A 71,533-nucleotide genomic window follows, 5' to 3' on the forward strand; every position below is an offset into this window, starting at 1 on the left:
TCATATTTATGCATGTGTGCAAACTTGAAACCAAACCAATTGAGCACACATGTAGGGGGAGTTATCACTACCAAGTAAGGTTTTATGGTGCTTATCCAAATCTTGACATAGAGCTTAAATTTGGATAAGTAGCATAAAATCCAAATCAAGTTAGGAATTTACACTTGTGTGAAGTGCTAGCTTGAAAAGAGCTTAATTTCCATATCTTTGTAGAGTTATCATCATTTACCAAAAGGGGGGAGATTGAAAGGTCCTTGTTTGGTTTTAGTAATTGAGTGATAACCTAGGTGGACTAATGTGTTTAAATGTGAGATACACAGGTGATTAGTCCATAGGTACACTTGTGTGAGCAACTCATGCCATGATGGTGAAGATGGCTTGGATTTATTGCAAGGCTCACACATGTGATGAAGGAGCTCATTCCATATGACACATGACATTGAGTCATGTGACTAAAGTGGAGAAGATCAAGACAAGACTTGGCTTGATGGACCGGTTGTAAGCGTAAAGGGCAAGTTGGAGGCTTTGGAGCGATGGACCATGTGGCAGTGAAGCTTGAGCAAGATTTGGCGTCGATGGATGAAGGCAATGGTGAAAAGCAAGTGAGGTCAAGATCGATGAACCAACAAGGTCACATGATGATATGAAGTGGATCGTATCATTTGTGATATGGTTGGTGCATGTGTTGCATCAACACCGGAGGAGATGGAATAGAATGCGCAAGGCAAAGGTATATTTGTAGGGCATTTCATTTCACCAATCATAGGTGTGTAGAGAAATTTATGACTAGTTTAGGATAGATGGTCGTACTATCAAGAGGGGCAAACTTGTTTGTATATCGGTCATCTAGTGTCACCTAAGCGATCTAACTTTGCGTTGTTGCTAGGATCGAGTGGCATGGTGAATTGAGTGACTAATCCTTTGCAAAATATTTGTGAAAATGCTAACACACATTCACATGGTGGTGTACACTTGGTGGTGTTGGCACATTTGCAAAGAAGTTGTTGGAGTTGAGTTGGATCAACTTGGAGAAGAGACAAAGGTATTTCAATGCACTCCAAACTATAGGATGATTCTTGGATTGGACTTCTGCATTGATCCATTGTGCTTTGGATCAAATATGCAAGTGGGATGTGTAGCCCTCTGAATAAGCTTTCCAAAATATCCAAGATCATTGCAATCGGACTTCGGAGCTAAGAGTTATAGTCGTTTTAGTGATGAAACATCTATGACCGGACTCTGCGACCAGACACGTCCAGTTAGTGTCAGTGAGTCCGGTAAAGAGTTCAATCAGTGTTTTTAACGCAAGCAGTAGCAACTGGACACTAGGAGAGTCCGGTCAGTGATGATCTGACGCATCCAGTCATCAAAGAGCTCTCTAGAACATCTCTAGAAGTGACCGAACTCTGGGAAAGTCAAGTCTGGTCATGGGTGAAAGGGGAGTCCTATCAAGAGCAGAATAGAGGGCACACAGTGAGCTATTCTGACCGGACTCTGCACCTGTGCGTCCGGTCACTGCAGCAGCGAGTCCGGTCAGTGCAAAAAGTGCCCAATGAAGGGGGTAACAGCTATTTTAGCCCTTGGGGCTATAAAAGTAGTGTGTGGTTGGCCTTGGCACATGCTTGGCACCCTTGGGACTTAGTGTCAATGCTTGGGGAGTGCTAGGAGAGCCTCTAACTCACTTGTGCTTGCAAGAGTGCAAATCGATTGCTAGTGAGTGTTTCTAGTGCAATTGCACTGTGAGATTGCATTGAATGGCACTAGGTGCTCGAGTTGCAAGCCGGTGGTGCTTGTTACTCTTGGAGGTTGCCACCTCCTAGATGGCTTGGTGACGAGTTCTCCATCATGAAGCATGCAAGAAGATTGTGCGGTGCTCCGGAGAAGGATTTGTGAGGGGTACCGTGCTCACCTCACGGGAGCCGTGAAGAGCAACACTAGTAGAGCATGTCATTGAGCTACCCTCACTTGTGGGTAGGTTCTTGCGGCGTCCAACGTGTGGGCTTGGCGGGTGATGCCAATTAGCCGCTGAACCACCAAGTGAACGGTCGACACAATGGAGACTAGCTTGGTGGCAACCAAGTGAACCTCAGGATAAAAATCACCGTGTCAACCTTGTTCATCCCGTTGGTTTGGAATCCCCCAATATAAGCTTGCATTTATTCATTCATATAGTGTGCTTGTATTATTGTAGTTGCTCTTTGTAACTAGTTGTGCTTGTGTAGTTTGCTAGTTACCTTTTTGCTTGTGTAGCATAGAAGTAGCCCCTTGTGTAACTAGTTTACTTTTGTAGTAAATTAGTTGCCTTATTTAGTTTGTGTAGCTAAGTAAATTGAGCTCTCTAATTTGTCTTGTGTAGCCTTGTTATTGAGCATTGCTAGTGAGATTAGGAGCTATGTGCTTTTACTTACTAGTTTGTGTATGAGCTCCCCCGGTGCTTATAGTACTAGTTGCATAAGTTTGTGTGACCTTACTTCTAGAATTGGTTAGGTGAGCTCTAGCTAGCCCAACATCTTTGTTGTCTAATTAGGATCTTTTTAAGGTGCTTGTGAATTTAGATAGAGGGGTATAGTCTTGGCTAGACCAATAGTTCTAATTTCATATTTATTTTGATTAGCCAACACGTTTATTTTTAGAAAGGACTATTCACCCCCTCTAATCTGCCATCTCGACCCTACAACGGGTTCTAGGTTTCTTAGAGTCGATTGGCTAGGCCATCAATCATTATGACCCACCATTTGCATATTATATGTCTGAGATATCCCCCCTGGTATGATCTTGTTTAGAACCACTTGGATATGTCTCTCATGTACTACTTTGTCTAGAACAACGCTTATTAGAGCATCTGCCATTGGATTGAATAGTAGAGGAGATAGGGGTCTCCTTGTCTAAGTCCTCTGTGAGTGATAAAGTGCAGACCCATTTTCCTGTTAACACTGATACACACCATTTCACTATGATTTTTTTTTGCATCAAGCAGTGAATCCTGAAAAGATCAAGATGCCCAAGAGGAGGGTGAATTGGGCTAATTCTAAATTTCTTTGCAATAAATAAGTCCTACGGTTAGCCAATTAACCCCTTGTGCCTAGAAAGTGTTTCTATTGAACTAACGCACAAAAGACTTGTAACCTAAGTTCCAATCCTACTCTAGCATGGCAATTCTATGAATATAAGAACAAGAATTGAATTGCTCAAAGTAAATGCTCAAAGTAAATAGAGAGGAGAGGAAACACGGCGATGTTTTGCTGAGGTATCGGAGAGTCTCCACTCTCCACTAGTCCTTGTTGGAGCACCAGCGCAAGGGTGTAGCTCCCCCTTGATCCGTGCAAGGATTAAGTGCTCTCTACAGGTTGATTTTTCGATACTCCATCGTGGTGAATCACCCACAACCGCTCACAATGTGAGTTGGGTCATCCATAAGCTCTCTAGATGATCACCAAGCTCCCAATCACCACCAAGCCGTCTAGGTTATGGCAATCACTAAGAGTAATAAGCACGAACTCTCACTTGACCACAACAAGCCTAATGAGATGGGTGGATGCACACTTTGCTACTCTTGATCTCACTAATGAGGGATCTCTTTGGGATTCTCAAATCTCAATCACCTCACTAGGACCTTGCTCTTCTTGGCACTCTCAAACGTGTTTCTCAACTGTTGGAATGAGCAAAAATACCCCCACACACGAGTGGAGGTGGTATTTATAACACCGGCTGAAAAACGAACCGTTATGTGCCTCTGCGGGGTGATCAGACGCTTCGGTCATGTTGATCGGACGCTCTGGTCAGTACACCCCGAACTCCAGTGTTTACGGTGTGACCAGACGCTGGACAGCGTCTGATCAGCACTGACCGGATGCGTCCGGTCATGATTTTCCTTCTCTAGAACCTTACTAGAGTCGACCGGACGCTGCCTCTCAGCGTCCGATCAAACCAGACGCAATCACCTTGGTCAAATGAACTGATCAGACTCTACGCCAGCGTCCGGTCAACCCAGAACCAGCGTCCGGTTAGTATTTGATCCTCCATTCACTTCCAACTCTCGATCATATGTGAATGAAGTTTGCTCCATTGGATCTAAGGGCTATTTTGGAGCTACCTAGTGCTAGTTTTAACAAGTGTGCACCACACCTAACTCACTAGACACACCTAGGTCAAGCTACCCATCCATACCCCCCTTAATAGTATGGCCAAAGGAAAAACAAAGTCCTAAACTATTCTAAGTGTCTCTTCAACTCCAATCGACACTTAGAACTAGTCCATCCTTAACCTTATCGTCCATCCTTTGAAAACCGAAACAATTTCCATCGTAGGGGCATGACCACCTTGATTGCCCAATTGATCTCCATTACCATGACCTAACTTAATTGCCTCTACAAAACACACATTAGTCATAGTAATCTTGTATTGTCATTAATCACCGAAACCCAACTAGGGGCCTAGATGCTTTCAATCTCCCTCTTTTTGGTGATTGATGACAATACCACCTCGAGTATGTAAAAGAGTTCAGGTTTTTAACATGCTTGAATCATATAAGCTTTTGCCAATAAGAATAAAAGTGTTAGGCAAGCTTATATGACCCAAGCCAACATGATGTACTCAAAAGATATGAAGTAAACATGACTACAAGTAATAAAGCTCATTTGCATCAGAGTAAAACATGGAAGCAAAGGCAAATGAGCATAACACAAGTGATATGACATATGACATATAAATAATTCAAAGTAGAGAGCACACATGTCATATATCACGGTCACGTAGATAACACTATCACATATATAGTTCAATGCATAAAGGTAAACACACGATGAATGCATAATAGTGTATCACACAATAAAAACTCCAAATGTAATATATAAGCTAATATAATAACTAAGCTCCCCCTAAATATGTCACTCCCCCAAAGGCTAACATACTCGATCCCTCTCCCTCTTTGGCGTCAAACACCAAAACCTAAGGGTTGGTCGGCGGGGCTGCAGCAGACAAGCCGAGCGCTGAGGTACGAGGAGCGAGCTGGAACTGGGTGCCATCATCATCTGACCTTGAGCTCTGAGCTATCTGACCCTCTGAGGCTAGAAGTGATGCTGAAGCAATTTGGGTTGGATCAGGGACTAGAGCTGCCTGTGACTCTAAAGGTATGACTATAGTAGGCTCTGATGATGCCACTGAGGAAGGGAGCGTCTCTGTCGTGTCTGTCATTGGAGCAATGGTGGTAGGTACAGGGACATGTAGGTCTGGTGGTGTAGGGTGCCCTGTCAACTCACTGAAGGATGCACCAAGGCTCCTGGACTCTGAGGTCTCTGGCACTAGCAGCGAGGATGTCTCAGCCGGTGTGAAGCCCGTACGAAACGGTGTGAACTGTGGGGCTGGTAGTGACATAGCAAACCACAAGGACACTTGCTCTATAGGAGAAGCAAACTATGCTGGTGGCTATCCCTAACTCTAAAGCCCACTAGGCTATAACGCTAGAGTCATAGAAGTGGTGGTAGGCTAACCAAGCTAGGGCGAAGGCTGTGATAGTGGAGCCCCAATAGCTATCACTACATGCTGCATAAATCCAAGAAGTTGTTGCTACATAAGGATCTGCTGCTGATGCATGGCCTGTTGCTACTGCTGCTGTAGAGCCTGTGTCTGCTGCTGAATACCCAACTATTGTTGCTGGATCGCCTGTTGCTGCTGCTGGAACTCATCCTGCCGAGTCTAGAACTAAGCAAATGTAGCTATTGTCTCCTATGACTGGCGAGCCTGATCCTACCTCATTCGCTCAAGTATCGCAAGGAGAGCAGGGTCTGTCTGTGGGGCAGGTGGCGCTAAACTGGAGCTACCAGCCTCATGGTCATGTCGCTGAGGAGGCATCCGAGGGATAGGCTAGTAGTCATCATCGAAACTATCACTAGGGTCGCTCACGACCATCCCTTCCTACTGAGCAAGCTGCTCCTCCTCGGTAGCTGCAATACCCCTGATGATCTCATCCTGCTGGGCTACAGACTCTGGCACATTAGGATGATGGCATGGCTGACTAGGTGTTGTAGGTGTACTATGCCGAATCATCTATGTCATGTTATAGGCAGGGAACTCTATGGTGGCACCACTGTACTCAGCAAGCATTTCCGGCGGCCTCACTATGACTGCTTTGTGGATAAGGAATGTGATCCAGTGAGCATAGGGCAGCTGCCTACGACCTCTGAAGCCCTCAGCTATAGTGTCCTCCATCTCTGATAGAAGAAGATCCCAAATATCAAAAATTGTCTGCTGCATCAGAGAGTTGATCAGCCACAACTGTATGCGAGTCAAGCCCTCGCGATACCCCATCCTCGGTAGCAGCGTCCTCCTCATGATAGCCTCTAGCACTCTGGCAGTAGGAGTAAGGTCACTGGGGTTCCTGCGTGACCCTTTGCCAAAGGGCTCGATGAAGCAGTGGCGAACTAAGTCAGTAGGGGGCACCATACCACCATGTGGGCATCTAGGAGGTGCAGTCTATCCATAGCAAACCTCATGAAGTCTGACTGGCTACTCCTAAAGTCTAAGTATCTCCCTAACCCTAGTACTCATCAGTCGGTAGTCTCTGCCTCTGAATGCAAAGTATATGAAGTTATGATGCGGGTCAATAAAGAGAGAAGCATAGAACTGATGAACCCAAGATGGAACATATAATCTAGTCCGTCCAATCAAATCTGTCAGCCTCGATAGATATGCAAGGTAGGGGCGAATGTGCTCTCTAGCTGTTGCAACTATAGAATCAATGTGGCAGACTCTCTGAGATATGAAAACTACCCCACTATTGAGATAGGCATTGTAGAAATCTTCCTGCAGAGGCGTGTAGAAACCCTCAAATGCTCTGTCATCTCTCCTCGGTGGGAACCACACCTCAAAGTCCATGAACCTCAGCTGTTGTACCTAATTGGTCGTGACGGCCCTCAAGTCTAGATGTGTCACTAGAGGCGGACCCTATGGTCTGGGCAGTGGACGAGAACCCCTCCATTGTGTATCTACCCTCGACGTGACTGGAGCACGGGTACGACCGAAGCGGTGAAGCTGTGGCTAGGGTGCCTGCTCTATCTCCTCAGCCTGTTGTACCTCCTGACCCTCCTAAGCCTGCTCTACTAGCGGTGCCTACTGCTGTGACTCCCCCTGAGGCTGAACCTCATCAATAGTATGATGTCGTCCTACAACCATGATGGTCCTAGGTGGACCACCATGAAGGCACTCAACACGCTCAATTCCCTCCATCACTCATGGTGGAAGCAGATCTGCAATAACAACTCCACTACAAGCACCTCCTCTCTCGGCATGGTCTGCAGCCTCAGCAACTACAGCTACTCTCGCTGTCTCTGCATCTGGATATTTGCGCTTCCAGGTTGCTAGCTTCTTTGTTGCCTTGCCTTTAGGATCTATAGGCTAGCGAGGTGGGGGCCTCTGATCCTCATCATCAGGACCACCTCTGACATTCTTCACTCAAGCCATCTGATAATCTAAAGAAAAACTACCGCTGACAAAGATCAACTGTCAATCTATCGCTTCCGAGGCGTGGCCTCGACCCGTACTCGTGAGCTTGGCTCCAAGTTAACTAACAACTGCCACTGACACCTCAACGGCACCGACTCGCTGCACAATGGAATAGATAGGATATACAAATAAATACAATATATCTAATAGATGCGAAACCCTAGGAAGCAAGCAATTTAGATAAGAAATTGAAATGACTGGCTTGCTACCTGACGAACTAGCGATCCGAGGAAAAGAGAAGCGACACGCGAAGAACCATCGAATCAGCAACAAAGCTAGGGTTTGCTGATCGGTGAGGATCGGTGACACTAGATTGCGATTGAAATCATTGGTAAGGATGCAATGATGAATCGATGACTAGGGTTGGCAGTGGAGGCACTGGCGTAGAGTAATGGCGAGGCAATGGCAGCACTAGAACTTGGTGGAGTAGGAGTGCGGTGGCTTAGCTTGGGTGGCGCAGGCGTGGGGCTTGTGGTGGCGCTAGGGCACGAGACCATGTGGTGGCGCGTGAGGCTGGCACGAGAAGAGAGGCATGGAGTGGAGTAGGGCATGGCGGCTGCTGTGGCGTGCGGTTGCTGCTGTGGTGGCTCCAGTGGCAGGTGCAGGCAGGGCATGGCGGTGGCATTGGAGTGGGTCACAGCGGTGCAGGGGCATGTCATGAGCGGCTGGAGCATATGGCGCGGGCGCGGGGCTTGCGGTAGTGTTGGCGCGATAATGGAGGTGGGATAGGGTTAGGTCAATGGTGCGCAGCTGATATATGGTGGCCCCTGGCATGATAGAAAAGGAAACGGGAAAAGAAACTGAGTCACGCACGTTTCCTATTGACCGAATGCTCTGGTGGTAGCGACCGGACGCTACCACCCAGCGTCCGATCGATTCCAGACAAGTCCAATTCCTCTGGAATCATGACCGGACGTGTCCGGTGGACACCGATCGGACGTAGCCAGAGTTCTGTCACCTAGCCTTAACGTCTTCATGATCGATCGGACGCTGAACCTCCTTCTGACCAGACACTGGGAAAACACTGTTTCAGCGTTCGGTCACTCCTTCGGCAGCAGGTTCACCTCCTGTGAACTGACCGGACGCTGGACATCAGAGTCCGGTGTAGCATCCGGTCACTCCTTTTCCAGCAAATCTTCAAACATGTTCGTGCTGCCTATTCCCAATCAAGTCCCAACTCAAATAAGATCCAAATAAACACCAATTGGGACTGATGTGAGTGACCTCTCTCAAACCCTCATGTTTTTCAAAATATTTTGCCTTAGGCTATAAGTCTTTTTAATAAAATAGGCAATAATAAGGCAATTTAAGATAAACGACAAAACAACATACATGCATATGCAATACTTGAAAGTAAATCTAGTTGGTTGTCAAGTTTGATCCAAGGTTAAGCTTCTTCACACGCTTTACGGCGGTTATCTTAACCATGTTAGACAAGCCCTATATGCATTACCAAACATTAAACATGTTGTATGTTACAATGCAATGCAAGAGACAACATAAGCTCATCTTTTAGTGAAGTTACTAAAATCAAGCACATTGAGCTCATTCCGCAATCTATAAAATGTTGCCTCATCTAGCGGTTTAGTGAAGATATCCGCCAATTGATCCTCGGTCCTTACACCTTCTAATGATATATCATTCTTAGTATCATGATCTCTAAGAAAGTGATGGCAGATATCTATGTGCTTGGTGCAAGAGTGTTGAACCGGATTATTTGCAAGTTTTACCGCACTTTCATTGTCGCACAAAAGAGGTACTTTCTCTAGAACTACACCATAGTCTAGCAAAGTTTGTTTCATGTAAAGTATTTGTGCACAACAAGCACCCACGGCAATGTATTCCGCTTCGGCGGTCGACAAAGCCACACTATTTTGTTTCTTGGAGGACCAAGACACAAGTGATCTACCAAGCAAATGGCACCCTCTGGATGTGCTTTTTCTATCAACTTTGCAACCGGCATAATCCGAATCGGAATAGCCAACTAATTCAAATATAGCTCCTTTGGGATACCAAAGGCCAATGCTTGGTGTATGCTTAAGATACCTAAGGATTCTTTTTACGGCAATTAAATGTGTTTCCTTAGGATTAGCTTGAAATCTAGCACACATACACACACTAAACATGATGTCGGGCCTAGATGTGGTTAAATATAACAAGCTACCAATCATAGAACGGTGGAGAGTTTGATCAACCTTGTTACCTCCCTCATCTAGGTTGAGATGTCTATTAGTTGGCATTGGTGTCTTGATTGGCTTACATTCATCCATCTTGAATCTCTTAAGAAGATCTTTTGTATATTTCTCTTGGGAGATGAAGATCCCTTCTCTCATTTGCTTTACTTGAAAATCAAGAAAGAATGTAAGCTCACCAATCATGGACATCTCAAACTCCTTCGATATCAATTCACCAAATTCTTTGCAAGAATCTTCATTTGATGATCCAAAGATGATATCATCAACATATACTTGACAAATGAAGATATGCCCATCAAGCTTCTTGGTGAATAGTGTGGTGTTGACCTTCCCAATGGTGAAGCCCTTCTCAATGAGGAAATCCCAAAGGCGCTCATACCAAGCTCTTGGGGCTTGCTTAAGCCCATATAATGCCTTGGACAACCTATAAACATGATTAAGATATCTAGGGTCTTCAAACCCAGAAGGTTGATCAACATAGACTCACTGTTCGCCTAAACGGTCGTTTAGCCCATTTACACACCGTGTAAATGCTACACAGTGGTGCGTCGTTTCCGTTTAATCACCCGTTTACCCCATTTAATTGGCCGTTTAGCCCGTTTAATGGGATGTTTTGCCCGAATAATGGCTAAACGGTAGGTGACCGACTGTTTACAATTTAGCATTTAGGAAAACATTGCATAGACTAGTTCATTAATAAAGCCATTTAAAATGCACTTTTCACATCCATTTGATATAATTTCATTTCATGATGTGATGCATATGCAAGAAGGATACGGATGGCTTCTAATCTTGCAACCGGTGCAAAGGTCTCTCCAAAATCCAAACCTTCAACTTGAGAGAACCCCTTTGCAACTAGTCTTGCCTTGTTCCTCACAACAACACCTTGATCATCTTGCTTGTTGCGGAACACCCACTTTGTTTCAATGACTCTTGCACCTTTAGGTCGCTCTTCAAGAGTCCACACTTTATTGTGGGTGAAGTTGTTCAACTCTTCATGCATGGCATTTATCCAATCCGGATCTTGAAGAGCTTCTTCTACCTTAGTAGGCTCAAAACAAGAGACAAAAGAGTGATGAGCAATAAATGAAGCAAGTTTTTGTGAGCGAGTCATTACACCCTTTGATGGACTCCCTATGATGAGATCTTGTGGATGATCTTGTAGTAGAGGTGTATTTCTTCTATTGACCACTTGAGGAGGAGGTTGTGGAGCATCAACATCTTGTGCTTGTACCACCATTTGCTCATGGGAGACATGAGTGTCTTCATTTTCTACTTTCCCATCTTTTTCACCATCTTGTGGCACATTTGATGAAGAGGGTGGATCAATCACTTGTACATCATCTTCGTCATCTTTAGGCTTGATGTCTCCAACCAGAATGTTCTTCATAGCCTCCCTGAATGGTTCATCACCTACATCATCAAGATTCTCATGTGCTCCTTGGAAGCCATTAGATTCATCAAATTCCACATCATATGTTTCTTCAACCAAGCCCATGGCATGATTAAATACTCTATATGCTTTGGACTTTGATGAGTAACCAACAAGAAAACCAATATCACAACGTCTTTGGAACTTCCCTAGGTGTTGCCGCTTCTTATAGATGTAGCATTTGCAACCAAACACCCTAAAGAAGGAGACGTCCGACTTCTTTCCATTTAGCAACTCATAAGGTGTCTTGCTAAGGAACTTTTGAAGGAATAGGCGGTTGGATGCATAGCATACGGTGTTGATTGCTTCCGCCCATAGAGCTTCGGGGGTGTTGTACTCATCAAGCATTGTTCTTGCAAGAGTGATCAATGTCTGGTTCTTCCTCTCAACTACACCATTTTGTTGAGGAGTATATGTTGCGAAGACTTCATGTTTGATTCCAACTTTATCACAATAGGCTTCTATGTTTGTGTTGTCAAATTCTTTGCTGTTGTCACTTCTAATCTTCTTGAGCTTCACTTCAAATTCATTTTGGGCTCTCTTGGCAAACTTCTTGAAGCAAGATGCAACTTTGGATTTGTCATGAAGAAAGAATACCCATGTATACCTTGAATAGTCATCAACAATCACAAGACAATAAAGATTTCCTCCCAAACTCTTGTATGTTGTTGGTCCAAATAAATCCATGTGAAGGAGCTCTAGCACTCTTGTGGTTAACATGAAAGCTTTGGTTGGATGAGTATTTGCAACTTGTTTGCCGGCTTGACATGCACTACAAAGCTTGTCCTTCTCAAACTTCACATCCTTCAACCCTCTCACCAAATCATTCTTCATTAGCTTCTTGAGTGAGCTCATCCCAACATGAGCAAGTCTTCTATGCCATAACCACCCAAGTGTTGTTTTAGTGAATAGGCAAGTCTTCAAATTTGCATCTTTAGAGGTGAAGTTCACTAGATATAGGTTGTTATATCTAAATCCTTTGAATATCACTTGTTCATCATCCTTCTTAGATACAACAACTTCCTTCTCAGTAAACAAACATTAGAAGCCAAGATCACACAATTGTCCAACGGATAGCAAGTTGAAGCTCAATGAAGCAACATATAGCACGTTTGAGATAGAATGATCATTTGATATTGCCACTTTGCCCAATCCTTTAACCTTGCCCTTTGAATTATCCCCAAATATGATTCTTTCTTGTCCATCTACTTCTTCATCTAGTGAGGTGAACATATGAGGATCACCGGTCATATGTTGTGTGTAACCACTATCAATAACCTAATGACTTCCACCGGTCTTATAGTTCACCTACACACAAGAGATCAAGCTTTAGAAACCCAAACTTGTTGAGGGCCCTTCACCTTCTCAACAAGTGACTTTGTAACCCAAATTTTCTTAGGCCTATTCTTGTTGGAAGGTCCTAAGAACATAACTTTCATCTTTCCACTAGAATCCTTTCTAAGCATGTAGTGAGCATTGAAGGCAAAGGGTCTAGTATGCTTAGGCAAGGGTTGTGGTGGTGGAGTTTGGCACTCATGAGCAAAGTGGCCTTCTTGTCCACACTTAAAGCATCTCTTTGGCTTTGGCTTTGATTGTTGTTGTTGAGCTTGAGCCTTCTTCTTCTCTACATTTGCCACATATCCAATGCCACTTCTATCCATCTTCATGATGGTGTTCATTAAGAGCTCACTTTGAAGGTGCTTGTCTCTTGTGAACTTGCTCAATCCAATCTTAAGATGCTCTTTTTCCAACTTGAGCTTTTTGTTCTCTTCCTTGAGTGCATCACTACTTTTATCTTCCTTGAGTGCAACCTTGTTCCTCTCTTCCTTGAGCTTCTTTCCTTGAGCTTCTTGTTTTCTTCTTTTTGCTTCTCATTCTCAAGGACCAAATCATCATCATGATCAAGGGTTTCTAGCACAATGGTGTTGTGGGTTTTGAACACTTAAAACTCTTTCTTAAGCTTTTCATTCTCTTGCTTGAGCTTGACATACTCATCATAATCATTGCACTCAACCACTTGCTTGCCTTTGCCACTAGATCCTTGCTCAATGCTCTCATCAATTAAATCATCACATGATGTAGCTATATCAATCTTAACAACATGGTTAGTAGCATCATGTGGCTCATTGGGTAAAAATTCTTGAGCAATGACAGGACTATCATGATTAATCTTAAGGGTAGTATATTCTTCTTTTAGCTTGTTGTGGCTAGTGATGAGCTCTTTGTGCACCCACTCAAGTTTATCATGTTTATCTTTAAGCTCTTTCTTAGAAGATTTGAGCTCCTTGAGTTTGGATGATATAGCTTCATTTGCTTCTCTAAGCTCAACACTAGATTTTTCGGCTATGTCACATTTAGCTAAGAGAGAATCATTCTTAATCTCAAGCTTTTCATTTTTAGCTCTAGTCTTTATAATGATCTTAGTGTATTTCTTTAGCAATTTAGCAAGATCATCATAAGTAGGTGATTCATATTCATCATCATCGCTATCACTATCACTATCATCATTATGAGCATGATCATCACCACTGCTATCATCATCATGTGATACCTTTCGTTCACCTTTGGCCATAAGGCATAGGTGTGTAGAGGATGATGGCGGTGATGGCGGTGAATATGATGAAGAATCAATAACAATAGCGGCCACCTTCTCGTCGTCACTATCATCATCGGATGATCCACTAGATGAATCAATGTCCGTGAGCCAATCACCGATGATGTAAGCCTTTCCACTCTTCTTCTTCTTGTGGAAGTCCTTCTTCTTGCTATCTCTCTTCTTATATGGCTTGTTCTTTTTCTTCTCATCTTTATCTTCATTGCTTGAGTCATCTTTCTTGCCTTGTTCTTGTTCTTGAACTTGTCTTTCTTGGGCTTTGTGCATTGGTGAGCTAGATGACCAAGTTTGCCACAATTGTAGCAATCCATCTTGGAGATTGGCTTTCTTCTTGAGCTTGTGAAGAACTTCTTCTTCTTGCCATCGAACTTGATGCCACTCTTGTTGAGCTTCTTTAGCATCTTGGCGGTTTTCTTCACCATGAGAGCAAGGCTTTCATCATCAACTTCATCATCACTTGAGCTCTCATACTCAAGCCTTGCTTTGCCCTTCTCTTGGATAGCTTTGAATGCTAAGTCTTTTTCTTTCTTCTTTATAGAGGATGAGCCATCTTGAGGTGTGATGTGCATGTACATCTCATGAGCATTGATCTTTCCCAAGATTTGTGTCGGTGTAGCGAAGGAAAGATCACCTTGATGTAGCACGGTCACAATATGCCCATATTTGTCAATGGGGAGGACACTCAAGATATTTCTTACAACATCGGATGGTTGCATTTGAGTGAGTCCAAGCCCATTAACTTCCTCTACAAGAACATTCAAACGTGAATACATCTTATTAGCATATTCTTTAGGAAGCATTTCAAAAGAGTTGAGCTTTTTCATGACAAGATGATAGCGTTCCTCACGCTCACTCTTTGTTCCCTCATGGAGCGCACAAACATCCGACCATAGTGCATGGGCGTCTTTGTGGTTCCTCACCTGATTGAACACATCTTTGCAAAGACCTCTAAAGATGGTGTTGCGAGCCTTTGCATTCCATTTTTCGTAATTCACCTCATCGCCTTGTGGGTGTGTGGGATCCTTAGGTTTTGGAAAGCCTTGCGAGGTGGCTCTAAGTATTCCAACATCTAGAGCTTCTAAGTATGCCTCCATACGAATTTTCCAATAAGGAAAATCGTCCCCCTCAAAGATAGGAGGAGGTCCATCCTCGTGAGATATCTTTCACTAGGCGGTTAAGCCTAAATATGTGAGCACGAGGCTCTGATACCAATTGAAAGGATCAAGATGCCCAAGAGGGGGGTGAATTGGGCTAATTCTAAATTTCTTTGCAATAAATAAGTCCTACAGTTAGCCCAATTAACCCCTTGTGCCTAAAAAGTGTTTCTATTGAACTAACACATAAAAGACTTGCAACCTAAGTTCCAATCCTACTCTAGCATGGCAATTCTATGAATGTAAGAACAAGAATTGAATTGCTCAAAGTAAATGCTCAAAGTAAATAGAGAGGAGAGGAAACACGGCGATGTTTTGCCGAGGTATCGGAGAGTCGCCACTCTCCACTAGTCCTCGTTGGAGCACCCGCGCAAGGGTGTAGCTCCCCCATGATCCGCGCAAGGATCAAGTGCTCTCTATGGGTTGATTCTTCGACACTCCGTCGCGGTGAATCACCCACAACCGCTCACAATGTGAGTTGGGTCATCCACAAGTTCTCCGGATGATCACTAAGCTCCCAATCACCACCAAGCCATCTAGGTGATGGCGATCACCAAGAGTAACAAGCACGAACTCTCACTTGACCACGACAAGCCTAATGAGATGGGTGGATGCACATTTTGCTACTCTTGATCTCACTAATGAGGGCTCTATTTGGGATTCTCAAATCTCAATCACCTCACTAGGACCTTGCTCTTCTTGGCACTCTCAAACATGTTTCTCAGCTGTTGGAATGAGCAAAAGTACCCCCACACACGAGTGGAGGTTGAATTTATAACACTGGCTGAAAAACAAACCATTATGTGCCTCTGCGGGGTGACCGGACGCTCCGGTCAGTACACCCTAAACTCCAGTGTTTATAGTGTGACCGGACGCTGGGCAGCATCCAATCAGCACTGATCGGACACGTCCGGTCATGATTTTCCCTCTCTGGAACCTTACTGGAGTCGACCGGACGCTGCCTCTCAGTGTTCGGTCACTTGACCTCTCAGCGTCTAGTCAAACCAGACACAATCACCTTGGTCAAATGAACTGACCGGACCCTGAGCCAGCATCCGGTCACACCGGAGCCAGCGTCCGGTCAGTATTTGACCCTCCATTCACTTCCAACTCTCGATCATATGTGAATGAAGTTTGTTCCATTGGATCTAAGGGCTATCTTGGAGCTACCTAGTGCTAGTTCTAACAAGTGTGCACCACACCTAACTCACTAGACTCACCTAGGTCAAGCTACCTGTCCATACCCCCCTTAATAGTACGGCCAAAGGAAAAACAAAGTCCTAAACTACTCTAAGTGTCTTTTCAACTCCAATCGACACTTAGAACTAGTCCATCCTTAACCTTGTCGTCCATCCTTTAAAAACCGAAACGATTTCTATCGTAGGGGCATGACCACCTTGATTGCTCAATCGATCTCCATTACCATGACCTAACTTAATTGCCTCTGCAAAACACACGTTAGTCATAGTAATCGTGTATTGTCATTAATCACCGAAACCCAACTAGGGGCCTAGATGCTTTCAAATCCAAAGATCTCAAAACCCTTTCCCTCTCATGACTTGTTCTAAGAAAGACAAGCTAACGCTATCACATGCTTTCTCGACTCAATCCAGAGAATTAAGCCTTGCTCTTTTGATTTTCTTAGTTTGTGTAGAACTTCATGTAAGGCTAGAACAACTTCAAGAATGTTTCTTCCTTCGATAAACCATGTCTAACTTCTTCCTCAGCGACAGCTGACCAGAGTCAATCTATTGGTAAGGGTTTTTATAAAACACTTGTAGTCCACATGGAGAAGGCATATCAATCTATACTGCTTAATATTATTAGCTTTATTTGTCTTAGGAACCAAAGTGTTCACCCCGAAGTTCAGGCTTTTAATATCTAACCTTCCATTTTTAAAGAAAGATGCTCCAATAATCTCTAACCCTCTTCCACTAAGGAAGGCCTTCTGATGTAAAATTTGTCTAACTTAGAGACTCGCATTCTGAAGCCAGAACAGAAGGTAATGTATTTGATAGCCTCGTCTCACAAGCCGTGTTTGGCCAAACAAATCTATATCTATATCTCTTATAAAGCAATTCTCTACTTAAGTTATATCCCAACATGCACGACATCCACATGATCTCCCACTTACTATCAACATCATCTCTCACTAATAGTCATGTCACTAACTATTCACACAATCATTCACTAATAGCCTTGTCATTCGACTAACTTCCAACATCTTAACATAAACTATCCACATCATCTTCACTAAGCACAATGACTATATATAAGAAATATAGAAGACATCCATATATTACTATTTGTTTTGTTTTGTCATCTTATAATTTGATCTAATTCTATTAGTTCTTTATTATTGAATTATTTTATTGCCTTGCCCAATTTTAATAGGAACGAATGCAAGACATCTAGGTTTAACTACATACAATGATTTTATCTCTACGAAAGTCTTGCAGAAACAAGCGAAATATCTTTCTAGTTCTTATGGAAGTCCATTACATGACTCATAGTTTCCGGTTTCCCTCTTACTTCATCTTCTGACTACGAGGACGTTATAATGCTCTTCCTTCTCCTTCCATGAGCAAAGCGGTGGAAAATTATGTATCTCATCCTGTCCAAATGCCACTTTAATTTGACCCGACCTTCTATTTCATGTAATTTTTTCCAGCTGAAAAGTAAACACAGCTCATGCTCACAGGTCACAAGTCACAACGCCTCTTGGACGCAACACCATGGTCAAGATATGGGCGCACGACACGCGCGCATACAAAAACAGTCAGTCTATTTGCTGATTGGTTTCAGTCAGAGCTTATCAGTCAGCTAATAGTATTTTTCTCTCACAATAAATCAGCACCGACCAAGCTTATTAATCCAGAAATCAACCAACAAACAGGTAAGTACGTGCAGCAGGAGGTAGAAAAAAAAATGTCTCGGACCCTCGGTTTGACGCATCTCTCTCTCCTGCTTTCGTAGTGCCTGCTGCCTTGCTGTGGCGACTGCAGAAACGCAGCCAAGAACGACAAAAGATCATGTGCAATGCCAGACCTTCCCAGAGTATCTCTCTTTTTTACCTCGTCTCACAGCCCCACCCCCAGCTCCGGTGCATGCGTGCTGCACGCCATTGCCATTCATCATCATAAAGTAAATCTAAACCAATTATCAGCATGCTGCACGTATGCCATGAGAACACAAGTACGTGCAGACATCAGAAGCAGGATCAAATGGTTCATGTTCATCGTCTCTGTTCATCTGCAGTGCGGCGTCGCTGGCCTCACTGCCCATGTTCTTGTGTTCATGCTGACAAGGGAATCACTGGCGACCTGATTTAATGCGCATATATAGTGATTATTGAGTCACATTTGTTTCGCTGAAATTTGGCTTATGTTGATGCTTATGTTAATTTGTTATGAGAGAAAAATATTATTTATTCTCTGAAAAATACTGCAAAAGTAGTGGTGAATAGGGCCAACAAGGGCTCCTTTGAATGGCGGGGTGAAAAAAACATGTGTATTTAGACCTCAAAGGAAATTGTTTTCATGCACATGCCACCCTCTCCCCGTCAGGTACCTGTAGCCCCATCGGGGAGGAATTTCTGGACACCGTTTGAATGACACAGGGATATAAATCTCGACCAACAAAAATACATTCAAACAATGATTCATTGTTAAATGTGGAATCCCATTAATCACGGATCCAACCAGCTTTTCCTCACCCTGCAACAAATCAACTAAGAAAGGCAAAATTAGTTGTTAAAACCAAAATGCAACAGAAATTCTTTTCTTAGGAAAATAGAATAATAGATATTATATAACTGTAAGGTAATAACTGTGTATATATTCCTAATGGAAGAAAATAGAAAGAATGGTAACTAAAAGGACAACATAGTATACTAAGCATGCTTCACATACATGAAGAGTGAAGTTGATCCTCGAAGAAAAATAATTTGATTTCACTGAATAAGGGTGTCCTGATAATTTGCCATCTAAAAGCACACTTCAGATACATTCCTTTGCAGTCAGTGTGGACCAATTTTTCTAGAGACAATTTTGTATCCTCCGCCTCAAAAGAAAACTATATATATTGCCTAAGGATATCTTGGGCTCTGTTCGCTTAAGCTTATAAGCCAGAATCAACCTACTTTTTCAGTCATGAAACAGTGTTTTTCTCTGCTAACAAATCAGCCCTACAAATCAGCCGCAGCAGCAATAAGTCCTGCCGAACATAGCCTTGGTTTGCAAGCAAGAAAGAGAGATAATTGGATGAATTATTTGAGAAATTTGATAAGTTAGCTGCTCCAGTCATCGAATCTTCAGGAACAAGACTGACTGGTTCTACAAAACAGGTGATTTATAGAATGACTGTCTGCTAATACATACTGGCTAGTTCTAAAAGCTAATACTGATCAGGGCAAAACAGAACAGTCTCCATTTGCGAATGCTGATACAAGACTCACAAAAAGATGGGCATATTTGGTTGTTTCTAACATTTTATTGCTGAAAAATCGAACCGTTTCCCACCGTACTGTGCTTGTCCAACTGCTTAAGCCTGAAGCCCCAAATGAAGTGCGGAAAATGTTTCATTGTTCCCGAAGAAATTGAATATCAGAATTGAGTGTTCAGCGGTTTAAAGGTCCAGCCTGACGGATTTTGATAGAACTCATTGTTCCAGTGTTGAAGCTGATATGTTCATGAGTTCATCGATCTAAATATCATGATTTCATACATAAACTGATATAAACACTTCAATCGGCCTTAAGCAAAACTGTTTTCTTTCAAGAAGACATGCACGCGCACAACTAACAACTACCGACCACCAGTGCAGGCTACAGCAAGCACCAGGGCTGCCCCAGACCGGCAGGGCAGGGCCGCCGGCCGCGCCCTGGCGGCGGGCGGATCTGCCGGCCGCCGCGCCCGCTTCCCACTTCACCGTCACGGCGTGTCTGCGTCAGTCCCTCACGGAGGAGAGGAGCTCTGGATCCCGCCGGGCGCCATGGAGATTGGAGAGGAGAAGCCGGAGGCTGGTCGCGCGGGTGCCGCTGCTTCGAGTTGGAGAAGGGTGTGCTGAAAGCCTAGCCACCATGGCAAGGCACGAGGTGGCTGGACAAGCGAGCAGACGGGGAACGGTGGCGACGACGCCTAGGCGGCGAGATCCAGCGTGCGAGCGAGCGAGAGACCGTGACCGCCGACCGGGAAAATAGATCGCGAGTCGGGAGACGATTTTTCTGTGCCCCCGGGGAACGACGAGGATGGGGTTCCAAAAGCACGCGTTTATTTGGGTCTGATCTGTATCCAAAGGAGCCCTATAAAGTACTTGTCTTTCCCGTGGTGCTGAACCGGTAGCGCCGACCGCCGCCATGGCCGGCAAGTTCCCGTCGGACCACCTCAGCGCTGCCCTCCTCCGGGAGACGGACCCGGCCGCCGCGCTCCGCCTCTTCCTTAACCCGCCGAACGCCACGCCTTCCGCCCCATTCCGCTACTCCCTCCGCTGCTACGACCGCATCATCTCCAAGCATGCCGCCGCGCGCCTCTTCCCCGCCATGGAGTCCATCCTCTCCGGCCTCCCACCCGCTGTCCCCTCCTCCTCCGGTACTGGGCCTCGAGAGCACCTCCTCTGCCAAGTCATCTCCGCCTACGGCCGCGCCCGCCTCCCTGCCGCCGCGCGCCGCACCTTCGCTCACCCGGCCTTCCCCGAGCCCCGCACCGCCCATGCCGTCAACACCCTCCTAACCGCCCTGCTCGCCTGCCGCTCCACCCTGCGCGACCTCCTTGCAGTCTGCCGCGACGCCGGTATCTCACCCAACGAGTGCACCTGTAACATCCTCATGCGAGCGGCGGCAGCGTCGGGCTCCCTCGAGCACGTACGCCACTTGTTCGACGAAATGCTGCTTCTGGGAGTCTCGCCAACTGTCGCCACGTTCGGCATCATGGTCGCTGCACTATGCGACGCTGACAAACTGGAACAAGCATTCGAGGTGAAGGAGGCCATGGTTAGGCGATACAGCGTGTCGCCAAATGCTTCTGTCTATGCCAGTCTCATCAAGGGGCTCTGCCAGAGACGGAAGGTAGATGCCGCAATGAGGCTCAAGGATGAGATGGCCAGGAACGCAGAACTTGTGCGAGGTTCAGCTGTTTATGGTACGCTTGTACGGGCATTGTTCCAGGTAGGGCGCAAAGATGAGGTAGTTGGATTGCTGAAGGAGATGAAAGAGATGGAGATCGCGCCTCATAGGGTGGTGTTCAATGCCATGATTGCCGGTTTGTGTGAGGATGAGAGAGATCCTGGTGCTGCATTGGCTGTGCTTGATGACATGCAGAAGCATGGGTGCAAGCCAGATGGGGTGAGCTATAGTACTTTGGTTGCGGGCCTGTGCAAGCTGGGGAAGTGGCGGGACGCGGCTGAATTAGTCAAGGACATGCCAAGGCAGGGCTTCCCTCCGGATGTGGTGACCTACAGAATGCTCTTCGACGGGTTGTGTGCTGCTGGTGAGTTTCATGAGGCGAACAAGGTTTTGGGTGACATGCTTGTCAAGGGTTTTGCACCAAGAATGGATGGCGCAAGGAAGTTTGTTGAGGGGGTTGAGAAGGAAGGAGACGCAGTGTTGCTGGAGTCGGTGTTGTGCGGACTGGCGAAGGTGAATGCTCTGGAGTCAGGTGGATGGGAGAAAGCTGTAAGTGGTGTGTTCAATGATCGTGCAAAGTTGAGGTTAGAGAAACAGCTAGAGTCTATAAGGTTCACTTGATTACATATCTTTGTGGATTGGGTCCATATTGATTAGTATTAGGTCCTGTTCGTTTTTCTTATAATCCGTTTTTTCATCTTGTTTTTTAGCCGGAACAGCGTTTTTTCTCTCATAACAAATCAGCCGGAACAGTGTTTCGGCTTGTTTTTTCAGCGAAGCGAACGGGGCTTTAGTGTCGGTGTTTCGAATCATCAGCTAGTAAATTTATAGTTTCGCGTCTGATCCGGATGGCTGTGCTCAGAGAACACAAGGATTTATACTGGTTCGGGCGGAACGTTCCTACGTTCAGTCTGTGCTTCTCGTGTTATCGACACTTGGTTTGTAGTAGGGGTTACAAACAGGCGAGAGAGGGAGAAGTTCCCAAGTCTCTGATGAAAAGAGTGAATCTGGTTGAGCTCTCTGTCTACTGTCGAGCGCCTAAGCCTTTAGCCGCTAAGACGTTTTAGATGCGTGGGAATATCCCTTTTTCCCCCACCGTGGGGCGCTTTGTTTCCCCTATTATAGATGAAGGGGAAAATGCAGGTTACATCGTAGAGAGAGACGAGGAGAGGAAGGCTTCTGTGATTGCAACATCTTCCATCTCCTTTACGCGGGTCCCGCCGGCCCTATAGATGACGACGGGGACGGCTCCACGTCGCGGCTCTGTTCGTCACTGGCGCCGTATACGGGTGTCGTCAGCCGGTCGTGGTGCTCCATCCTGTCCCAGCGGACGGTATGGCTCGCTGACGCTCGGTGCTGTTGGCAACGTACGGGGAGTAGGTAGCACGGCACCGGCAGGCCCCGTGCTATTGGCGACGTGCATCCTCAGACGTGGTCCATCGTGGCCGCGGGTCATGTCAAAACGCGCCTGCTCCCCTTCTGACGTCAGAAGTTTGACCCTGGACTTGTACTTTTAGACCCATAGTGGTTGGGGCAGTACAGACCTCCGTCGGCTGAGGCGGAGCCCGTGCCCTCGGCGTCAGGCGAGGTGAAGCCTGCGCCCTTGGGGTTGGACGAGGCGGAGTCCGTGCCCTTGAGGTCGGACATGACGGGGCTCTCGCCCGAGGGGTCGGGCGAGACAGAGCCCGCGCCCTTGGGGTCGGGTGACCCGAATCCCGTGTCCTTGAGGTTGGGCGAGACAGAGCCCGTGCCCTTAGGGCCGGGCGAGACCAAGATATGCTCTTGACCATCCGATGGAGTTAGCGTTCGCGGCCATTAGCTTCCTTCTTTCGGGTATCTCTGATACTGATACCCGACAGTAGCCCCCGAGCCTACGAAGGAGTAGGATACTCCTTCAAAGGCTTTTTCGGACGGAAGGATTCTGAGGATCTTGATCTCCCTTTGCGGGCCGCGGGATGTCTTGGTATGGTCGAGATTCCTTTCCGTCGTGTTCGAACTCCTCGGGAGCATGTAGATGAGCGATTCGGGGGATCAGAAAAGATCTCTCTTGATTATGATTCCTCCCTAGGTTTCGACCGATCCACCATTGTTATGCGGCCGCGTATTCGGTCTCCTTGTGAGTCCAACTCTCGAGCCCCCGCGCGCAGCAAGGGTCCGGTCGAGGGGCTAAGCCGTGCCATATTTTCCTCGATGGACGAACCATGGTGCTTGGTGAGCTGTTAACGGGCAAGTTCGAGTGGGGCCTCGGCTTCCCGTTCGCGGGGATCCAGCATGGGTCCGCTGGTGACTGACTCCAGGTTCCTGACGGCTAGTCCATATAGTTCTCGAGTCCGTTCGACCGGTCCCGAGGGCTCGTTGCCTTTCTTCAAGGAAAAACCATGGATCGTGCTTTGTCAAGACTCAAACGTGGGCTGGGAGGCTCGCGGCGCTCGTGTGCCCGGGTACTAGCCGCTAGCGGTCCCATTCTGTTCCACCCCACACTCTAAAGGTGTCCTAGAGCGGTTGTGAACTCATCGGTGGACCAAGGTTCGAACTCCGGGGCCTTAATGGGCCGTGGGAGTGTTTTTAGCTCCATATCCCTACTTACCTGTGGCGGTTTTTAGCCCATCGAGGAGGCAAACCACTGTTCGACACGCCCTTTGAGGAGCGGCTAGGGATGGCATGTGCACGATTCTTGGAGAGGCGAAGTGACGGGACATGGCGGGCATGTCGATCTAGGCAGATGGTTCGCCTCTTGTCTCACCCCGCCTTATAAATAGCGGGCTCCCTCTTCATGTTTTGGTGCGCCAAACTGCAATCTTGCCTTCTCCGCCTCTCTGTCGCCGGCGTTCGGATCTGCTACCTCTGCTAGTCCACCTCCAGCGCCCCAGATCCGTAGCTTTTGCTTCTCCGCCGTCGCTAAAAAGTCCTTGCTCCTCCGTCTTCGTTTTCCATAGAGTCGTGGTACCGCTTCGACGTCACCCAGGCACGTATGGAGGGTCTCGTCAAGTGCGGTCTTCTTTGCGGGAGGACTGACTCGATGGTGTGGCTAGTTCTTGGCCACGAGGAGGTGCTGATGCCGCCCGATGGTTACATCGTCTCCTTCACGCCCTTCCACGAGCGTGGGTTCATTATCCCCCTCATCCGTTCTTCCGAGGGCTGCTACACCACTACCAGGTCGAGCTGCAGCACCTCAATCCCAACAGGATCCAGCACATCGCGGTCTTCATCACGATGTGCGAGGGGTACCTAGGGATCGAGCCACACTTCGAGTTGTGGAGGTACTTCTTAGCCATCTCCCTAAATAGGAAGAAGGACAGAGGCGGGGAGATCCTAGTGCCAATGGGATGCGTGGGCATCCACCTCCGGGGACAGCGGACGGCCGAGTACATGCCCTGCCAATTGTCTAGATCTAATAAGGGGTGGCACATGTAGTGGTTCTACTTGAAGAATGACCCCGCCGCCCCTTGCTAGACTTCACTGGGCGTTTGATCGAAGAGGCGCCATCGACATGCCATGGGAGCCACCTGACAAGGAGAAGAAAAGGATGTGCGACATCCTCGAGGCCGTCGTGTCACCGAGGAGCCATGGCCTTCACTGGGCTAGCGTCATTGGAGCAAATCACGTGAGGAGGGTGGCGTCGCTGATGGCGCGCACCCTCCCGTTGTTCGGGATGTTGCCCATCGTGGAACTCGACGGGATTGTGCTCGCTTAGGGGCCGCTTCGCAACAGCGAGATTGTGCAGCGCGTCAAGGAGGCAATGGACGAGTCTGATGCTGTGTTCCTGATCCTGGGACATCCTGTGATGTAGCCGGAGCCAACTTCAATGAGCTGTCGGTGGATTTGGGCTTTCAGGCCTCTATCGTGTCACTGTCGAAGCATGCGGCCATGAGGGCGGTGAACCGTGCCATAGATGAGTGGAGGAAGAAGGACAAGGACGACAAGGAAGAAGAAACAGTGGGCGAAGGAGTGGGCGAAGCTACAGCGAAGGAAGTGGCGCCAAGGCTCATCGGAGGAGGAAGATGAGGAGGAGGGAGAAGAGGAGGGGGCGATGGCTCTGGGTCGCCCATCCCGTGGGACAATCTTGCCAGCAGGTACGAGGACCCACCTTCGCTATAGGTGGGGCCCTTCCCGTGGCATCTCTTGGAGCAAGAGGGGGAGGACTCACCCCAAGAGACGGCGGGAACGAGTTGCCCTGCTCCACCCAGGCCTTCTACAATGGCCCCGGAGCCAAGGGGAGACGGTGGCTCTGCCTCGTCTGAGCCTCCCGAGCAAAGGGAGGGCTCCAAATGGTAGTGCGATGAGGAGTCACAGCCGGGGTCAGGCGGGTTGGCCCCGAAACATCAATGCCCGATGGCATCAAGGTAAGCTGAGAGTTTTTTCGTTCTTTTGTTTTTTGAAGAATTTTTTGCCATGAACTAACTGCCGTGCCTCCCAGGACCCATCTGGCGCCGTGCTGGAGGCTGGCGGGAGCATGGCTGGGGAGACCACGGGGTCAACCTAGGAGGCGCAGTCATCGATCGCTTCTACAGGAGGGCAGGCAGTGAAAAGCGCGTCCGGGCGCCCATGGCAAGCACGACATGGCCAGGCATGGCTGCAACGCCATAGGTGGAGACAGCACGGCCGAACCATCGTCCGTGTTGGCAGGCACGTCGGTGATGGGGCAATTAGGGCTGTCATCCATGTAGACGACGACACCTGTGGCGAGACAGATGGAGGAGGTCGTGCCTGGTGCACCCTCGGTAGGCGCGACAGCGATGCAGGCTTCCTCGTCCACGTCGCTCGCCCCCTCTACTGCTGAGGGGCCCGCTCTAGAGGAGTTGCGGCCGCGAGAGGGGTCGGCACTGCCTGGGGTCGGCGTGGAGGCATCTTGGCCTCTAGTCCGGGTCGACGGCAACCCTCACACCTGGGGAGGACCCTAGATCAGGGGGCTGACCGTTAGGACCTAGGGGTGACGCTATTCACCCTCGACGACATCGTAGAGAAGAGGGAGTGGGGAAGTGTGGGGATCATGGTCTGCGCCCTGACCACCGCGCTGAGTTCGCTGCAAGATGTCATCGCTCCGGTTGGCCAGGTATAGTGTATCCGCATTTCCGACCTTCGTCTTCCCTTTTCTTGCCTTTTAACTCATACCCTTTTCGCAAGTTCTCATGGACTGTAGCCAGGAGAAGTTTGCGCTCCTTCATCATGAGAAGGGCATTTGGGATCGCCTCGCAGCGGAGGAGTAGCTGCAAACCGCGAGCGAGCGGCTACGTGAGGAACTGGCCACCCAGCTCGCTGTCGCTCATCAAGAAGTGGCTGAACTTGCCCTCGTTCGCCAGGAGTTGGCTAACCTTCGGATTAAGTATGCGGAGGCTCGTGATGATGCCCGCGATGCTAGGGAGAAGCTCCTGGACCTGGTCGAGAGTATGCACACGGATGTCACGGAGATCGAGCGCCTATGGATGGAACGTGATGACGCCCAATGGTGGATCAACCTCCTAGAGGTCATGCTACGGGGGGAGAAGGATCTGAAGGCCATGGTAGAGGCGGTGACCGCTAGACTCATCGTGGAGGCCAGCCAGCGCCAGGAGTAGGCTCATAACTTGGAGGCTGAGGTGGCCCGGCGGCGTGACGAGGCGCGTAAGCTCTAGGCAGACATGGACGGTAAGCCCCTAGTCTTCCTTTGTTGTGCTTCTCTCTAGGATCCATGGCAGGCTTTTCGACATGGCTAGTGCATGTTTTGGGCAGGTCTTGATCATAGGCTCGGGGCGGAGGTGACAAAGAGCCACAGTCTAGAGAAGGAGCTCAGTGAGGTGAAGGCCACCCTCCTAAAGGAGAGCGATGAGCATGAGGCCCTACGCATCACCATCTAGCTGGTCTACGACGACCTTGAGCTAGCCCCAGCATAGGAGACAAGCTTGCGAGATGGCGAGGGATGCACTCTACTTCAGCGTTCATCGATCGTTCGCGATCACTTGTTCTCACTATGAGAACATCGATCTAGAGACGATGAGTTAGGGCTTCGCGCCCGGTTACTCCAACGCCAAGCTAGAGGCATCGAGAAGGAGATGGCCCCTCTGGCGCAGGACTTATCTGCCAAGATAGAGGATGAGATCATCCTCTTGAAAAAAAATATTTAGTTAGGCCAAATAGTGACCTTGTAATAAATGGACAGATTTTAATTTCTACTATGGTTGAACAATCTTTTGGTTCTTCATCCTTTTTATAAAAAGGTTAATGTGTTCCAACCCTTTCTGTGGTTAAGGCTGTAAAGCTTGGGATGCGGACGAAACAACTCTGATCACGCTGGTGAGCAAAAATGTCGTAGCCACTGGGACGTAGGTTTCTTGCAGTTCGACCAGTTTTACTCAGGGTTTGTTTTCGCAACCCTTACTTTGAGATCTTAACATAAGGGAGGGTCAGGCACAGAGAATGTCTTTGAGTAGATATACTCTTATTAGCCCCTGAGTGATGCTCGACCCCTTGTCGTTGCCGGGGTCGGGTGTCACTAAAGATATAGGGAACGATAGCAAAACTGATAAGAGAAAATGTTTTTGTATTTCTGAAATATCATTCTTAAGTATATGCATAGGCTAGGGGTAAAAACGACGTAGCTGCTCGATGTTCCATGCATTGGCGAAGACATTGCCATCGATGGTCTTGAGCTTGTAGGTGCCTGGTCAGAGCACCTCCGTGATGGCATACGGTCCCTCCCACGATGGAGAGAGCTTGTGATGGTTTTTGTTGCTCTAGGCGAGGTGAAGTACCAGGTTCCCAAAGTTGAAGGCCCAACCCTGCACTCGACGGCTGTGGTACCGGCACAGTGCCTATTGGTACTTGGTCGAGCGGAGGAGGGCAACGTCGTGTGCCTCAACGAGCTAATCCATGGTGTCCTCGAGGGACACCTCAACTCCCTGCTCGTTGTACGCCCTGACCCTCGGTGCCCCATAGTCGAGGTCGGTCAGGAGGATAGCCTCGGAACCATAGACTATGAAGAAGGGTGTGTAGCCGGTGGCCCGGCTGGGGGTCATCCTCAAGCTTCAGCGCACCACAGGAAGCTCCGTGACCCAATGCCCGCCAAACTTGTTCAACTAGTTGAAAATCCTAGGCTTGAGACCGTAACACCCCTAGTGTTACGAGCTCCTTTAGCACCGCGATTTAGGTCTAAGACAAATTTTTGAAACGAGTTTCTCAGAATTTTTGATTTAAAAGATACTTGATGCGAAGTGAATCCTGCGTGGCTTAGTTTGTGGGCTCAAATAAACGCCCAAGTTAAATTACTCAGTGCGTAGAAATATTTAGGAATGTCGAACGACGATGCCAGCGAACGGTTTGTACTGTTAAATTAAGCATGAAAAGCAACTTTTATAAATAAAATAAAATCCAATAATAAATAAAATGATATATATATATACTCACGTGTTTATTTTGATAAGCATGCTCAGTGAAACGCTTTGGCCTAGTGACATGTTTATGTTTACGTATAGACTAGTTTTAGTCCCTAGATAAATTGATAATGTAACCGCGACAGCTGCCATCCTGACCGTTTGGATTCCCCAAATTATTGCGTCATTGTAACACCCTCGGTGTTATGCCTTAATCAAAACACTAAACCATATCATGAGCATCATGTTTATGTATTATTGCATGTAGTAAATGGGAAATTAAATTTTATTGCACTAATTCTCAAATTGAGCTCTAATTTACTCCTTGACCAAATACTCTCCAGCACAGCTCAATTCACTATTGTCATCCTGATGCAACTCTAGCTCTTATTATTCTTCTCCTCCTTAATTTCCCATGCACGCACTCGGCACTCGCAAGCCCATGAAGCACGCTTTAGTATATTCTTTGACGAGACACAATGCTTTTTACTTTTGTCGTGTCAAGCAAGTCAAGTTGGCAGCACATGACCGAGCGGCAGCAACATCGCACACGCTACGCATTAATCTCACGCACAAACTCGGCTCGCTGAGCACTCCATTTGCTCGCTGCTCAGTTGCTTTGCAAATGAAGGGCAGACACATTTTCCACACGTCAGCACTGTAGCAACGTAGAAAATACTGTTTCGTTAAGTTCCGTTAGATATGCTTAAAGTTTTCAAGGGCGATGTTAGGTGAATTGCAAGAGAACTTGACATTCAGATGCCAACACATCAGCCATGGACATAGGACACGGTATCGACTAGTGGATGTCCCAGCATAACACTTGAATCTCTTTAAAACAAATCTGCCGTTGGATTTGAATTCCTTATCTCTTGTTGTGAAGGGAACCTTTGTTGTTTGGATTTTCCCTTGCAATACTCCCCTTATTTTGTGGTCTATGACCCCACTGCCTTCATGGCGTGTAAGTTGGTAATAGTTGCCTGGTTAAAAGCTTATGGTGCCGTGATGAAACCAAGGGCCCTCTGTGGAATAGCTACCATATGGTGACGCTGCTCGGCACGTGCTGGTATCGAGGTTGTTGACCATGTACTTTTACCAAGTTACACCGCCATATCGCTTTTGCTACAAATAATTTCCTTAAAAAGGTTCAGGTGTTCAAACGGGAAATCCACAACAGGTTGATGACATAGTGTTCTCTCAAGGTAAGCAAGAGGAGGTGGTTTTGGAGGAAGAACGTATGACATGGTCTTAGTCTACATGAAAGATGGATGTGGTCGAGTAAAGGAAAGAAAAAAAGAGTAGTAAGGGAAGTTAGCCTTGGATAGTCGGGAGTAATTGTAAAAGCCTGAGTGGATGTCATGTCTCAAGCCTGGTTTAGTTTACCGCGCTACACATGCTGGGTCATTTCGCTGCGTGCCCTATGAATGCTGTCTGTATCAGGCCCTTAGCTCCCCGTTCTCACGTGGCCACGATATCGTGTCGCACTCGTCGTCCTTGTGCACTGTGCATTTTCCTTTTCCCCAGCATCTGGTCGGCTCTCGACTCCCATGCCTCATCCCCCTGTACTAGACCCCCATCCTCTCCCTTCTTTCTCCTTTTGAGGACACAACCGCCCACACGCTTGCCTCGTCGAGCGAACCTCCCCCTATCCTCTCCTTTATTTCCCCTCTGTCGCTCGCGCAGGAAGCGCACCATGTCCGATCTTATCTCCACAGCATGAACCATCTGTGTATCCCACGCCCACTGCATCTGTTTCTGGTGTGTTGCGCCCCACCTCCGTTCGCCGCTATAAGATCCCCTTGGTCCTTGCTCTTCTTCTTCTTCATTCCATTCCCTCGCATTCAGAGCAGAGCTATGAGATCCAGTCATCACTTGTGGAATTAGGTTCGTCAGTCTGAGGTTATGGTGTAATCTAAGAAGAAGAAAGGATCCGGTTCGTCGAAGAAGTTCAAGTTCCCTTAGGGTAGTCAACCTTAGGGTTCACGATGTTTTACTTCTCCGTCGACTATTTCTGGATCTGTTGGTGCTACGCCATGTTTTGGATAATCATTATCTTGTTGTTTCTCCATTGCCCTCGTCTATCTCAACTTCTGGATTAAGTCTTGGTTGTACTAGGTTGCTCTTAACCATGTATCCCTAGATCCCCGTGTGATTTAGTATTCGAAGTCGTGTAATCTTCTGTGTAATCCCTGATCTACGAAATGTAATCGTGTTTCCCCTTCTGGTTCTTGCTTCGAATCTCGAGACGAGATTCTTTTTAAGGGGGGTTGGTTGTAACACCCCTAGTGTTACGAGCTCCTTTAGCACCGCGATTTAGGCCTAAGACAAATTTTCAAAATGAGTTTCTTGGAATTTCTGATTTAAAAGATACTTGATGTGAAGTGAATCCTGTGTGGCTTAGTTCATGGGCTTAAATAAACACCCAAGTTAAATTACTCAGTGCATAGAAATATTTAGGAATGTCGAACGACGATGCCAGCGAACAGTTTGTACTATTAGATGAAGCATGAAAATCAACTTTTATAAATAAAATAAAATCCATTAATAAATAAAATGATATATATATATGCTCACGTGTTTATTTTGATAAGCATGCTTAGTGAAACGCTTTGACCTAGTGACATGTTTATGTTTACGTATAGACTAGTTTTAGTCCCTAGATGAATTGGTAATGTAACCGCGACAGCTGCCGTCCTGACCGTTTGGATTCCCCAAATTATTGCGTCGTTGTAACACCCTTGGTGTTGCGCCTTAATCAAAACACTAAACCATATCATGAGCATCATGTTTATGTATTATTGCATGTGGTAAATGGGAAATTAAATTTTATTGCACTAATTCTCAAATTGAGCTCTAATTTACTCCTTGACCAAATACTCTCTAGCACAGCTCAATTCACTATTGTCATCCTGATGCAACTCTAGCTCTTATTATTCTTCTCCTCCTTAATTTCCCATGCACGCACTCGGAACTCGCAAGCCTGTGAAGCATGCTTCAGTATATTCTTTGGTGAGACGCAGTGCTTTTTACATTGTCGTGTCAAGCAAGTCAAGTTGGCAGCACATGACCGATTGGCAGCAACATCGCACACGCTACGCATTAATCTCACACACAAGCTCGGCCCGCTGAGCACTCCATTTGCTCGCTGCTCAGTTGCTTTGCAAATGAAGGGCAGACACATTTTCCACATAGCAGTACCGTAGCAACGTAGAAAATACTGTTCACCATAGAAAATACTGTTTACCGTGGAAAACATTGTTCACTACAGAAACACTGTTCATCCACAGCAGCACATCGTTCCCGGGCAACGTTTTTTTACCTTTAAGCAAGCTAGTTAGCCACTAACCTTACGACACGTCGCTATCGCGCCTTCGTGTCTCCTGCCTTTAAAAGGATACGCCGAGCCACCGAGCCATTTCGTTCCGCTGCTCACTTGCTTATCTCAAATCAAGTTTCTTTGTTCTTGCCCGTAAAAGCTGCGTCTATCGATTTCTCCCGAACGGCAATAATCAGCTGAGGTAGCTAGTCTGTAATTGATCTTCTCATTCTCTAATGTTTCCTTGACCTGTGGTCTCCTCCCCCATTAATTCCTTGACCTACATGAATGAACCAGCACCCCACCACCAAGCACATTTAGCCTAAAGCACACTCCAGTCCAGATGTGCTCGTTAAGTCCAAAGACCACTCAAAGTCCATCATTTGAATTAATTCACTCATGATCAAAGACCACTCAAAGTCCATCATTTGAATTAATTCACTCATGACCAAAGACCCACTCCAAGTCCATCATGTGAAATCCAATTCACATGACCAGCTAGCCAAATGCTAGCTCCACCTCCAGCCCCACGTCTCCTGCCTATAAAGGACACGCCAAGCCCGCCGAGTCGTCCCACTCCGCCGCTCACCATCTTACTCTCTAAATCGAGTTCCTCTGTTCTTGCCTGGGAAGGCTGCGCTCTGCCAATCTCCCTCTTCGAGCTGTAATCGACCTCTTTGAGCTGTAATCTCCTTCATTCTCCTTCTTCATTATTTCTAGACTCACAGTCACGTGCTGGTCAACAAGTCCAATAGCATGATTAGCCTCCTCCGATAATATCATTTTCTTCATCTCTAGAGCTCATTTGAATTTATTTATTTATGGTAAAATAAATTTTGTTAGATTCCTAAATTCATGATCTATCTGTTAGTGTAATTAGTTCATATGGTTCTACAATGTTTTAGGGTTACTTATTAATTCTGGGTTGCTTGTTAGTATTACGGTTATTTAGAGAATGAAAATTTTTGTGACACATTGGTAGAAGTGCTAGCCCTAAAACTCTTTTACAGTAGGTTCATTATATTATTATGTGCTCACTGTAATTTTTGTGGCCTTAGAATAGGTTGATAAATATGGTAGCTAGTGCACCTTGTTTTATCATATATATAGTAAATTGATATTAACAATAAGGATGCCTTTAGTTGCTAAGGTAATACATGAAATGTTTCATACCTGTTTAGTGGGGAATAATAGGTAACTTTGCGTATTAGTCATTAGAGTTAGCTTAGTAACCTGGTAGATATATTCTTATTTTAAGAGTTGTTGTTGCCGTATTACTAAGCGTTGCATCATCATTTCATGCATGTAGATAACGAGTGGGTAGAGTTCATGACTACGGGCGAGCAGGAGTACGACAAAGTCGTTGAAGAGTACGAGGAGGAGATCCTCGTGCAGGAGGATGTTTCAAAGCCGCCCATCACTGACTTTGCTGAAACCGTGCCCGCTAAAGGTAAGCCCTAGTGCATAACCCCTATTTTGCTGCAGTTTAAATTATATTTGTGCATTAAGTTTTAAGGGGTTGAATGAAACCCACTTGCATATATATCTTTATCCTATGAGTCTTACTAGTATGATAGGATCGTGTAGAATGCTATGCTACAGGACTCTGGTTGAAGTCGAGTGATTGCCTGTCACTCGTGAGAGATAGGAAATATATTACTGTATTATTATCACTTGGAAAATATAAATGGTGGAAAGGAAAAATGGTGACTGGGCAGGGATATGGTTTGGGTATTGGTGAGTGTAAGAGGTTGTGTCGCCGTGGATGCAGGGCATGGCTTGGTTACACTGTTTTCCCTGTCTGTGCCGATTAAGGATCAGTCATTGTATAAGGCTCTAGACAAGTCACAGACTTATTATCCCGAGCACATACTTGGGTATGGGCGCTTGGAAGATTTGTTGCTCTCTTGTCATGGATCCGGCTCTTTTTGGACCGACTATCAGGGTTTGTTTTTGGTGGAGGAGGTCCTTGCACCGCCCTGAGTCCGGGACTCAGGGGCGGGGGCTTGGAGTCCCAGTTTGGATGGGGACCTGGACACCCGAGATAGGAGGGTGATGGGTTGGTCCTGCTTGTGCCTTGGGTACAAGCGGGGCGTGTGTTTTCAGGGTACCCAGCTGGGGGCATTGATTCGCAAATCGCCAGGAAATCTGGTACAGCTCGTTTGTGGCCTAGCACTATAGTAAGAACTGAAGATGAAAGATGGAAGATGGAAAAAGGAACTCTGATTGCTTACCACCTACTTGAAAGTAGCACAGGTGCTTACATAGAATGGTTAGTTAATGAACCAATGTGGCAGTTTATTAAAAATCAAATATAAGGACATACGCTTAGTACTGCTTCCTGCAAATGCAATCAACCCACAAGCCAGACAGCCTTGCATATCCTTGGAGTCTTCTCTTTTCTCCTGTCGGGTAAGTCTTGCTGAGTACAATTGAGTACTCAGGATTTTATTCCCCCTGTTGTAGATGACAGGTGGAGGCTTGAGCTAACTCTTGTGTGTGGATTCCTCCTGGTGGGCTCAGAGAGTATTTCCTTTATGCTGCGATCGTAGTGTTTATTTATAACTCTCACCAAATGTTTTTTATAAATGAAAGCTTTATAATCTGTTGTCATAGCTTATATACCAATGCTTCATCATGCCATGAATACCTATTTATTTCCGCTATAACTCTGTTCACATGTTTATATTCCACTGTTCAATTAAAATGTCCGTAACTCTGATAATATGATTACATTCCACTATTATAATAATAAATATTGTACTTTGATGTTGTATTAAAAGTGATGTAAGAAATGATTAAGAATGATGTAAGCTTTATTCTCTCATTTCTGATCCTGATGGCAAAAATATGGATTTTCGGGTTCTCCCATGGGGTGTGCCAGACGGAACCAAGTAATTTAGTGTCCTCCTTTGAGTGCTTAGTGTCTAATTGAAGACAAGCACTCTTGGGAAGCATTAGATTAGGCAGTTCTACCACAGAGACCTTGTAGGACCATGCTATTCGTGTGCTCGACCAGCCCATTCATGCGGGGGTGCACCACGGTGGCCCAATCAACGCGGATATGGTATTCATCGCAGAATCAGAGGAACTTCTTCCTGGTGAACTGTGTGTCGTTGTCCATGATAATGGAGTTCAGGACTCCAAAGAGATGGATGATGTCGAGGAAGAATAACACGGCCTGCTCGGATTTGATCACAGAGATAGGATGAGCCTCTATCCACTTTATAAACTTGTCTACGGCGACAAGCAAGTGCGTGTAGCCCCCGAGCGCTCTTTTGAGAGGTCCAACCATATCGAGCCCCCAGACCGCGAACGACCACATGATGGGGATTGTTTGGAGTGCTTGGGCCGGTAGGTGGGTCTGCCAGGCGTAATATTGACACCCTTCATAGGTGCGCACAATCTGCTCAGCATCAGCCACCGCAGTCGGCAAGTAGAAGCCCTATTGGAACGTGTTTCCGACCAGGGTTCTAGGTGCGGCATGATGTCCACAGACCCCATTGTGAATGTCCTTCAGCAGTTGCCTCTCTTGTTCAATGAGAATGCAATGCTATAGGATCTTGGTGTGGCTTTGCTTGTAGAGCTCCTCCTCAACAATAACAAAAGACTTGGCTCGGCCTACGATCCACCTAGCCTCCATCTTCTCCATCAGGAGCACTTCGCGGAGAGGCCAATTGAGGTATGGGGTCCTCCAGTTAGCTAGAGGGTCGGGCTCTGCCACTAGACCTTTGTCAAGCTCTATGACTTTGAGGTCAGAGGGGGTGGGTGGTCGGTCAACCCTTGAGCCTAGGGCAAGCAGTGTGTCCTTGGTCTATCCCTATTCCTCATAGTGGACTGAAGGCTTGTGTTGATCGCTGGTGAAGACGCCCATCAGCACTGGCTCTCGGCTAGACACCATCTTCGCTAGTGTGTTGGCCTCCTCATTGAGCCACCTCAGGATGTGACTGAGTTCGAGGCCATCTAACTTGTCCTCTAGCTGGCGGACTTCTCAATAGTAAGCGCCATCTTGGTGTCGTGGTAGTTTGACTCCTTCATGATTTGACCGATGACTAGCTATGAGTCACCTCAAACGTCAAGCCGTCGGATGCCCAACTCAATGGTAATGCATAGGCTGTTGATGAGCGCCTTGTATTTAGCCACATTGTTGGAGGTGGGAAATGGAGGCGGACCATGTACTTCATGCATATGCCGAGGGGTGAAACAAAGACTAGCCCTGTGCTAGCACCTCTCTTCATCAATGACCCATCGAAGTATATCGTCTAGTACTCTTGGTCAATGGCTACTAGCGGCATTTGTACCTCGGTCCATTCCGCAATGACATCGGCTAGTGCCTGGGACTTGATGGTCATCCAAGGGGCATATGAAATGCCCTGACCCATCAGCTCGAGTGCCCACTTGGGGATTCTCCCTGTGGCATCCCGATTTTAGACGACCTCGCTGAGAGGGAAGGATGTCACAACCATCACTGGGTGTGACTCAAAGTAGTGACACAGCTTCCTCTTGGTGATCAGGACGGCATACAAGAGCTTCTGGATTTGTGGGTAGCGAGTCTTGGAGTTAGACAAGACCTCGCTAATGAAGTATATGGAGCGCTGCACTTTGAGGGCGTGTCCCTCTTCCTCCTGCTCTACCACCAGGGCGGCGCTGACCACTTATGTGGTGGTCGTGATGTAGAGTAGGAGTGGCTCTCCATCAGTAGGGGGGACTAGGATTGGGGCTTTCATTAGGATTTCCTTGACTTTGTCGTGTGCCTCCTGAGCCTCGGGAGTCCACACAAACCGATCGGTCTTCTTCAGAAGTCGGTACAGTGGGAGGCCTCGTTCGCCGAGGCGTGAGATGAAACGGTTAAGCACGGCGAGGCACCCCATAACTTGCTGCACTCCATTTAGATTATGGATTGGACCCATCCTCGTGATGCCCAAGATCTTCTCCGGGTTGGCTTCGATGTTGTGCTCGAAGACGATGAACCCAAGCAGCATGCCCCTCGGGACCCTAAAAACACATTTTTTAGGGTTGAGTTTGTTGTCATTTGCTCGTAGTTTTGTGAAGGTCTTCTCTAGGTCATCTATGAGCTGGTCGGTCTGTTTGGACTTGACCACGATATTGTCTATGTAGGCCTCAATGGTTCACCCTATGAGGTCTCTAAAACATTTGAGCATACATCGCTGGTATGTAGCTCCCATGTTTTTAGACCATAAGGCATCATAACATAGCAGAACGACCTGAACGGGGTGATGAAAGAAGTCACGAGTTGGTCAGACTCTTTCATGGCGATCTGATGGTACCTGGAGCACGCATCAAGGAAGCAGAGGGTTTCGTACACTGAGGTTGAGTCGACTACTTGATCTATACATGGTAAAGGAAATGGATCCTTTAGACACATCTTATTGAGACTCGTGTAGTCAACACATATTCTCCATTTCTCATTCTTTTCCATACAAGGACGGGATTGGCTAACCACTTGGGATGATACACTTCCTTGATGAATCTGGTCGCCAAAAGCTTTGTGATGTCTTCGCCGATGGCCCTATGCCTCTCCTCATCAAAGCGGCGTAGGCACTGCTTCATCGGCTTGGAGCCTAGCCTGATCTTCAAGGCGTGCTCGGTGACTTCCCTCAGTATGCCTGGCATGTATGAGGGTTTCCATGCGAAGATATCTCTGTTGGTGCGGAGGAAGTTGACGAGTGAACTTTCCTATTTGGAGGAAAGTGTGGTGCCGATGCACACCACTTTGCCCTCGGAGCTACTAGGGTCTACGAGGACCTCTTGATGCCCTCCATGGGCTCAAAGGATCCGGCCGACCGCTTGGAGTTGGGTGCCTCCTCGGCAGTCCCTTCCTTGATGACCATGAGCTCCTCGGAGGCGATGATTGCCGAGGCATGCTCGCAGCACTCAACCTCTCACTCATAAGCGCAGTAAGGTGGTGCCGATGGTGATGACCCCATGCAGGCCTAGCATCTTGAGCTTTAAGTAGGTGTAGTTAGGGACGGCCATGAACTTTGCGTAGCATGGTCGTCCTAGGATGGCGTGGTAGGTCCCATGGAATCCAACGACCTCGAAGGTGAGGGTCTCCATCCTGTAGTTGGTCGGATCCTCGAAGGTGATAGGTAGGTTGATCTACCCGAGTGGTACAGCTTGTTTCCCTAGCACGATGCCGTGGAAAGGCGCCCTGGTCATTCAGACGCGTGATCGGTCGATGCCCATGGAATCAAGTATCTTGGCGTACATGATGTTGAGACCGCTGCCTCCATTCATCAGCACCTTGGTGAGGCATTTTATGCCAATGATCGGGTCGACCACGAGTGGATACCTCCTCGGCTACGGGATGCTCTCTAGGTGGTCGGATCAGTCAAAGGTGATGGCGGACTCCGACCACCGGAGGAAAGATGACATGGCTAGTTCAGCCGCATAGACCTCATGGCATGTGATCTTTTGGTGGTGCTTGGGGTCATAGGCCGCCATCCCACCAAAGATCATGAGGCAGCCATCTAGGGTTGGAAAGCCGCCACCCTTCCCTTTAGTGTTGTTTACCGCCGACTCAGGCTTCTTTCTCTGGTTCCCCTCGTTGAAGCCATCAGACAGGAACCGCTTCAAGAGGGCGCAATCTTTGTATAGATGCTTGATGGGGAAGGCGTGGTTCGGGCATGGCCCCTCGAGCAGCTTCTTGAAGTGGTCACAACACGACGTCCTTCCGATCCGCTTACTCCCCATGGCGCGTCGCCGTCCCATTCACGACCTTCAAGCCACTCATGTTGCTCCTGTTCGACCCCGACTTGAACCGCGTCGGCTTCTACTACATCCTAGAGAAGAAGGTCTCATCCAAAACGCTGCCTAACGTGCGCGGCAAAGTGGCATGCAGCTCCTCGTGTGGGTGGCTGGCGCTCATGGATGAGGCAGCGTCCGTGACGCTGCTGAATCCATTCACAAGTGCCCATGCCCCCCACGTTGAGTTCCTGCCAGTAGGCGAACACGTCGCAACAGCGTCCTCATCGGAACACGTGTCTAGGGTCCACGGCTGGTGGGTCCTCCATCCCACCAATGGCTATAGGGACACGGATGCTGCAGGTAGAGCCATCAATCTAGAAGACATGAGGGACGTGTTCTTCCATGAGATCATGCTCTGGGCATTGCTTGACGCCGTCGGCCACGAGTGCATGGCCATGGCCATTCTTGGGTGCTCCACGGAGGTCGCATTCTACCAGCTTGGAGTCAACAGCGCATGGATGTTGCTCGACACCAAACTAGAGTTCTCTATGGGGTCCATCGTCCATTGCCAAGACAAGTTCTTGGCGATCGACTGCACTGGAGAAATCTCTGTCTATAGCAGCAATGCCACCGGCGCTACTCCAACCACAATGCTGCTGCCATCGCTGTCACCACCTATGGGGCTCTACCACCGTAGCTACCTAGAATCAAACGGTGAGCTGCACATTGTGGGTGCCATGGTGAGCATGTTCCATGAGACACAAAGCTTCACCTACAGCAGCGCGATCTACAAGTGCAACCTCCACGACCGTACGCCGAAGCAGTCCAGGGTGAGGGACATCGGTGATCAGACACTGTTCATGTTTAAACATTTCAATGAAAGCTTCAGTGGAACAAGTGTAGACAAGTACATGGAGAACAAAATCTACATGTCTGAGCTATTGTATGGGGATCCATACGACTTGGTCCATCGATTGGAGATCATTGATATTGCTACCGGCGCATCCGAAGTGAAGCCCATCTAGGAAAAGATGCAGGGTTCCGAGGCTCTAGGTTGGATTCGACCCAATCTCTGGAAGGATCATTGCAAGACATCAATCATCTCATAGCTTCGGACAATATCGCAAAGCTACTAAAAACTGTAACCGTGCCCTCACCTCAAATATTGTCTAGATACATGGATTACAGTGAAAGAAATGGATATCAGAGATTTCTTCCTGCCAATATAAAACAATATCTTAGCCGCATCATGGAAAGGTCTATAAAGTAGAGTTTGTGAGCTTACGACGCCGCGCACTCCATGACTATGTTAAATTCATAAACTTTGCTTTTTGGATTAAATGTCACTTTAATGTTGGTATTTAATTTTTACAGTATTGTTATCTTATCATACGATCCGTGCGTTTTTAGTATAAATCGTTAGTTATCCCATAGCAACGCACGGGCACGCTACCTAGTATCTGAAAAAGGGTAATTTCGAGTGCCTAGCCACCAAGATCGCTGCCTATAGCAGGCAAGCCAGCTAGATTGTGAAGTGATACATGCTTTGGGATGTGATCATTCTGGTGACATGATTTGGTCGCGAAGGCCTGCATAATTCAGCCTGTTCGTTTGGTCGTATTCGGCTTATAAGTCATAGCTTATCAGCCAACGAACAGTATTTTTCTCTCACACCAAATCAGCCAACAGTACTTTCAACCATGGCTTATAAGCCAAATAAGCCCAAATGAATAGGGCTATTATCATTGATCGAGGAAACACCGCTGCTTACACAAAATGTTAGCACACTGAAGGGGACCGTGACGCCTAAGAGGGAGGTGAATTAGGCAACTTAAAATTCTAACTCTAAACTATGCCCTCTTTTTCTAACCTTAGCAGAACCTATACAAAAGATAAACTATCTAAAAGTGCAACTATGGCTTTGCTAGTGAGTTGCTATCTCTACCGCAAAAGGAGTAATACAATCAATATAAATGCGGAAGCTAAAGAGCAAGGTAGAGATATGCAAACTCCCGTCGACGACTCTGGTATTTTTACCGAGGTATTGAGAAGTGCTCAAGCTTTCCCCTAGTCCTCGTTGGAGCCCCTCGCAAGGAATCCCTCACAAGGGCCAAGCTCCCTATCGGGTAACTCTATGGATAGCCTTGGGCCTTCCCCATGCGTAAGTGGGTCTCCGACGTGCCTTCCGATAAGCCTCTCCCAGATGCTCTCCGCCGTCTTAACTATCAAGCTTCCGGTCGAAGTGCCACAGGCCTTGTTCCCTCTGGTACATGGTGGCGGCCACACCACAAACGCGGTTGGTGTGATCTCATAAGACTACAAGCCCCTCCGATGTACAACAATGGTGCGCGCAAGCATCGAGTGGTAAGAGGTATGCAAACCTCACTAAACACTAGGCCTAAACCTAGAGCAAGCGCATAAGTGGTGGTCTAATCAACCTAAGCACTTCGCAAAGCACCTACGCTAATCACCTAATGAAACACAAAGCACTATGCAAGTGGAGATCACTAAAATGGTGTATCAATACCCTAGATATGTTTTCTCAGCTCCACCATGCATGTCAAATGGCCGGTTGGGGGTCTATTTATAAGCCCCACTGAGAAAGTAGTCGTTGGGGATGAAATCCCGCTTTTCTGCTACTAACCGGACGTTGATCACGTCCTGACCAGACGCGTCCGGTCATCTCGGCCGTTGGAGCCATGATTAACTGATCGAACGCTGCCAGTGTCTGGTCACATGCCATCGGACGCGTCCGGTCGCATTTTTGCTGCTCTGGAACCTCTCTGTACTCGACAAGACTCTATTGTCCTATGTCTGGTCGATCTGCCGCCAGCGTTCGGTACAACGTCCGGTCACTACTGCTGCCGAGCCTCTTGATCGGTGCATCTGGTCACTATGCTACCAGCATCCGATCCAGCATCCGATCACTTCAGTGAGCTCGTTTCTTCGCAATCTTGCATACGACTTGGTTTCTATCTTCATGCTTGGACTTTGCTTGATATCTTGGGTCTTCTCTTGTGCTTCTAAGGTCTTGCTTATGGTGTTGATCATCGGATCATCACGTTGCCTTCGTCCAAGTCACGTCTTGCATCCTATTGAACTACAAAACAATCACTTGCAAATTCATTAGTCCTAATTTGGTTGTGTTGATCATCAAACACCAAAATCCAAAGTAAATGGGACAAGGGTCCATTTTCCTTACAATCTCCCCCTTTTTGGTGATTGATGACAACACGACCAAAGCAAGCAAATAATAAAAATTTGGAATTTAAAAACTATCTACTTGCTAGGATGCAATGCAAGGGGCAAGGTTATATGATGCTAAAAGATACTACTTGTAAGACTAAAAGATACTACATAAAAACTTATCTTGCCCTTGCAAAATGTCCCCATGTGGCATTATGGATTTAAGCCTTGCTTCCTACAACTTCTCCCCATTACATAGGCAATCCATAATCCACTATCCTCCATTTCTCGGACCATTACCACTTGTAAATTATTAATGCTTGCTTTTGGTCCTCTAAATTCTCCCCCTTTGGAATCAAACACCTGAAAAGGAAGACATTAGTAGCACAAGGGAGGGTCAAACTTTGTGATCCTTTATGTGTAGAGTGGAATATGTCACAAAATTTGACTCTCACATTATATAGATTAAGCTCCCCCTAAATATATGCATACATATGGTAGAGAGCAAGGCATATGCAAATTTGGCAAATTATTGCACAAGGGAATTTAATCTATATAATGCATGGAGAAAGCATATAAATCTCAAAATGAAATCAACATGATGATATCGGTTTAGAAATACCACATGTGGAAACCAATTTGATTTCTACCACTTGCAATAGGTGGCGGATATTTGAAGTATGATGCTTAACTCCGGGGACTCCATTTTCCTTGCAATGAGACTACTACACACATGATAAGCTTGAAAAGGTGTTAGTCTCAAAGCATCCAACTTGTAGAGTAACCTCCCCCTAAATTTGTGCACACAAGTGTGGGGTACTTGTAGAAGTCAATGCACATTGATTTTAGAATCAATAATATCACTTGAAAGATGACATCTCATGAATGTGAGAATCAGTTTTCGAAGATGATATTCGGGAGAAATTATCTACAATTTGGACTTTGGCACATATTAGATGAACAATCAAAAGACAAGCTATGTGCCGTGCTCCTAAAAATTTTTAAACCATGTAGGTTTGCTCCAAGGATTAAGAATGAAACCGAGCAAGCCTACCATAAGATATACCTAGTGTATGCATGACAAAAGATATAAGCATGCAAATACAAACATAGGCATAAAAAGTAACTAGATGCTACAAGATACCAATTTGTAAGAAATACCACTTGAAGGAAGTACCAATTGAAAGTAATAACATCTAGTTACCTAATATGGGAAGGGGAATTTGGGTCCATAGTATTCACTAACCCACTTGGCAATGATTTTGTCCATCATGATGCACCCCATGAAATGCACCCATACTTTGGCAAGTCCTCCAAATTCCCATAGTCCGTTGGACTTCTCACTTCCCTTTTAGGGATCCAAACCTTCTTGGTGCTCTTCATGTTGGAAATGATTTCCTTTGGCACCCAAAAGCGTTTGACCCCATTGTTGGCTTGCTTGTTCACCTTGATGGCCACCACCTTGTCATTTTTCTTCTTCTTTAACAAGTATGGTGTGGAGGCCTTCTTGTCCACCTTGTTGGTGTAGGTGTTGGAGAGCTTGCTTGTTTGCTTCTTCTCTTTCTTCTTTGCTCCTCCCCCATTCTTCACCTTGCACTCATAGGACTTGTGACCTTCCTTGTGGCACACGTAGCAAACCACGGTTTGTCCTTCATCAAGCTTCTTCACTCCCTTGATGGTGTTATCTTGATGAAGTTGGGCTTGCTTTGCCTTGCCTTTCACTTGAGTCAAGTCCTTGGTGAGGCGAGCTACTTCTTGCTTGAGTTGCTCATTCTCCTTTGCAACCTCTTGTGTGCATGTATCTACTACAACTTTCTCAACACAAACTTGGTTGCACGAAGATGAGTCTAAACATAAATCATTACAAGAAGTAGAGGCATCCTTTTTAGACATGTTAAAGATAGAACTTTTCCTTTTAGATGCCTTGGTGGGAGTTGTACTAACGGCTTCAAGATTAGCAACTTTATTAGTTAGCTCATCACAATGTTTGCACATGGTTTCCATTTTAGCAAGCAAACTTTTATAAGCATCTTGTGAGCTAGCTACCTTTTCTTTTAATTTTTCATTTTTCTTTACAAGTTGCTCATCATTGATTGTGCATGCATTTGTTGTTGCACTAGCCTCAAGTTTCTCAATTTTAGTAGATAGTTCAACATTGAGATTAGTAAAGTTCTCAAATTGTTCAAGCAAAGTTTTATATGCTTCTTGTGAACTATCTAGCTTTCCTTTTAATTTTTCGAGCTTCTTTTGTTGACTAGTGCAAACTTTAGCATAATTAAGATTTTGTTGCACAATTTCATCATAAGAAGGCATTTCATCATCACTATCACTCTCACTAGAGGATGAGCTTTCGTTACCTCGTGCCATAAGGCACATACGAGAAGAGCTTGATGATGAATGCTTGCGCCCTCGCCTCTTGTGATGGTGTTCTTCTTCACTTGAAGAATCATCCCATGACCTTATTGATGTGAGGGCTTGGTTCTTGCACTGCCTTCTTCTTTGTCTTAGGTGTGGGCTTGTTTGGACACACTTCCACAAAGTGCCCCAATTCACCGCATCCATAGCATCCTCTCTTTCTTTGCTTATTTCTTTGATTAGTGAAGATGATATCTTGAATTTGGATGGGCACACCCTTGACATTGAACCTTTGGATCATCTTCTCCACCTTGTTGATAAGTTTGATTGATTCTTCATCAAGGTCGGAGGTGGAGGAGGAAGATTGATCATCATCACTTGAATCTTCATCATCATCATCCTCATCTTCTTCTTCATCTTCACTTGAGGAGCTTGAGCTTGTCTCAACTTGTTTGCCCTTCATCTTCATTTTCTCGCTACATGCGAGAGCTTTGCCTTTGCTCGATGAAGAGGCTTCTTCTTGACCCATCTTATGTGACATTTCAAATACCACTATCTTGCCAATGACTATGCCCGGGATCTTGGTGCTCAAGTCCTCCATGTTGTGAAGGATGATGATGATGCTTGTATATTTATTTTGTGGTAGCACGGAGATGATCTTCCTCACGATGTCCGCATCATCTAGCTTTGTTAATCCTATTGAATGGAGCTCATTGATAATTAGATTCAAACGAGAATACATATCATGAACAAGCTCATCATCATTCATCGTAAAGGAATCATAATTTTGCTTAGCTAGATAATGTTTTTGCTCACGAACATTACTTGTGCCGTCATGGAGCTCTTGGAGTTTTAACCAAATTTCATGTGTCGTATTTAAAGTGAACACTTGGTTAAACACATCCATACTAAATGATTTCAAATAAGCAATTTTTAGCTCTAGCATTGAAATGAATTTCCTTTTCTTCACTCTTCGTGGGTCTATCGAGATTCTTAATGGGTTTTATCCCATCACGAGTGACTCTCCAAACACCCAAATCAACCGCCTCAAGGTAGCAGGCCATTCTAGCTTTATAATAGGGGAAGTTAGTGCCGTCAAAGTGCGGAGGCCTAGAGGTATCCATCCCAACCACTCTAAAAAGCGTCGGCTCAATGGCGGTTAAGCCAAAGGTCCAAATTGAGCCAACCGACTCTGATACCAATTGAAGGGGACCGTGACGCCTAAGAGGGGGCGTGAATTAGGCAACTTAAAATTCTAACTCTAAACTATGCCCTCTTTTTCTAACCTATGCAAAAGATAAACTATCTAAAAGTGCAACTATGGTTTTGCTAGTGTGTTGCTATCTCTACCGCAAAAGGAGTAATACAATCAATGTAAATGCGGAAGCTAAACAGTAAGGTAGAGATATGTAAACTCCCGTAGACGACTCTGGTATTTTTACCGAGGTATCGAGAAGCGCTCAAGCTTCACCCTAGTTCTCGTTGGAGCCCCTCGTAAGGAATCCCTCGCAAGGGCCAAGCTCCCGGTCGGGTAACTCCGTGGATAGCCTCGGGCCTTCCCCAAGCGCAAGTGGGTCTCCAACGTGCCTTCAGGCAAGCCTCTCCCGGATGCTCCCCGCCGTCTTCACTATCAAGCTTCCGGCCGAAGCGACGCAGGCCTTGTTCCCTCTGGTACACGGTGGCGGCCACACCACAAACGCGGTTGGTGTGATCTCGCAAGACTACAAGCCCCTCCGATGTACAACAATGGTGCGCACAAGCACCGAGTGGTAAGAGGTATGCAAACCTCACTAAACACTAGGCCTAAACCTAGAGCAAGCGCATAAGCGGTGGTCTAATTAACCTAAGCACTTCGCAAAGCACCTACGCTAATCACCTAATAAAACACTAAGCACTATGCAAGTGGAGATCACTAAAATGGTGTATCAACACCCTAGATATGTTTTCTTAGCTCCACGCATATCAAATGGCCGGTTGGGGGGTCTATTTATAAGCCACACTGAGAAAATAGCCGTTTGAGACGAAATCCCGCTTTTCTGCTACTGATCGGATGCTGATCACGTCCTGACTAGACGCGTCTAGTCGTCCCGACCATTGGAGCCGCGATTAACTGATCAGACGCTGCCAGCGTCCGGTCACATGCCACCGGACGCGTCCGGTCGTATTTTCGCCGCTCTAGAACCTCTCTATACTCGATCGGACTCTATTGTCCTGCGTCCGGTCGATCTACCACCAACGTCCGGTCACTGCTGCTGCCGAGCCTCTTGATCGGTGCGTCCGGTCACTGCGCTACCAGAGTTCTGTCACTTCAGTGAGCTCGTTTCTTCGCAATCTTACGTATGGCTTGGTTCCTATCTTCATGCTTAAACTTTGCTTGATATCTTGAGTCTTCTCTTGTGCTTCTAAGGTCTTGCTTATGGTGTTGATCATCGGATCATCACGTTGCCTTCGTTCAAGTCACGTCTTGTATCCTATTGAACTATAAAACAATCACTTGCAAATTTATTAATCCAATTTGGTTATGTTAATCATCAAACACCAAAATCCAAAGTAAATAGACCAGGGTCCATTTTGCCTTACACACTTCAAATCATGTGATGATTGGATACTGGACAACGGTAAAACAAGTACAAGTACCTAGTGCTTGTTTGGCTCTCGTATAAGTTTGCCAGCGCCACACCTAAACTAGGCAAGTGTGACACGCCACCAGAAAAACAATGTGAAAAAATTTAAATCACAATTGTTATGCCAAAGTTTAGTTAGAAATTGAGCCAATGCAACAACACAAGTGAGACTACTAAGAAAGCGTAGCAAGCGCACCTATAGTGAATCACTGAATCTTAACCTTACGTCTAGGAAAATTGTGCGTGACAGCAATCCACATGATGATGCCTGGGTTGTTCTTTGTTTTTTAAAGGATGCCTGGGTTGTTCTTTGTTTAACGTATTAAATGACCCCTAGTTCGAAAATGTAGCTTATTTCAGTTTTGTCCTAAGCCAAACATTTTGAATTTTAACCAGATTTATTTAACAAATACACTTGATATCTACAACATCAAATTAGTTTCGTTCGATCCATCATGAAATACGACTTGATAGTATATTTGTTTGAAATTGCATATTCTAAAATAATTGTCTATAAACTTAGTCAAAGTTAGAGAAGTTGCACTTTAGAACAAAGGAAGTATAATGATAAAGTTAGCTTATCATAATTCGTATGAACAGGACAAACATCACGAATCAATAAGTCATTAATATAGACCTCATAACAGGACAAACATCACGAATCAACAAGGTATTAATATAGACCGCATAACAGTTGTCCACATAGTGTAACAGTAGATCATTAAGAATGTCACTGAAGAAACTTAACATATAACTGACCACATGGAATGTAAGGTGCTATATACTATCTTAGTTTGCCCATAAAGTTTTTTGTTGCTGAATGGTCAGTGTCGTAATGAAGTGATTCATGAACTCAAGCTCTTCATAGTGGTTTTCTATACTAATGTTTGGTTAACTGACATTTTTCAGTTTCTGCTGTAAGGAAATAGCAAATGACAATATCAATTGAGGCTGAAGGCAAAGAGACATCTAGTTGGGCAGAAAGATATCTCAATTTTGTAGGGTGGCATAAGGCATGGACAGGACCTTGGACAGGTAAGTTCCGTGTTCCAACAATTTTGCAGGACATTTTACAAGCTGATATTGCTTCTTCCAGCATAAATATTGTCCTTTTATTGCAGTTATTATCACCCTAGTTTGAGTACCACACAAGTTTGTTCTGTAGTCACATATTGAATCGAAATCTGGGGCCTGCTGCACATAAACAGGACACATGTCTATCACAATGTATAATTTAGAAACAATACTTAAAGAGAGATGCATGCGACTTATAAATGAAAGGCGGTTCCAGTTGGGAAAAAAACATAACAAGGTCTTATACCTCTTGTAGACTCACTGGATAAGGGCAGTTCATACCTAAAATAATGGAGGCTCGTTAAAATTTAAAATAACAAAATCCTCCCCAGTGATCATAAAAGTTTCTCATTGCAACTTGACCCTCTTTCCCATTCTTCTCTATCCTTGTTTAGCAAGGTTAGAGGACAAGCATATTTGGTTCCATTGGATTGAGTTTGGGCGAAGCTGGGAAGCGGAAATTACTTGCTATTAAGGAAGAATCATATTGGCACGGTGTGGTTGAACTTAGAGCTAGTTGTATCAATTGCTGTGCATAACCAAGTATCAAGAATTGCAATATTCCCCCTTGCTAGTGTCACAACATCATTTGTTGCTGACGGGGATTAGCTGTCACCATTCTATATGTTTCAAGTAATTAAAAAAAGTCAGATGATGCATTTGATGGCAATAGATGTCCCGATGGAATATAACCCGCATGCTAGGAAGAGCATTCTCCCAGCAGTACACTACTTTTACATGGACGCTAGGGATTGGGTACTAACATTGTGTCCATGTCCTTGTCACAGTATTAGGTGGATTAATTACATAGTCCTTGCAAACTAAGCGTAGCTTAGCTGGTTAGATTTCTTGTGGTGGAACCTATCCACTCAGGTTCAAGTCCTCGATTTAACGGTGTTATTAAGAACAGCGAAGGCTCCAGAGGTTTACTCAGATCAAAGTTAACATATATAAGAAAGGCAAACTAACATATATAAGAAAGGCAAACAAATTTGAACTGAATGGGAATGGTCCTTATAGTAACATGGATCAGTACATTATCAAACATGAAGGTACCTTATTTATGACGTTTTTCTTGCTTACATGATTCTTAATACAGCATACCATAAGCAGGGGCATATATTCTGATACATTAAAATCATTCTTCATGAATAAGATATTACCATACCAGCATCAATCTTTGATGGATAACAAATTGATCTTTTGCTGGATAATATGGGATCAGTATTATAAATGATAATCCATTGAATGATGATAATGCCTCACAGCCAGAGTTTAGGCTATGAGTTTTAGTAACCCAAGGAGATGTAACTTTGGGACGCCATCGCCTTTCTACTTCTACTATACAGATTTTATGGAGAATGGAGGGCACCAATGATTAAATCCAAGTCTAAATTTACATGTATACTTCTATTGGCTTTTAAAAATCCATAAAATTTAATGCATTAACATACCTTTATTTCCTGAGTGTTGTCCACATTTTATTCAGCTTACTTCAGTTAGAATTATATACAAAAAACGGTAGCAGCAGAGATAAATCTTTATGGAGTATTCCTCCTTTTTTTATTTTGGCAAAAGAAGGTGTTGGACAAATTTGAACTCTTAAATTTGCTTCTACTGGGTTTCAACTCTAGCCTACCCCAACTTGTTTGGGACTTAAAGGCTTTGTTGTTGTTGTTGTTGTTGTTGTTGTTGTTGTTGAAGGTGTTGGACAAAATTGAACTCTTAAATATAGTATTGTTTTTGTCATGTTACAGAAACCTGTAAATTCTGAATTCCGCAGCAATTTTCTACTACACTGCTAATTAAAAGGCCCTGTTGACAGACTGCAAATTTGCTTAGCTCTCTTGTGCAGTTGTTATTAGGAGTTTTACCTTGTTTTAAGCCATGTTTTGCTTCCTCTTTTGAACTCCAGTATACACATTATGACATGAATGCAACCTCCGTGAACAGTTGCTGCTGTATGCAACAGCAATAAATGCAAAGACATAGGCATGCACTACAATTTGAATGGACATTGTTTACTCAGAAATCACTGGCAACAATGCTGCTCTACAGGTACTTAAGTAACTATGATATCCTCATGTAACATGTATAACAGCACGGGTTAAGGCCCGAACCATAGGGGCAGCATCTCCATGTATGAGGGGGCCCAGCTTTTGTGACCTTTCTGGGCCGGCCAGTTGAGCTCTTAGTAAAATAACGTGGGGGCGGTCTTTCCCCCACTGGTTGAGTTTTTTTTAACATGTATAACAGCATCCCAGCATGCTGCCCTCACTGCTTGTGGTTTATGTCATGGCAATTTATAGGTTATTTCATGGCATTTGTTTCAATTTTAATTTGCCATGACTGGATATGCAGATGCAGGTCTCTTTTCTTACATGAGAGAAATGCAACAAAACTGCTCACAAGACTATGCTAGAGATATTCTAAGTAGGTTCTCATCTCAAGCCCTGATTTAAGGGTTTGTGTTCCCTGATTTTGTATGCTTAAAATGGAATTATGTGGGCCTGTGCACAAGAAGGCCAGTGAATGTAGATTCAAGATCTAGTACACTGAGTATATATTAACTATTCTCTGAAGTTATTAGTTTATTGTTTTTCAAGTTCAGCAGTTTCAGGTCTTGATATATTCTTGAATTAATTGATCAGATATTCAGACCCCTTCTCAAATGATAGTATCATTCAGCATGTTACATTTATCAAAGTGTAGTATAAGTATGGAGCTAATATTTATCTAGCTCTACTTTCTGAACTTGCATGGTTACAATCTTTTAAATTTCTATAGATTATAACTCATTTTAGCTCTGTTCTTTTAGGTGCACTGCTTATATTGAGTCAGTGACCAAATTTTAATAATCAGTTGTGGTCTGAACCCATGTTACTGTTGTTGGAATGATACTGCACATTGGACACCATATCATCTATTTTCTAATGGCTTAGATGCTCAGTAGTTCTGCCATTATGGCATACACTTCCTTATAATGTTGGATATAAACGCATGTTTCTCTGCTAATAGTTTAGTCCCTAGCCCATTCTATTGATTGCAGCCATCAAATTGTGAAGTTGTACTTCATGTAGCATAGTCAATTTTTTTTCTACACACAATAGTTTAACATACATTTAAGACACAGTGACAGTGGTGGGTATGTCTGATTTCTTTTGTGAAAATGACAGGTGAATATACTCTGAGAACAACAAAAAAACAGTACTGTTTTGTCAACTCAAATATCATGAATCTATAGGGGCCATAGCACTGGTGAAAAAGTCTTAGGATCCATAGAACGAGAAAGGAACGAATTTATTTTAAGCTTATCTATCTCAACACAGGGATCCCAAGTGCCTGTTTAGTTGCACTTCATTTTGCAAAATTTTTCAAGATTCCCCGTCACATCGAATCTTTGGACGCATGCATGAAGCATTAAATATAAATAAAAAATAAAACTAATTACACAGTTTAGACAAAATTCACGAGACGAATCTTTTAAGCCTAATTAGACTATGATTGGACACTAATTGCCAAATAACAACGAAAGTGATACAGTACTATTTCGCCAAAAAATTTGCAAACTAAACAAGGCCCAAGTTCCCAACCTGTGAAAAAGTCTTAGTTTAACATATATTTAAAGTATTGGGCCATAACCAATGGGCATAAAACATTAATGTTGAATACTAGTGTATATCTCAAAATGGAAGGGCAAAAACGGGCAGCAAAGCGAAATTGACTTGGTTCATGTCCTTGCAAATATCAACACCGCAAGGTTAATGCTGTCACTCATAGAAACACAGCAATGACAAGTTCTTTGTTTCTCTTGAAGGAGAAATGCTACAATTCCATATGTGAAGGACGACGCCACTAGTTAATTCAGTAACTCCATACCTACTGGCCGCCCTCCTCGGGGTGTTGCCCTCCGGCGCCGGCATTGGGGATCCAGATTCAGTGACTTTGCTTGAGCAAGTCACGTTGTAACTTTCGCATCATCTCCTCCGTCCATTTTACATCCGATGGCACTAGGTGATTCCAACGAGAAATCACAGTGCAGAGAGCCCAGACTTGGCATTTTCCACCTAGGCCGGTGATGCTCGCCGACCAGCGCTCTCCCTCACGCACCGCGCAGCCCCGTTCAACTCGTCGTCGCCGGAAGCAGCATCTCAGACTCCTACATGGGCGCTCTCGTCGGGCTCTGCGTCCCTCGCTGGCTCGTCGCCGTCCCGCCCGTGCGACGTTGCAGGTCGCCAAGTTATTGCACGCCATCGTTTGCGAGGGGTGACGCGCGGCTGGCTGGGCCACGGGCCACGTCTTGGCGGCGGCGCCGAGCAGGTCCCCAGGCGCGACGCAAATGGCCTGCAGTGGCGGGGTGGGAGGGCGGCGGCGAGGAAGGGGCCGTGGGAGGCGGGGCAGAGCCGGCTGCGCCGAGTGGCGGCAGGGTAGGGTCGGCGCGCGGGGGCGGGGGCGACGCGTGGCTGGCTGGACCACGACATGGCGGCGGCGCCGAGCAGGTCCCCTGGCGCCACGACGGTGCGGTGGTGCAGCACGAGGCACGGGAGTGCGACGGCCGCCAGGAACATCAGCGACTTGGCCGCCCTCTGGACCTCCGCGCCCGCGCCGCCGTGACCCTGCTGCTGCTGGAGGTGGTCAGGAGCGGCGGCGCGCGTCACGGACAGCGGCGGCGGCGGCGGCGCGGACATGTGCGCGCGCGTGAGAAAGTCAGCACGGCTAGGATCCGGGTGCCAGCGAACGCGCGTAATGGGCAGCGGCGGCGGCGCGGCCATGTGCGCACGCGTGAGAAAGTCAGCCCGACCAAGATCCAAGCGCCGGCGAACGCACGGGTTGGGAACGTCGCGAGGGCACCAATGAGGCCTGTCGGCGCCGCTGACGCAGTCACGACTGTCAACTCCGGCGCGTGGTCCAGTATCGCTCTTCCAGCACAGGATGGCGGTGGTGGTACGGCGTAGGAGGGCTGCAACAACGCAGCGCATAGTGTAGGACTTGGGCAATGGAGACACAAGGTGCGGGAGGGCAGCGGGCGGTGGCTGCAGCGGCTCATCGTAGGGGGCTCAGCGTGAAAAGGTGAGGCAAGTTTCTTTGAGCCGTCGGATGTTGCTTCGACGTCGGATACGTACCCGAAAGTTACGTTGTGACTTGCAAGAGCAAAGTTACCGAATCTCAGTCCGGCATTGGGGGGTAGCGGCACCGCCGCTGCCGCCGGCTCCTTTGGCGCAGGCACCGTGCTGGAGCTCGATGACAAGCCACTGGACGGCCTTGCTCATCTGCTCGAGGCGGACGGCGCTGATGGGCTTGATGCCGGGGGCGGCCACGGATCCGGCGGAGGCGGAGCCCGTGGCCTCGTCGACGAGGCACTCGGAGCCGATGCGCTGGCGGATGGACTCGACGAGCTCCTCGGCGTGGTCGCAGGCGACGCGGAAGAGCTCCCAGCGCTGCTTGAAGGCCTCGAGCGCGGCGTCCGTGGCCGCCGTCTTCTTCTCGCCGCCCGACTGCGCGCAGGCCTCCACCACAGCCGCCGCCGCCGCCGCCATGAAGTCGTCGTACGCCGCGCTCAGGTGGTCCACAGTCGCCTCCATCCCTCCCTCGCCCCCAGCTTCTGTCGATTCGATCGGCCCTAGCCCCCCAATTCGACACGACGACCCCGAAAGCGAAGGTTGGAAAGCAGCGCAGCTTCCCCGCGATGTTATTGTCTCAGGCTAGCGTGAAAACAGGAAATGGCCCAACCGAAATCAGGATGGACCTCCCCGCATCTGTCCCATCTGGACCAGGGCTAGAGATACTAGGGCATGGATTTTTTTTAATAATACTATTTAATATAAAATTGCATTAGTATAGAATAAATTCTATCTAAAAAATTATAGAATGGGTGCAAGACGGATTTGATGAGCTAATGAACTGTTCAGCTGCTCATTTTTTCAGTGCTGCTACTGCTTCTTGTGCTTTTACAATAGTGTTTTGCTCTCCGCCTTGTAGCCGCTGCAGCTATGATTTTGCAGCCGCTACAGCTGTGAATGAAGGCCCTACATCCATTTGTAGGGTATTAGGGTTATGCGAGTTGAGCTACGGGTAGAATATGAGCAGTGACTAAGTTAGAGCAAAATGAAGAGAAGTGTGCAGCGTTTCAAATTTTAGGGGTGTATTTTGCACCCACTAGCTGTTGAGTACCTTCGCCCTGGATACGAGTAAATTGGTTGAGGATATATCAAATGTGAGGGCACCCTCTAGATTGATCTATAGAATTATCTACGATGTGATGTCTGTTCTTAGGAGGTTTTTCGAGGCTTTGGGGCGGGCCAAGGTTGGGGTGAGATGATATTCGAGGGCTTTTCACCAAGCAAGGATAGAATGATGAAGTTTGTCCAGAGGCTAAGAGCAATGATTTTATGGCGTCGCCTAGGCATCATGGCGGTTTCCCAAGCGAGGCATCCCGCCCGCCACGCCTTCCCCGCGTATGCCGTCGCCTGGGGCGGTATGGCGTCGCCTCGTGGCATTCGCGCGGGAAAAAAGGGTGCGGCCCGATGCGCGCGCGAGAAGGGAGAGGTGCGGGAAAGGAGATGCGCGCGCGCCTGTACCCCCCACGCAGGCACGCCCCATCCCTGCAGCGCGCCAATTGAGAGAGAGGAGGAAAGAGAGGAGAGAGGGGCAAGAGAAGAGGGTGGCACCTGGCGTCCATCCGCGGCAGCCCGGCACCTGGAGTCCACCCGTCGGCACCTAGAGTCCGTCTGCTGCCTGGAATCCGCCGAGGAGGAAGTCCTCCTCTACTCTGCTCATCTGCGCCTCCTCTGCTCTGTTGTCTACTCCTCTGTGATGCCCTCAGCCCCTTAGGTATATGCATATCTCCTCTCCTTTGCTCCTCCTCTTCTTTGCTCTTCCTTTCACCTCCTTTGTGCTATATAGCCATAAGCCATGTGCTCAGTCAGTGACCTATGTAGTGCCTAGTGACCTAGTGCCTAGTCATAAACCATCTGCTAATATTTTTTTGCTACTTGCATGTGCCTACTTGATAGTTGATATTTTTTATCTTTGCATGCAGTACCAGCCAACAGGAAAGAATGGCTAGTCCCCCTTCTATCAACAATGGCAACTATGACCCAAAGACTGATAAAGCAAGGAAGGCCAAATCAAATGATCTAGGCTGGAAGTATGGTTATTAGGCAAACCTTCAAAACCGAGATCAGGTGACATGTACCCTTTGTGACATTGAGGTTTGTGGAGGGATAAAAAGGTTGAAGCAACATTTGGCAGGTGGCTATGGAGATGTCAAAATGTGTCTGAAGATGACTACTACTATTAGAAAGGAGATGAGAGATTATTTGGAATCCAACAGGAGGAGAAGGCCATTGTTCTTAGAAGAGGGTGATGAACAGCAAGAGGAAGCAGATGTGGAGGTGCTGGAAGCAGGAGCAGCTGAATTGACTAAAGTTGGAGAAAGTGCACCTGAAGGATCCCAAACCTCCAAGGTGTAGCCAAGTTCAGGGACTGCAGCCAAACAAAGGTGTGCAACCTATTTGTTCAAGGCTCCTGCAACAAAGAAGACCAAGGAAGTGCCAAAGGGGAATAAGTCAATTATTCAAATGCTTCGTCCAACACCTGAAGAAATAGTTGATCAAAGACATCAAGGTTGTTCTCAACCCACAATTCCAGCTAAGACTAAGTCCAAAGAGAAGCATTACGTGGATATGCAGTGGGCATTGTGGTTTTATAAATGTGGCATACCCTTTAATTCAGCAGCAGCACGACAATTTCAGATTGCAATTGAGGCAACAACATAGTTTGGTTCTGGGTATGTGCCACCTTCTCCCCACCTGCTTGGAGAACCATTGCTTAATGATGTTGTGAAATGGACTAGCAATGTGAGGGAGGAACATGAGCAGGCATGGAAGCAATATGGCTGCACTCTTATGTCTGATGGATGGATGGATAGGTGGAGCCGACATCTGATCAATTTCTTGTGAACAGCCCTGAAGGCACATACTTCATAGAGTCTGTTGATGCATCAGCTGAAGTACATGATGCTTTTATGCTTGCTGATCTGTTAGGGAAGAAGATTAATGAGATTGGGAAGGAGAAGGTGGTCCAAGTCATCACTAACAATGGGGCTAACTACAAGGCTACGGGTAGGATTCTAATGGAGAGGATTCCTACACTGTTTTGGAGCCCATGTGCTGCACACTGTTTGGACCTGATGATGGAAGAAATAGGGAAATTGTAGGCATTCAAGAAGACCATTAACGAGCAAGACGTATCACAACTTTCATCTATATGCATGGGAGGATTCTTAGTTTAATGAGAGAGAAGACAGGTGGGGCTCATCTTGTGAGACCTACAGCAACTCGATTTGCTACTTCTTTTCTCACTTTGAAAAGTTTGCACAAGCACAAGGATGCTCTAAAGGCTTTATTTCATAGTGAAGAATGGTCTAAAAACAAATTGGCAAAAACTAATGCTGGTGATAATGTGCATTCCATTGTCTTCTCTGTTGAATTTTGGAATTCAGTTGAAGATTGCCTTAGAGCTTTAGCTCCATTCCTTATTGTTCTTAGGGTGGTTGATGGTGATGAGAAGTGTCATGTGCGGGCACACATACGCCCGGTGTAGGAGGGCCCGCGACGTCCGCAGGGACGCCGAGCGCGCGGTCAGGACCTAGGAGGGGCAGGCGAGTGGCTCAGAGGAAAGATAGTTAGTTGTTTCCTTGCTAGTTAGTTGTTTCCTTGTTAGGCTAATCCTAGAATTAAGGAGAGCCTTCTCCATCTGTTAGGCAAAGGGCCATATATTCTGTACGCTGGAACCAATTGAGATCAAGCAGAAAGTTATCCCTAATCTCCCTATTTCTCTACAAGCCGACGGGAGAGGGGCATAACCTCGCCGGCGTGACGGACGGCGGCTACGAGCTACGTAGCCGAGGTCCGGCCAGTCAGGGGTACGAGGCCCTTGACAACCTGGTATCACGGTCTCATCGATCCTCGCCCACGCGCTCCGATCACTCGTCCACCACAGTCCCACACCCGTCGCCGCCGCCATCACCGCAAAGCTCCACCGCAGCCATGGCCGAACCCACCCTTGCCGACTTGCTCGCTGCACTGAAGACCCTCAGCGCCGAGGTGTCCTCCCTAAAGTCCAACATGGCGGCCATGAAGGACAAGTCCTCATCGTCATCGGACAACGACAGCGGCCATCGCCCGGACGGGCAGCGCGATCAGGATCCGTTCTTCAAGCACAAAAAGTGGGATTTTCCCCGCTTTGATGGCACTGTCGATCCAATGCTCTTCATCAACAAATGCGAGTCGTATTTCCGCCACCATCGCACCATGGGGGAGGAACGTGTTCGGATGGCATCTTACCATCTAGACGACATCGCACAGCTATGGTACAACCAGCTCGAAGAGGACGATGGCACACCATCCTGGGGTCGGTTCAGGGACCTCCTCAACGAACGCTTCGGGCCGCCCCTCCGCTCCGCCTCAATGTTCGAGCTCTCCGAGTGCCGCCGTACCGGGACCATCGACGAATACGCCAATCGCTTCCAAGCCCTCCTTCCCCGCGCCGGGCGGCTTGATGAGTCCCAACGGGTCCAACTCTTCACCGGTGGTCTCCTCCCGCCCCTGAGTCACGCGGTGCGCATCCATCATCCCGAGTCGCTCTCCACCGCGATGAGTCTGGCGCGTCAGGTGGACCTCATGGAGATCGACAAGTCCCCTCCGGCCCCAGTCCGGCCAGGCGCCCGTGGTCTGCTGCCGCCACCATCACCTCGTCCAGCCCTGCCTACGCCGCCACAGCCGCTCGCCCTGCCCGCGCCCCCGGCGGGTGCCGAACAGGGTCGTCGCGAGGGGCACCAACGCGGCAACCAGCGGCGTCTCTCCATGGTGGAGTAGGCGGAACGTCGCCACCTTGGCCTATGTTTTAACTGCGATGAAAAATACTCTCGTGGCCATAAAAGGTTTTGCAAGCGGATCTTCTTCGTCGACGGTGTGGAGATTGATGACTCCGATGACATGGCTGCCGCAGGGGACAAGGAGGCTCCCTGTTTCTCGCTGTAGGCCATGGCGGGCGTGTCCGTGGTAGACACCATGCAACTTGCCGTGCAGCTGGGGGCCGCCTCGCTCGTCGCGCTCCTTGACTCGGGCAGCACCCACAATTTCATCTCCGAGGAGGTCGCGTGGCGCTCCGGCCTGCCTCTCCGCCACCGTCCCCGTCTCACGGCCATGGTGGCAAATGGCGAGAAGATTGCCTACGTCGGCATCATCCGCGACGCGCCCCTGCTCATCACCGGCGCCAGCTTCCCGGCGGAGCTCTTCGTCATGCCCCTGGCTGGGTATGACATCGTCCTGGGCACCAAGTGGCTCGGTGCGCTGGGACCCATCGTCTGGGACCTGGCCAACTGGCGCATGTCCTTCCAGCGTGGGGGCTGCACTGTCTCCTGGACTGGCATGGCCACTGCGGCTGGCCCGGCTGTGCGCACCCTGGTGGCCGGCGAGCCGCTCCTGGAGGCCCTCCTTGACTCGTTCGCAGATGTGTTCGCCACTCCAGTCGGTCTTCCACCCAAGCGCGCCCACGACCACCGCATCTTGCTGAAGCCCGAGGCGCAGCCGGTTGCCGTACGTCACTATCGGTACTCGGCTGCCCATAAGGACGAGCTGGAGCGGCAGTGCGTGGCCATGATGGAACAGGGGATCGTCCATCGCAGCGACTCGCCGTTCTCGTCGCCCATCCTCCTTGTGAAGAAGCCAGACGGTTCATGGTGATTCTGCGTCGACTACCGGGCCCTGAACGCCATGACCGTCAAGGATGCTTTCCCGATCCCGGTGGTCGACGAGCTGTTGGATGAGCTCAACGGCGCCAAGTTCTTCACCAAGCTCGACCTGAGGTCGGGGTACCACCAGGTCCGCATGCGGCCTGAGGACAACCACAAGACGGCCTTTCGCACACATGAAGGCTTGTACGAGTTTCTGGTCATGGTGTTCGGCTTGTGCAACGCGCCGGCCACCTTCCAAGCCCTGATGAATGACGTCCTCCGGCCGTTTCTCCGTCGCTTCGTCCTGGTATTTTTTGATGATATCTTGGTTTATAGCAGCACATGGGCAGATCACCTGCGGCACCTGCGTGTGGTCCTCGACGAGCTTCGCCGCCACCAGCTCTTTGTCAAGCGCGCCAAATGCTCCTTCGGTGCCACCGCCGTCGCGTACCTCGGCCACGTCATCTCCGTGGCGAGCGTCATCGTGGATCCGGCCAAGGTGCAGGCCATCCATGACTGGCCAACACCGCGCTCCGCTCGTGCTGTTCGCGGGTTCCTCGAACTCGCGGGATACTACCGCAAGTTCGTGCATAACTACGGCACGGTGGCCGCGGCCCTCACGGCGCTCCTCAAGAAGGATGGATTCGCTTGGGACGACGCCGTGGCCACAGCGTTCTCGGCGCTCAAGGCGGCGGTCACGTCCGCCCCCATTCTTGCCATGCCCGACTTCGCCAAGATGTTCATCGTCGAGTGCGACGCGTCGACAGCGGGCTTCGGCGCCATTCTGGTCTAGGAGGGACACCCGCTGGCCTACTTCAGCCGGCCAGTGGCGCCTCACCACCGCACCCTAGCCGCGTATGAACGCGAGCTTATTGGCCTGGTTCAGGCCGTCCAGCACTGGAGGCCCTACCTCTGGGGGCGCCGCTTCCTCGTCAAGATGGATCACTACAGCTTGAAGTACCTCCTCGACCAGCGCCTCGCCACGATCCCGCAGCACCACTGGGTCGGCAAGCTCTTGGGCTTCGACTTCTCAGTGGAGTACCGCTCTGGCGCCACGAACACGGTCGCCGACGCACTCTCCCACCGTGACATCGAGGACGGCGAGCTGCTGGCCATCTCGGCGCCCCGGTTCGACTTCATCAAGCGCCTTTGACATGCCCAGGCCACGGACCCCGCGCTGGTCGCCATCCACGACGAGCTCCGAGCGGGCACCCGCGCGGCGCCGTGGGCCATCACCGACGGCTTGGTCGCCCTCGCGGGCTGCCTCTACATCCCCTCGGCGTCGCCGCTTCTCCAGGAGATCCTGGCCGCGGTCCACGAGGACGGCCACGAGGGCATCCACCGCACACTGCACCGCCTCCGGCGTGATTTCCATTTTCCCAACATGAAACGTTTGGTGTAGGAGTTTGTGAAGGCATGTGCCACCTGCCAGAAGTACAAGTCGGACCATCTGCGCCCGGCCGGTCTGCTACAGCTGCTGCCCATCCCTTCTAGTGTGTGGGCGGACGTCGGCATTGATTTCATTGAGGCACTTCCCCGGGTACAGGGCAAGACGGTCATCCTCTCCGTCGTCGACCGCTTCAGCAAGTACTGCCACTTCCTCCTGCTGGCCCATCCCTACACCGTCGAGTCCGTCGCCCAAGCCTTCTTCGGCGACATCGTCCGCCTTCATGGCGTGCCACAGTCCATCGTCTCGGACCGCGATCCGGTGTTCACATTCGCGTTCTGGACTGAGCTCATGCGGCTCACTAGGACCAAACTCTTCATGTCGTCCGCGTTCCACCCGCAGACGGATGGCCAGACGGAGGCAGCCAACAGGGTGATCGTCATGTACCTCCGCTGCTTCGCCAGTGACCGTCCTCGCCAGTGGCTTCGTTGGCTACCGTGGGCGGAGTACATCTACAACACGGCCTTCCAGTCGTCGCTCCGGGAAATGCCGTTCCGCGTGGTATACGGCCGCGACCCGCCGACCATCCGTTCGTATGAGCCCGGCGAGACGCGCGTGGCTGCTGTGGCCTAGGAGATGGAGGAACGCGCGGCCTTCCTCGACGATGTCCACTACCGTCTCGAGCAGGCCCAGGCGGTCCAGAAGCGTGTCTACGACCAGCATCACCGCCCGGTGGAGTATCAAGTCGGTGATTGGGCTCTCCTTCGGCTCCGGCAGCGTCAAGCAGCGTCCCTGCCACGTACCACCTCCGGCAAGCTCAAGCCTCAGTTCATCGGGCCGTACCGCGTGGTGGAGATCATTAACGCCGTGGCCATTCGGCTAGAGCTGCCTTCGGGGGCCCGTCTCCATGATGTGTTCCACGTCGGGGTGCTCAAGAAATTCATCGGCACGCCGCCCTCAATGCCCCCCACACTGCCGGCCACCCACAACGGCGCTGTGATGCCGGTGCCCGACAGGATCACTGATGCCCGGCTGGCGCGAGGAGTGCATCAGGTGCTGGTCCAGTGGAAGGATGCACCGGCAGCGTCTGCAAGCTGGGAGGACTTCGACGACTTCCGTGCTCGGTTCCCTGATTTTCAGCTCGAGGACGAGCTGGTCTTCGACGGCGGGAGAGATGTCATGTGCGGGCGCACATACGCCCGGCGTAGGAGGGCCCGCGACGTCCGCAGGGACGCCGAGCGCGCGGTCAGGACCCAGGAGGGGCAGGCAAGTGGCTAGGAGGAAAGATAGTTAGTTGTTTCCTTGTTAGGCTAATCCTAGAATTAAGGAGAGCCTTCTCCATCTGTTAGGCAAAGGGCCATATATTCTGTACGCTGGAACCAATTGAGATCAAGCAGAAAGTTATCCCTAATCTCCCTATTTCTCTACAAGCCGACGGGAGAGGGGCATAACCTCGCCGGCGTGACGGACGGCGGCTACGAGCTACATAGCCGAGGTCCGGCCAGTCAGGGGTACGAGGCCCTTGACAAGAAGCCTGTAATGTCAGAGGTCGCATAACTAATGAATCATGCAAAAGAGAAGACAAAGCTAAGCTTTGTTGTTGATAGCAAGAAGCTCCTGCTAAAAAAATCTTGGAATTCATTGATAAATGTTGGGTGAAATAAATAGACCATCCTCTGTATGGGGCTGTACTGTACTTGAATCTTGGAAAATTACATCCTCTCATACGAGATAATGAAGATGCAGTTGTTGGGCAGCTAAGAGGTTCTTTTCATGATGTGCTTGCAAGAATGGTGGAGGATGAAGAACTTAGAGACCAGATTGATGCTCAGTCCTTGGACTGAAGCCCTTAGGGGAGATGCATTTTCAGACAAAATGGCCAAGCAAAACCTTGAGAAACTAAGCCCTTGTGAGTGTTGTACTGTACTGTTGTTTATATTTTCCCAATTTAATTCCAGCAAGTCTATTTTATTCCTAATTTCTAATATATGTTTGTATTTGTCAATCTAGCGGATTGGTGGCGCTCGTATGGTGGCCATGCTATTGAGCTTCAAAGGTTTGCTAGACGCATTGTGAGTCTTTGCGCTTCATCATCAGGCTGCGAAAGAAACTGGAGAACATTTGAGTTTGTGAGTATTGCCATATGCCATCTCGTCTTATTTACTTATTTTCTTTGCTATTCACTGTTTCAGCCAGATAATTACTCTTTGTTTGTTGTTTTCCCATTCTTTTTTGTAGATCCATACAAAGAAAAGGAATAGGTTGCTGCATAAGAGGTTGAATGCCATTGTCTTTGTTTCCTACAACCGGAAGATGAAGACTAGGTTTCAAATAAGGCGTGAGAAAAAAGGAAAAAGTTTTAACCCTTTGGTCATTGATCAATTTGATTGGGACAATGAGTGGGCTAACTGCTGCTATGTTCATCCTCAAGGTGCGCGTGGATGTGAGGTTGCTGAGAATGAGAATGGTCTTACATGGGAACTTGTTGATGAAGCTCTTGGTGCATCAAGCTCACTGTGAGGCCGCAATCTTCAAAGGAAAGCCAGCAACAACAAGCGTGCAAGAAATGGACCTTCAGGGCTAGTTGAAGAAGACTCAGGTTCAACCAATGAAGAAGAGGAAGATGACCATGATTCACATGATGATGCTGATGTGAGCGATTGTGAGGATGCTCCAAGTGACACCAATGGTGATGGAGAGAACATGGATGCTACAAATGTCCATGATGAGTTTGATGATGGGTATTAGGAGTTGATTGCTTAGTTGGAATGTTTGTGTTAAGACTCTAGTTTATGTTTGTGGCTGTTATTTTGTTAAGACTCTAGTTTAATGTGGCTGTTATTCTGTTAAGACTCTAGTTTATGTTTGTGGAATGTTTGTAAACTATAATGTGATTGTGGAGTGTGGACTACTATTATTTTGGGCTTGTGTCCTAGTGTTGCTAAATTTCTTATTGCATTTGTAGCTTGCTGCTTGGGAAAAGAAAAGAGACTTCAGATCATCAAAAGGTATTTCACTTGAATGTTTGATCCTCATTTCATTTCATTGATGATTACAAAGTATTTATGTTACATTATTACATTCTTCACATGTTGAAACCTGCAAGGGAATGCATGCTACTTGGAACAAGCCAACAAGGGCAACTGAAAAGAGGAGGATCAATGATACATGTTCACCTTGTAATTTGGCAGCAAAAAGGTATGTATCAGTGTATGTTTGTGCTACCCTATTGTAGGTTAGGCTATGTGTATGGCATCGCCTCGCCGCGTGCCTTATTTGCCTAGGCGTCTCGAAGGGGGTGGGTCACTGCGCGTGGCCTTACTGCCGTAAGAACATTGGCTAAGAGGATATGTAGTGTTGCTAGAATCAATGTTGTGTTGGGTAGTGCAGGTAAATCCTTTAGGTTTAAGTGCATGGAAGAAAGCTATAAGTGGTGTGCTAAATGATCCCACTACTTGAGACAAAAAAGAAGTCAGCTAGATTTTTAATGATTGCTTAAATAGATATGATAGATTCTTTAATAATTGCCCATCTATTTGTTGAAAACTAATGAGGAGCAACAATGCCACTAAGCTTCAAGGTGGACAAGATGAGGTAGAGGAAGAGAGGCGATCCACATGTGCCCTTTGCACATAGTAATTGTGATTTAAGCTAGTTATAATAGAGGTAGACTTTGGCAGAGTGTGTGAGGGGCTCATCTTGTTTTCTCCCTCCTTTCCCCCCTCACTTTCTGTTTGTCCTTCTTGAGAAATGAAGAGGGGGAGCGGCTAGAGCCATACCTACCTTAGGGCGTCCCCAACGACTAGCCATGTCGACGACTAATGTCCAACGTGGAGGAGAGATACTGTTAAAAAGCAACTCGCTGGTGAGTTCTTCGTCGCCTGTCTCGCATGACTTCCAAAAGAACCAGTAGTCTATGCAGTTTCAGACCCACTCATGTTTGATGCTCAAAATGTCCATTCCTTTTGTTTTGTATTCTTTCGGAGGCCAACTCAGCGAGCGAAATCACTTGCTCTATTAGGGACGCTATTATTGTGGATCCGGCCACATGGTGTGCTATATTTGAGGCCTATGTCAGTTAGGATTTACCTTGTAATTTTTAAGGTTTAATTAGGAAAATAAGTTGTAGACTTTTGTTATACGACCTTGGTCTATGAAAGTAAGTATTAACTTAGGTTGGGTAGTGTGACATCACATTCCAATGTAAAAAAAAGCTTTAGTTAGACAAACCAGTCTTATTGATTTGAGATGTTAGTTGCTTTTGTTTTGACTTTGTAACAAAAGCTAGGTTTTTTTCTACTTCGTACAAGGATGTGCCTAAGCAATTCTTCCAAATTCAAATACTAATGCGATACTACTTCTGTAAAAAAGAATAGTCCTAAATCAAACTATTTCAGGTTTGATCAAATTTAAAAAAACAAATACAAGTATTCATGGAGTAAGTTTCCCTCCAGTGGGGCTTCTTTGCGAACGGCTTCAGGAAAAAAAACATAGATTTCTCCATTCTACGGCTTCTCTCGTAGAATAAAATCACGTAAATGGGATTCTCTAATTCACTGGTGAAATTAGTCACAAAGAACCCTGTCAAACAAGCCACGGACTGTCTTGTGCTAACGCTGCCACGCTGGACAGAATCACAGAAGCATAGAACACTCTTACAAAACCGTGCTGCTGATCTACTCCGTCCATTGCCTAATCGGACGGTCCTAACACCAAGCGTGGTAGCCGCCAGCACTATAAGACACGGGGATTTTAGGGTTTCCACTGCCGCAGCCACATCCCAACACCAAAACCCTCCCGTCTCTTACCCCCTCCGCCGCCGTCTCTGTTCTCCACGATCACCATGGTGAGCTCCTACTACTCCGCCGGCGACGCGGAATGCTCGGCATTTCCGGCACCTTTCCTCCTGATGACACGGGGGTTGCTGACTCGTTTGTGTTCCGCAGGCGTCAGAAAAGAAGCAGTCGAACCCGATGCGGGAGATCAAGGTGCAGAAGCTCGTGCTCAACATCTCCGTTGGAGAGAGTGGTGATCGACTCACCCGCGCCGCCAAGGTATTTCATATCGGTTCGAACTCTACACACAAAACAGCAATTTTATGTTCCTTTGTCGCATGCGCATTTGGGACCCGATTCAATTCGACTTTGCTATGGTCCAGCGCCCGAGTTTGTAGATCTACTGCTTGCAATTTATTTCCAGAGAACTCGGCATGGGGCTGTAGGCAGATTAATAGTTTCATGATTGTGGAGTGAATTTCGTTATCTGTTTAGAATTTAGATTACTAGAGGCTGAGTGGTTGATGCGATTGTTAATTTGTTTCCCACTGCTATCATAGGTGTTGGAGCAGTTGAGTGGGCAGTCCCCTGTTTTCTCCAAGGGTAATAACCTTTCGTCAAGTTTCGTTTAATCAATGATTCTTTAAGTTCTTTTATACCAGTGCTGATAACGATGATGGTTGGGTGTTCTTGCAGCAAGGTATACTGTGAGGTCTTTCGGTATTCGTCGTAATGAGAAGATCGCATGCTATGTTACAGTCAGGGGTGAGAAGGCGATGCAGCTTCTTGAGAGTGGCCTCAAGGTGAAGGAGTATGAGCTTCTGAGGAGGAACTTCAGTGAGACTGGCTGCTTTGGTTTTGGTATTCAGGAGCACATTGATCTTGGCATCAAGTAAGATATCTTTTTTATCCCATTTACAAATTATGCAAATGATCTATTGCAATATTGCACTGTTATATGGTTTGGTTTCCTAAAGTATAGAAACCCCTGTTTATTTGAATGTGTATAATGGAGATAACTGGCCATTCATTCTGTAGTAGTTCAGTGTAGTTCTAGCTAAAGACTCAAATACTGGCAGGACAAGTCAAAGTTTAGCTGTCACGATGGCTTTATTGACCTTGTTTGGTTGACCTCAAATTCAGTCATGCCTTGTATGTCTACTTAGCTGTTAGCTGATGAATGATGATATTGTCTGTTTGTCAATTTAAATTGTCACCTGGGGTCTAAGGAATTTTGCCTTTATGATGTTCTCTGTACTGTGCTGTCCTAGTTTAATTATGTTATTGTCACACTTAATTTAGCTAGGTGTTAGTTTTTAAGCGATAAATGGGGATTATGGAATATCTAGACTGTATTTGAGGTAAACTGTGATTTTAGGGCACCTCCAATGTTGTGTCTAATTCAATGTTATCAGGACGTCTGATTAATCGCGACTAATCGTCCTGGACGGTCTTAGCTACTCGCCCAGGGCCTCCGACTCGGCCAGACCGTCCAGAAACCTGGTCGTCTGATTAGTCGTCGTCCAGTCACGATTAATCGTCCGTCCAGGCTGTGTGGTCGTCCAGCCAGAGAGTGGGCTGTATCTCAGAGTTGGGCCTAGCTAGCTGTCTTATGTTTTGGCCCAAGCCCATTAGGGTTTCTCTTCTTTACCACCCCTCACTCCCTCAGCTTCTCACTCAGAAGTCAGCAGAACACACGCACTCTTCTCACCTCTCCTGTCCAGCTGCAGCAGCCATCTCCATTGCTGCAGTTCTGCAGCTCCCTCTCCTCCCTTCTGGTTCCCAGCTGCTCCTCCCTTCCAGTTCCCAGCTGCTACTCCCTCCCTTCCAGCTGCCCTCCCTCTCTTCCTTGCAGCAGCTGCTGCTGCATGCGCACAGGCCTGCAGATCCAGCGGGTGCGCAGGTGGAAGTGTACATGCCTGAGGCCGATGTTCAAGGAGAAGTTGGTTCTGCTCTAGCCTCCTCAGTTGCATCAGGCTCAACTGCTACTGGTTCAGCATCCTCAGCTGCTCCAGATGTTGCATCTCTTGTTGAGAAGGCCCTAGCAAAACTATATATATAATATAATATAGGGGATGACCATATGTAGGGGATGACCGGGACGACCAGGGGACTCGTCCAGGGTCGATTAATCGTCCTGGACGACGACTAATCATCCTGGACGTCCTGGACGGTCCCCAGGCGACCAGGCTCGACCAGCCGTCCTGATAACATTACTCTAATTGGGTGCTAGGAGGAGAGAAAGGGATAAAAAAAGGGCGTACCCAGTGTAGAGAGCTCCCGCTCTGTGCGGGGTCTAGGGAAGGGTGTGTCAGTGGCAAGCCTTACCCCCGCCTGTGCAATGCGAGGAGACCGCGACTCGAACCCGGGACCTTCCAGTCATAGAAGGTTGAATTACATTGGAATACATGGAGCTAAGGAAAACCTGAGCATTGGCCTAGAATTTGAACCTGGTGCAATGAATAGAAAACTAATTCTTTCTGTGCCTTGGAGTTTGCCCAGGCATGGACCTGACAGAGGGAGCCATGCAATGCTCATGAGAGAATAATATATTTCATTGATGGGTCAGGCCTTAGAAATTCCTAATGAACCAAACACTAGAGCTTGTAGTTCCAGCTAGCTTCTTTATGATGTGTCTTTGCTTTGCACCTCTAGAGATGCCCTATTACATGAAGGAAATAATTTGTTTCAGTTTTACTAGGTAGATTAGATTTAGTTTTGCAGTCGAAAGTGGCGCAGTTCTGTGCGAAGTACACATCATGCTATAATGATTCTCAAAGAAGTTTGTTCTTGTAAAGTCACTGTCTGAGTTTGATTGCTATTTAGTTTTCTTGGTAACTGTTGGGTATCGTCTGTAGTCAATCATTTTGAACAGTGTGTTAACTGCTAAATGCTACCCTGTTTTAGAAAGGTTGTTTTCGTTTTGTCCGAAGCAAACCTTTTTTCTTTTGGACCATCAATTTCTAGAAATTTGTAAAGTTTAACATTATAACTTTTATGTTTTTAGATTCACCATGAGAAATACTTGCACAATATACATATGTTAAACTGTATAAATATTTTAAGAACTGATGGTTGAAGATAGAAAATGTTTGACTTTGGACAAAACTAGAACTACAACCTTTGTGGAATGGAGGGAGTAAATGTTCTTTTGTCCGTTCCTTTCTATCTAGGATATGATCTTTTTTCTCATTGTGTTTGAACTGGATATCTGCGTAGGCATTGCATACCAGTTATCACTATTGTGTGTTTGGAAATAACTTGCTTGCCTTTTTTCCAGGTATGACCCGTCTACTGGTATTTATGGTATGGACTTTTATGTCGTTCTGGAGCGGGCTGGTTACCGTGTCGCTCGCCGGCGCAGGTGCAAGTCTCGCGTTGGCATCCAGCACAGGGTGACCAAAGAAGATTCCATGAAGTGGTTCCAGGTGAAGTACGAAGGTGTCATCCTCAACAAGGCCCAAGCAAACACCTCGTGATCTTTGATAGTCGTCAAATGAGTTGCCCTTAAGTACTCCAGTTTAAGTTTAATCTGTGTACCATGAATGAATTGTATGTTTGTTGGATAACAAATGCACTGCCACTTTTGCTTTTGTTGGAGTTGACTTTCTGTGTCCATAATTCCATCTTGATGATCGGACTAGCAGTTAGCAACAAATAGCTGCTGTTTTTCTTGTGTTGATTTGAACTCGCCAGCAAAAGCTGAGGAACATCTACCAGGTACTTTGTTCACTCTTATGTTGTGTGCTGTCCTTTGCACGAGTTCGCTTAAAACAAGTAAAGCATATGTCATCTCGTATCATCTCCCTCCTGTACAGCCGCAGGCAACATCTCAGCGCACACAAATTATGGATCTGTCAGTCCTGTTTTGTTTTGGATAACATACAACAACAATAGTCTTTTAGTCCTAAGCAAATATTGGTAGGCAAGAGTTAAAACCTACCGAGAGCCTCTAAGTCATGGTTCAGGCACTTCAATAGCTGCTTTTCAAGTACTTTTATTTAAACATAGATCTCTAGTATATTCTAAGCTTTCAATTCTCTTTTTATTGCCTCTCCCAATGTTAATTTTGGTCTTTCTTTATCTCTCTTCGTATTATTAGCTTTGGCTTAGGACTCTATAATGCACTGGTGCCTCTGGAGGTCTCCTTTAAATATGGTTAAACCACCTCAATCGATGTTGGATAAGCTTTTCTTCAGTTGGTGCTACTCTAGGCGATCACGTATATCATTGTACCGAACTCGGTCTATTCTTGTGTGACCGTAAATCCATCGTAGTATACGTATTTCTGCAACACTGTTGAACATGTCGAATCTTTGTAGGCCAACATTCAGCTCCATACAACATAGCCGGTCTAATCGTCGTTTTATAAAACTTACCTTTTAGCTTTTGTGGTACCCTCTTTGTCACAGAGAATGCCAAAAACTTATCGCCACTTGATCCCCTGCTTTGATTCTAGGGCTAATATCCGCATCAATATCTCTATTTCTCTGTAGCATGGATCCCACATACCGAAATATATCATTCTTAAGCACTACTTGACCTTCCAAACTTTGTTTTGGATAACATGGACTCATGAAATTCATGAAAATGAATTCGAATCTTCCACGAATCCTATGAAATTGTAAATTCGCAAGAATGAATACCCGTTCACGAATCGCATGAAAGTTCAATGGGTAAATTGGAATTTCATAGCTTAGAATTACAAGTTCACGGATCCTGTGCCATTGCCATGCCATCATTTTTGCTGATGTTTCATGTCATTAAATGCGCATAAAACTCTAATTAGGATTGGCCAGCTCATTAAATGCGGATAAAACTCTCATTAGGATTGGCCTAAGTGTGGCTTCACCAAATTGCACATGAATATGGTATTAGAGTTTTGCATTATAAGAGTACATATATGTGAAAAGAAATATTTTAGGTGCAGCTGCTTTTTATTGGGGCATCTGGCGTTCTCATGACGTTATACTCCCTCCATTCCGATTATTATAAGGCACAATTTCACCGTTCATTTATTTTATACTATATTGTTTACGATAATGCTCTAGTAAGGACGTCAGTCCAAGTGCATTCGTCCAGACGTGCTGTTCCCGGGCCTGAGCAGCGATCGGGCCTAATAGGATTGCTCCGCTCCATCTTCAGTACGGTTTCTCCAAAAAGAAAAAAAGGTCACCTCACTCCACCTTCAGCATGGTTTCTCCATAAAGAAAAAAGGCCAACAATATTTTCTTTCCCCACCGTTGCATGCATGCGACCACCGCGAGCTCCTCCATCGTGTCGCACGCATGCGACCGCCTCAGGAGCCTTCATCGTAGGGTCCGCTAGCCGCGTCCTTCTCCAGCGTGGCGGCGCCGCACCCAACCTCACCCCACTCTGCTCCGCGCTCCGTGCCCCGCGTCCCTTCCATTACTCCTGCCGCCCGCCCCACCTGCTCATGCTCCTGCTCCGCCGTCACTTGATGCAGCACACTATTTTGGAGGATCAACTCCAAGGTACTGATATATAGAAATAGCACAAAGTGTTGAAGGAACAACTTTAACGTGCTAGTAGATAACGCCCTAAGGGCAGTCCGAATCCACGGACAACAATTCGAATCCATGGATAATACGAGCTCAATCCAAAGCTCAACAACAAGATCTAGTCCAATATCTAAGATAGAAACCTGGAGTTCTATTCATATAGTGGGAAATACAAGACAAAAGTTACAAAACTTGAGGACATTGCCTCTATTTATAGGCTATGAGCCCTTACACAACTCATATACACCTAATATGACAACTAATAGCATACTAGATGACAACTAATATATTACTCAATGACACCTAAGAAACAACTCATAGGACACCTTAGTATCCTCTAGTATCATGTATATGACATATGCTATGACATCACATTACTTCTAGACTAAGCAACTCTCCATGAAACATAGAGGTAAAACTCAGTTTGAATTCATGATCCTAGTAGTAAAATTAGATTTCTCCTCTAACTCTTAGTATCAAAATCTAGTTTGAATTCATATGCTTGAATACACTTGAATGTTCATGATCCATCTATATGATGTCCCTCATCATTCTCCTCTACTTGATTGAAACTCAACCTTGAGTTATCTTCATAAAGATGTTGTTGTGGCTGATAAAGCGATAGATCAACCACATTAAAAGTGTTGGAAATATTCATCTTTCTTGGTAGATCAACAACATAAGCATTGTCATTTATCTTCTTCAAAATAAAGAATGGGCCATATTTCCTTTACCTTAGCTTTCCATGAACTCCTGCTGGCAATCTCTCTTTTCTAAGATATACCATTACTTGGTCACCAACTGCAAATGACATTGGTCTTCTTCTTTTGTCTGCTAGTTGTTTGTATTTCTGATTTGACGCTTCTAGGACATCATGGACTTCTTTGAACAAATTGGAATAGTTGTTAGCAAAGCTTGTTGCTGACCTTGAATTCTCCCTTGAAGGTAGTTTTATTAAATCAACCACATGCTTTGGAACTTTTGTGTAGACAATGGAGAATGGGCTCCTGCTTGTAGATCTATACTTTGAATTGTTATAAGCAAATTCAGCAAGTGATAAGACTAAATCCCATTGTCCTTTCTTCTTTCCACATATACATCGAATTAAGTTACCCAAGAATTTGTTCACTACTTCTGTTTGGCCATATGTTTGGGGATGTGCTGTGCTTGAAAATTTTAGTTCAATGTTGAATTGCTTCCATAATGTAAGCCAAAATGAAGCAAGGAATTTGCTATCACGATTTGAAACAATTGATCTCGAAACACCATGCAGCCTAACTATTTCTCTAAAGAAAAGATTAGCCACACGATGAGCATCTGTTGTCTTTTGACATGGAATGAAATGAGCCATCTTAGAGAATCTATCAACTACAACATATACTGCATCATTCCCACACCTTGTTCTTGGCAAGCCAAGTGAAAGGTTCTTGTGTGGTTTTGGTAATTGAGTGACAACCTAGGTGGACTAATTGTGTTTATGTGAGAT

General features: G+C 46.8%; 4 protein-coding genes across 4 annotated transcripts; 3 read left to right on the top strand and 1 right to left on the bottom strand.

Moving 5' to 3' along the window:
- Positions 1 to 19,699: 19,699 nt before the first annotated feature.
- Positions 19,700 to 21,796, top strand: LOC136514202 (putative pentatricopeptide repeat-containing protein At1g53330). Its single transcript, XM_066508185.1, has one exon. The coding sequence runs from the start codon at positions 20,252 to 20,254 to the stop codon at positions 21,635 to 21,637; it is 1,386 nt and encodes a 461-aa protein (XP_066364282.1). The 5' UTR covers positions 19,700 to 20,251; the 3' UTR covers positions 21,638 to 21,796.
- Positions 21,797 to 38,430: 16,634 nt separating this feature from the next.
- Positions 38,431 to 39,411, top strand: LOC136510625 (uncharacterized). Its single transcript, XM_066505014.1, has one exon. The coding sequence runs from the start codon at positions 38,431 to 38,433 to the stop codon at positions 39,409 to 39,411; it is 981 nt and encodes a 326-aa protein (XP_066361111.1).
- A 12,093-nt stretch (positions 39,412 to 51,504) lies between these two features.
- On the bottom strand, positions 51,505 to 53,290 carry LOC136511425 (mediator of RNA polymerase II transcription subunit 32-like). Its single transcript, XM_066505487.1, has 2 exons — positions 52,810 to 53,290; positions 51,505 to 51,553 (listed from the first exon to the last, which is right to left on the bottom strand). The coding sequence occupies exons 1-2, from the start codon at positions 53,205 to 53,207 to the stop codon at positions 51,505 to 51,507; spliced, it is 447 nt and encodes a 148-aa protein (XP_066361584.1). The 5' UTR covers positions 53,208 to 53,290.
- Positions 53,291 to 64,460: 11,170 nt separating this feature from the next.
- On the top strand, positions 64,461 to 68,261 carry LOC136512424 (large ribosomal subunit protein uL5-like). Its single transcript, XM_066506386.1, has 5 exons — positions 64,461 to 64,596; positions 64,697 to 64,804; positions 65,086 to 65,128; positions 65,222 to 65,417; positions 67,806 to 68,261. Exons 1-5 carry the CDS (start codon positions 64,594 to 64,596, stop codon positions 68,002 to 68,004), a joined length of 549 nt encoding a protein of 182 aa, XP_066362483.1. The 5' UTR covers positions 64,461 to 64,593; the 3' UTR covers positions 68,005 to 68,261.
- Positions 68,262 to 71,533: the final 3,272 nt, after the last annotated feature.

The sequence above is a fragment of the Miscanthus floridulus genome, chromosome 16, assembly GCF_019320115.1.
Source record: "Miscanthus floridulus cultivar M001 chromosome 16, ASM1932011v1, whole genome shotgun sequence".
Lineage (NCBI taxonomy): Eukaryota > Viridiplantae > Streptophyta > Magnoliopsida > Poales > Poaceae > Miscanthus > Miscanthus floridulus.

What these genes read in the sequence shown, in the direction of transcription:
- LOC136514202 (XM_066508185.1), top strand. Translation starts at nt 20,252, where the DNA reads ATGGCCGGCAAGTTCCCGTCGGACCACCTCAGCGCTGCCCTCCTCCGG.
- LOC136510625 (XM_066505014.1), top strand. Translation starts at nt 38,431, where the DNA reads ATGTTGCTCCTGTTCGACCCCGACTTGAACCGCGTCGGCTTCTACTAC.
- LOC136511425 (XM_066505487.1), bottom strand. Translation starts at nt 53,207, where the DNA reads ATGGAGGCGACTGTGGACCACCTGAGCGCGGCGTACGACGACTTCATG. An exon ending in GGCAGCGGCGGTGCCGCTAC is followed by an intron (nt 51,554 to 52,809) that starts CCCCCAATGCCG and finishes CTGAATCTGGAT; the next exon opens with CCCCAATGCCGGCGCCGGAG.
- LOC136512424 (XM_066506386.1), top strand. An exon ending in GACTCACCCGCGCCGCCAAG is followed by an intron (nt 64,805 to 65,085) that starts GTATTTCATATC and finishes CTGCTATCATAG; the next exon opens with GTGTTGGAGCAGTTGAGTGG. An exon ending in GTCCCCTGTTTTCTCCAAGG is followed by an intron (nt 65,129 to 65,221) that starts GTAATAACCTTT and finishes GTGTTCTTGCAG; the next exon opens with CAAGGTATACTGTGAGGTCT.